This window comes from Vombatus ursinus, unplaced genomic scaffold, assembly GCF_900497805.2.
Source record: "Vombatus ursinus unplaced genomic scaffold, bare-nosed wombat genome assembly UNPS02014813.1, whole genome shotgun sequence".
Lineage (NCBI taxonomy): Eukaryota > Metazoa > Chordata > Mammalia > Diprotodontia > Vombatidae > Vombatus > Vombatus ursinus.
In genome coordinates, this window is record NW_020954591.1 from 13282173 (window position 1) to 13354261 (window position 72089).

The 72089-nt window shown below is 39.5% G+C and overlaps 2 protein-coding genes and 1 non-coding gene across 4 annotated transcripts; 2 read left to right on the forward strand and 1 right to left on the reverse strand.

The window, feature by feature from the left end:
- The first annotated feature begins 2704 nt into the window (after positions 1–2704).
- On the forward strand, positions 2705–2867 carry LOC114022854. The gene has a single exon (XR_003566711.1). It is a non-coding gene; the product is annotated as a U1 spliceosomal RNA (small nuclear RNA).
- Positions 2868–7446: 4579 nt separating this feature from the next.
- On the forward strand, positions 7447–21006 carry MTIF3 (mitochondrial translational initiation factor 3). 2 transcript variants are annotated; one of them, XM_027835104.1, is made up of 5 exons: positions 7447–7524; positions 12222–12682; positions 13811–13965; positions 19464–19711; positions 20392–21006. In XM_027835104.1, exons 2-4 carry the CDS (start codon positions 12223–12225, stop codon positions 19683–19685), a joined length of 837 nt encoding a protein of 278 aa, XP_027690905.1. In that variant the 5' UTR covers positions 7447–7524; position 12222; the 3' UTR covers positions 19686–19711; positions 20392–21006. The 2 variants fall into 2 exon arrangements, with proteins under 2 accessions (XP_027690905.1, XP_027690904.1); XM_027835103.1 differs by lacking the exon at positions 20392–21006 and having other exon boundaries at positions 19464–19776.
- On the reverse strand, positions 19672–42489 carry GTF3A (general transcription factor IIIA). The gene is made up of 9 exons (XM_027835101.1): positions 42040–42489; positions 37072–37172; positions 32826–32922; positions 32509–32597; positions 30322–30395; positions 25976–26056; positions 21017–21246; positions 20366–20425; positions 19672–19922 (listed from the first exon to the last, which is right to left on the reverse strand). Exons 1-9 carry the CDS (start codon positions 42205–42207, stop codon positions 19770–19772), a joined length of 1053 nt encoding a protein of 350 aa, XP_027690902.1. The 5' UTR covers positions 42208–42489; the 3' UTR covers positions 19672–19769.
- Positions 42490–72089: the final 29600 nt, after the last annotated feature.

Here is a 72089-nt window from a genome sequence, read left to right on the forward strand (position 1 = left end):
TGGCTCAGACCAGGGCTAGACTTTTACAATTCTGCAGCTCAGAACCTATAGGGATTTTTAGCTAGGTGACAGGGGCTACATCTAGAAGCTATCTACTGGATCTCCAGCTAGGAGTAAGTCTGTAATTGTGTTGCCTAGACCCAAACAGGGGCTGGAAACTGGAAAGTTCAGAGAGGCAGTGATCAGACTGGGCCTGCTGGAAGTTTGTAGTTCTCTGGTCCAAGCCACCTCAAATACCCTTGAAAAACAGAGCACAGCACTCAATACCTGGAGAAAGAAGCAGTAGAAGGGGCAGCTAGGTGGCACAGTGGATAGAGCACAGGTCTTGGAGTCAGGAGGACCTGAGTTCAAATCTGTCCTCAGACACTTGACACTTAATGGCTGTGTGACCCTGGGCAAGTCACTTAACCCTGACTGCTTCACCAAAAAGGAAAGAAAGAAAGAAGCAGCAGGATCCCAGGGAAAAATTTTTTTCCCATAATAAAGAGTAATTATGGTGCCAGGAACTCCCAAGACACAAACTCAGAATAAAAGAATTACTCCAAAATACATATATGTGAAGTCTCAAAGAAAAGTACAGCTTGGCCATAAGATCAGTTAGAATTCCTTGCAGAAATGAAGAGATTTTAAAAAAGGTTTAAAAGTATTTATTGAAATGAGAACATTAGAGGAAAGAAATAGAAAAGAATAAGAGATACAGAGGAAAGACCTGGAAGAATTACAAAACTCTAGTCAAGCAACAGACTCTAAAAATTAGAATAACCCAAACAAAAGTTATAAAACAAGAAATATTAAACCAAAGTCAAAAGATTGAAAAAAAATAAATGAAGAAGAAAATGTAAGGTATCTCTTATCAAGAACAAATTAACTTGAAAACAGATCAAGGAAAGATCACTTAACAATCAGTGGACAAGCTAAAAAGCAAGACCTAAAAAAGAGCCTGGATATTATATTTAGAGAAATCATTAAATAAAACTGCCATAGACTTATTAGAAAAAGAAAGTAAATAAAAATAGAAAGCATCCAATAATTGCTTCCAGAAACAAGCCCCAAAATGAAAACTCCCAGGAATATCATAGCTAGAATACACAGCTTCTAAGTTGAAAAAAAAAAAAAAAGACTGCAAATGTCTGAAAGGGAAGAATTCAAATACTGAAGAATCACAGTCAAAACTGCACAGGATTTAGCAGTTACCACTCTAAAGAAGCAGAATGGAGTACAAGATTCCAAAACATAAAAGACAGAGGCTTACTACCAATAATAACTTACCCAGTTAAACTGAATATAATCCTAGAAGGGGGAAAAATAATCTGTAATGAAATATAGGCCTTCTGAGTAATCCTGATGAAAAGAGCAGAGCTGAGAAGAAATTGTGAAATAGAAACACAGAAACCAAGAGAAACCTGAAGTGGTAAATACAAGCAGGCAACACAAAGGGATTATACAAAGATGAAGTGTTTACATTCTAATGGAGAATACACTTATCCCTTCAGAACCCTAAGGCCATGAGGGATCATAGAGAGAATTAAAAAAAAAAAAAAACAAAGACCCTAAGAATGGCTTTGTTATATTTTGGTGATCTTAAAGAAAAAAAAAAGTGAGGGGGAAGACACAATAGAGTCAGAAGGGGAAGGAAGAATGGGGGCATTTATATCACATAATTAGGTTGTGAAAGTAGAAGCCAATTCACATGAGAAGGGGGAGCAGGCATCACTTGAACTTTACTTTTACCTAAATGATCAAAGGAGGGAACACAGAGATTGGTGTAAAAATATCTACCTCAACAGGAAAAGAGTAAGGAAAAGAGGGGAGAAGGGAAAATAAGAGGGAGGATAGATTCAAGGAAGATTTAGTCATAAGCAAAAAACCCTCTAAACTCAGAGTGGGAATCATGCAGAAGAGTTTAAAAGGAATGTGAGGATGATCTTTGAGTATATAAATATACACACATATAACACATATGCCCACATATATACATGTATGTATGTGTGTATGTTTTCCATTAACTGAGAACACTTTGGGGCTGGGAGGAAGTAGTGCTGATTTCAAATTTAGAAAGAGACTAAATGAAAAATTAAATTGCTTAACAAAGTAGTCTATGCCTGGAGATAAGGTTGCCTTTCCTGATGACAAGTAACTTGAAAGAATGGCCATTAAAAACAACAACAACAACAGGAAAAGTAAGTGGGAACGAGACTAGGAAAATAAGGGAGAGGTACAGGAGAACCCTGAGCTCATGAAACCAGGGGGGTTGGTCAGAGATTATAGTCAGTAAACATTCAACAAATATTTATTTAGCACTTACTATGTACTTATTATGTAAAGCACATTGCTGGGATAATAATATTGAATTTATCCTGGCCTGTACTTCTAGTGTGGCACTTCCTCTCACCTAGCCCCATAAAAGTAATAGATTGGGATCAGGACAATAGAAGAAAACTTTTAGGAAGGCGGGGAGAGTCAAGATTGGGCAAGGAGAAGCTATCCGGAGAACTCAGCCTTCCAGAGTTATGAACATACCAGGGTCAGCAGACCAATGCTTTCAATATTGGGGCTCTAAGACACTTGCTCCACTGAAGCAGGCAGCAATTAACCAGGCATTAGGAGGACCATCAAAATCAGGTATGAAGAAGGTAACTTTGCTTAACATACACTGGTAGTTGTATAGGGCCAGTGGTCAGGGCAGATAATATAGGTGATGAGAATACTTACCTGACAGGGGTGATTTCATGATCACAAAGGTGGTTTCCCCAGGATGAGGCTTATCCATTGCACTCACATGGGATGATCCCTGTAATTTTTCCAAATGAGGGAAACTTGACTGCATAATTTGTGGTAGTGGGGGACTGCATTCATGTTCTCCCCTGAAAAAAAAATTTAATAAATAAATAATATACAGGTAATGAGATAGGACATGCCATTCATAAGGAACATCAAGCTTGAATCATGACCAAAGGAGCATCACTGGGAGGAAGATTGGTGTAGCACTTCACATGTAGCAAGGAATAAATTCATTCAAGCTTTAGCCTGGGAAAGGTTGAATAGTGGATCAGATAGATAGCAAAAGCCCTGCTTCTGTTGCACCTGGCTCACAACGTCAAGCACTCAAACCCTCTTGAGAAACCAGTATAGCTGCTGGGTCTTTGAGTTAAGGCAACCTGGAGAAAATGGCCAACCAACATCATACTTGCCATGAAGAGATCAGTCTAGGGGACATTATTCATAAGGGTGAAGAAAGGTTTCCAGTAGACAACACATTAAAATGTAAGCCTTTGCCCTGGGTTAGGAAGACCCAAGGAGGGAAAAAAGACATAAGAAAAGGAAACTCTTTGCCAAACTTGAAGGTACAAAAGGAGAAGGAACGATTGGCAATTAGCACAAACCTGCTCTTCAAGAGAAGTGCTGAAGGAAGATCTCCAGGACAAAGGTGCAAAGAATGCTGGATACCAGAGCACCAAGATGCCTTGTACAGGTGTGCTTAGGTGTGCTATCTGACTCTGAAAAAGGTGGCCTGATCAATAACACTAATGCCAACTGACAAAGGAATCCTATGATCTTTGTGACTGTGAGTCAATTTCCCTTATGTAAACAGGTCAGGTCACATAATCAGGGAGAAGCAGTAGAAAGGGGGAAGTCTTAAAAGGGGAGATACTTTCACCACATTAAGGAGGTAAACGGTTGAGCTATAGGAGCTGGAAGAAAGCATATGTCCCTGAAAAGGAATGGAGTCATCTTTCTGGTAAGGCTAAGATCAGTGTCTTTCCCACTCTGAGGCTGCTCATGGGTAGTGTGACCCCAGGCTTGTGGACTAATATTCTTAAATCGGCCCTTATACTTCGGCAGTAGAGCTAAATGTTTGGGTGGGAGTGAGAGCAAGAAAGTCAGATGAGAACTCTAGTTGACTGAGATAGACAGCTTTGAGAGCCCCAACTACTAGCATGGCCTTCCCTGTGGGTCTTTTGTGTTCCCTTGTATTGTGTGTCCCTGGGAAGGTCCTATACCTTGGATTATATAATAAGCTACCTAAGACTTGAGACACAAAGTACAGCAAAACACTTGGTGGTGATGACTCTGAGACACAGTGTCAGTGAAGCTATATCTTTATGTTATATCTTTAATATTCTGAACCCTTCTCTTGAGCATTCTAGTGTCATAGATTGTGAAACCCTAGACATCGGCAGTTGCAGGACCTTGTTCCCTGTTTTATCTAACCTTTGTATCTCAGTTAGCCTTTAGCAGTGTTCTGAACAGCACAGGCCTTTAATCAATGTTTGATTAATTGAAATGAATGGATAAAATATACCTCAAGATCACTTCTTGCCTCATGATTTTATGATTCTACAAGAATTGCTTAGGTTGGGATTTTTCTTTGGGAACATGTCAATTAATCAAGCAATCAGTCAACCAAAAATTCTTTATTAAGTGTTTACTATGTGTCAGGCACCCTATGATTAAGCAAAGTTTCATTGTAAACCATTCTCAGACACTAGGGAATATAAAGACCCAAGGATCTGGATGGAAGAATCTTAGGGTACTAGCTGTCTATATTTCTAGAAAGAAATCCCTCAAAGAAGGGGAAAAAAATTCATCTTACAGATCCTGGCAGGGTATGGGATGAACAGGAAGAAAGGACTTATATTTTGTATGTGGCATTCTTGGATGTCTGAGAGCTGCAGGCATGGGCTGGAATATTAGTGAGTAATAGTGGGCATTAACATTTCAACTAGTCGAGGAAGTCATGATCGATTCCAGAAATAATCAGAAATTGAAGAAGCTGGTGGAGCAGAAAAGGGAATTAGAATTTGCAGAGGGATTGTGAACAAAGGGGAAGGGTGTCATGGTTGAACCTGAAATTGGGTGAGAGCTGAAAGCTCAGTTAAAAGAGATTAGAAGAGGACAGGATTAATCTCCATTAACTTTCAAACCCGTAAAAAACCTAACATGTTTTTGCAGGCTGCAAGGTTCCATCAGAAGAAAATAACTAAAAGCTGGTCAGGTCAGAAGGGGAAAGGGTTAGTTTCCATCAGCTTTTAGACAGGGAAAAACCTTAACCTGTGCTTTATTTGACAGACCTTGTTTTAGAGGAAAATCTCTTGGAGATCCACATGGAAATGACTTAGATTGAACAATGCTTTGTTTCTAAAGCAGGTCTAACATGCTAATTATTTTACTGCACAATATTACCCAAGACAACTACAAAGTATGCTTTGGCAAGTAGAAAGCAGTTAATCCCTGTGAAGTAAGCTCTTTTAGAGAGAGACGGCCTATTTTTAACAGTCCTCAGGTTTGTCACCACTGAGATGATACTAAGTTGTCTACACTGGCTCTTCTTAACTGTCAGGGACCTTTTTCAGCAGGGGGCTATAGCAATGTCAGGAAAAAAAGCAGAGAAAAACACAGCTGCTCCTTTTTTCACGCTCATTATCACTACCTTTCACTAAGTTTGTTCATCTTCATTTCATGGATCACCTTAGAATTAAAGTCTCTGACAGTGACAGTTTGGAGGCCCCATTGCCAACCTTTCCTGGAGACTTGAACATTTAATGGAACAAGAAAGGGCTACAGAGAGAATACTGATAGGTCATAAGGACAGGGAATTATTTGTTTTCAAGGATCTATCTGTAATGTGACTAAATTTCTGGAACCCACTTAGGCATTAAAACTCTTTGTACATTTTAGTTCCTTTCACATCATAACTAGTACTTTTTAATTCAAATCGTATTTTCAACGGTTCATTCTTGTTGGTGGCAATGGGAGAGACAGCCTGGTAAGGTAGAAAGAATGCTGGATTTGGAGTCAAGTAACATGGGTTTGAATCCTGGCTCACTTCATTATGTGTGCCTCAGTTTCTTCATCTATAAAACAAGGGTGCTGGACTAAATGATTTCAAAGGTTCTTTGCAAACTATAAATCTATGATTCTAGAGTATAAAGATATGAAGTCAGAGGACCTCAGTTTGAATCTTGAATTTTTCACTCACTACCTATGTAGCCTTGGGAAAATCTTTTACTTCTCTGGGCCATGGTTTCATTAAGCCAAAATTATTTTCCATATTCAACTCTGAAATTGCGTACATGCAAATACTAAACCATTCATCAGTAACTGTCAAGTCAACATTTATTAGATGTCTTTTGTGTGATATGGTGCTAAGCACTGGGGATGCCCTCTTCTCTCTCTAACTACCCCAGAAGGGAAGGAGACAACCATAAGTGCCAGGCACTCTGCTAATGTCTTTGTAAGTTTTATCTCATTTGATCCTCACAACAACCCTGGGGGGTAGATGTTATTATTATCCCCATTTTAAAGTTGAGAAAACTGGAACATACCTACATGCTGAAACCCTATTATACTGCTTTCAAGGTCCACCATTTTTTATTACTACAGCTAAAAAAAACGGAGACCCCTTCCTTTGAACTCTCAGTACATATTTTGGATCGTGTTTATTTATGTAAAAATCACTCCCATACCATCGCAGACTGTAGACTCCTCGTGGGCAAGAATCTTAACCTCCTTTGTATTCTGCCCCCTTCCCATGCACCAGGAGCAATGTCTTATGCATAGTATGTAATCAATAAAAGTTTTTATGAATTGGTGAAATCTGCCTGCAAGTTTCAAAGGCTTTATGTGATATAGAGATCTATCTACATTGCATATAACTTCCTTCCTTCCATCTACCGGCTCCAGATGGAGGCAGGTTTAAATCCTGACAGCTGCTTTAGCGCGGGACCCAGGGGAGAGGAGCTGAACAGCTAGGCTCCCAGCATGCACGAAAGGCTTCCAGGGAAGGAAGACCTGCAAGGTGACGTGAGGTGAGGTGAGGCGAGGCAGGGCGGGGCTCCCAGCACGGGGCTGGCCACCCTTTCCAACCACCACTCAGGAGGCCAATGTGGTTCCGTCTGGGTTCGAGGACGCAGTCACGGATCCTTTTTCAAAGCATCGCCCTCAGTTCAGTAATCACCTCACTTGTGCAGGGCTTGTGATTAAACCTTGGGTCTAACTGGACTGGCTGTTCTCCAAATCCCTAATTTCATTTTATTTTTTCACGTTGGGAAACCAAGGCCAGAGAGGTGGAAGGACGTGGCTAAGGTTACATGGCAACCTGGGGCATATGCGAACCCTGAGTCTCCAGACTACAGACCCTGGGCCCCTCCCCACACAGTGTGGTCTCCTGTACCACCTTGCAGGCCTACGGCCTCACCCCCATGCCAGGGGTGTGTGTATGTTGGGGGCGAGGGGCTGGACAGAACGGGAACCAGCGAAGACCACCGCCCGACCAGAACCTCGCTTCGCCGCCCACAGTCGTCGCGCGACGTTACGCGCACTCTCAGTTAGAGGGCTTTAACGCCCGCATTCTCGGTCGGAGGACTTTAATTCCTCCGACGCAGCCCATCCCCCTGCCCTCAGCTCCGCTTTCCCTTTAAGCTCCCCTTGTGGAAGCTCCGCCCACTACGGGAAGCGGCCGGGCTCCTCCGCTTCCGGCGCTGCCTTGACTTTTTCCTCCCGTTCCTTCCAGTCCCATATCAGGTAACTCGGACCCGAGGCCGCGGCTCCTGGGTGGGTGAATGAGGGGAAGACCCGCGTCAGGGTCACCTCCTCCCCGCCGGGGCGCGGGCGGGCTGCCAGGGCCCACGGGCCGGCATCCTGGGGGCCCCGCCTCCCTCCTCGCGTGCCTCGGACCCTGCGCCCCGATACCCTCCGCAGCGGGTCTGCGCATCCCGGCTGCGCTAAGGTTGTTCCCGGGCCAACCCACAAGCACTTACGGAGAGCACACCACCGCACCCCCTAGGCACAGGGGAGCCACTGAGGGTCATTGAGCATCGGGGGGGTGGAGGTGACGCCGCAGCGCAGGGAACAGTAGGACCTCGTCGGGGGGGCACCCCGACCAGAGTGCTCGGAGAGGAAAGCTTCGTGGAGGAGGTGGCAGCGGGGTTACACACATAGGTCAGGTTGCTGGCCGCAGCCGACGGTGATTAAACACAAGTCACCGGAATTTCACAGCAACCCTGTTACCCGGGTATCTCTTTTCTGCTAGGTGGACTGTGAGTCCCTCAAGATCACGTGGCTAGTTAGTGTTGGATTTGAATCTAGCTCTTCTGGCTCCAGCCTCTCGCTTCCAGTGAAGATTCTGTGAGATTGGGTACAGGTGCCCATTTCAAGGATAAGCAGGAATGGGGGGACAATGAGAGAGCAGGTTGAGAAAATACTGGAAAGGTGGGCTAGAGCCTAATGAATGCATGATCTTCAGTTTAAACTTCATTCCTAGGCAATGGGGCCTCACAGCAGGTTTTTGAAGTGAATGCAGTGAAGGTGATTTACAGAGGAGATAGTCTGAAGGCAGGAAGACTAGTTAGGCAGTTTACAATAGTTAGGTGAAAAGAGTACCCCAAGTATGGCGCTAACAGGAATGAAGAGGGAAGGCCCCGAATAAGAAGCATTTCCTGTTCTTTGGCTTCACTAAATAGATAGGAGAGAAAGGGGGTAGAAAGGCTTTGAGTGTGAACAATCTTGAAAGTTTTGACAGTGAATTAGACATCGTATCTGAATGGAGGAGAGGCAATAGTAAACAGGTTTAAAAAAAATCTAAAAGAAACAATCACATTTTCCCTAATTTTGCCCATTTGCTTATCTTGGAAGGAAAGCCTTCCAGAAGACAAGTTCTATTTTTCTTGGATACTCTCATGACATCAAGTTTCTGAAGGAAATAGAACTGTACTATAGGGTTGCCATTTAGTTTGCTCTTAAGTTTTTCAGCTTTGCTAACTAGGCTAAGAAACAAAGCTACAGAGAATGCGGAAGTATAGTCTCACAAGTTTGAAACTAGAAGGTGCTTAGAAACCAGTCGTCCTGTAGCTTCTAGTAGGGTTTTATCCAAAGGTTTTTCCCACATATCTGAGTGAATCTGTGGTATAATGGAAGGAGCCCAGGGCTTGGAGTCGGGGACCTACGTTCAGATCTTGTAACACACTGACTGTGTGAGATTGAAGAACTCATTTTACCTCCCTGATGATACTCAGTCTTCTCACCTGTCAAATGAGGAGGTTAATATTTATAGTATAGTTCTGAGGAAAACACTTGAAATGAATGAGGTTAGGCAACTTGACCTGAGTTATAAACACTAGATCATTGTGTGGAATGAAAAGAAAACCTCAGTTTTCCTTTCACACTTTCTCTGCTTAGCTCTTAGAGAGCATGTATTATTACTAGGAGTATTTTGCTTTTTTTTGTGTAAGGGCAAAACCCAGAGGCATGCAAATGAAAGCAAGATTCAATAGTTCATTAACAGTGTAGCCAAGACAGCTTTTATCAGGATCTCTTTCCAAAACTGTTGAAGAACAAATGAGGCATTTTGTAGTAGTGTATCAACTTAGCTGGTCCATATAATAAGACCATTATTCCACTAGAACTTCTCATGTGTAACTTTTACATCAAGATAAGAAAGACCTTAACTGTGAATATTAGCATAATAAAATGAAAACCATTGAGTAAACAGTGAAGAGGTTATGACAAAACATTTTTATTTCTAGATCTTTCTCTAAACTCTTAAGTGTTATCTCTCACTATCTGCTTCTAAGTACATAGAAGCTAATTAATTTTGCAATATGACCATACAAACCAGTAACATTTCCTATGACTATTCCAACCTCCATGATAATTATTTGGTGGTCTACATACAGTATTTAAAATCCATAAACATAATTGTATATTAGAAAAATCTGATCATTATAAAGACAATGTAAATATCTGTGGTTTTTCCTCACAGGTACAAACTTATTGTTTGGGATTAAAACAGGTTTCCAATAACATTTAGTAATTTGCTTTATTTTAAATTCAGAAATATTTGTCCTCAAATAAATTAAAAATATTTATCTGTTTCTTGCTACTACTTAAGTACTTTCATTCCAGTGATGTAAGCGTTGAACCACTATTCTGAAAGAAAAAAAAGGCTTTGATAGACCCAAACTATTCAGTTAATTGTTTTATTCATTCAACAAATATTTATTGAGCTACTTTTAAGACACTGGCCTAGGTGCTGCAATACTAAAATAACTCATCTGACTAGGGAGTGTTTAAAGCAAACAATTGGCTATTGATTATTTCACTTCAACAAACATTAAACACCTATAATGCTCAGAGCACTGTGCTGGGCATTGGAGATACAAAAAAAGTCTTAGCCCTCAGGGAGTTCATAGTACAGACTGGTGTCAAGTAGACACGGTTTAACTGTCCTAATAAATTAAATCAGGCTTTGTAAATAGTAACTGTAGCTTTATGCCAAAGGCCAATCTGGTGCAGTGTGGAAAGGATTGTTGGTCCTGTGTCAGTCCTTCCCACTACTCTCGGTATTCTTCACATATGAGAATCAACAATATATTTTCCTGGGACCCACATTGCTCTACAATCAGATGCTACAAAGCTGGAACATAAGAGATTATCAGTCCTAAGTGTTAGCTCTCACACATTCACAGAAACTTGAGAATTACTATGCTGAATCACAGCATGGTACATCTTTGTGCAATGCACTGCTCAAAGTCTTGGCACAGGGGATGTTGTGTAGGACAGAGGCTTTCTTTGGTAATTTCAAACTCCAAATGTAACAGGTATAGCTCAGCCATCCTTTAGTGAGTTTTTCCTTTAATATACAGTGATTCAGGCAGAAATATAACTAAACCTTTCATCATCTTGTAGGCGATTTACATAAGTATTACTTGTCCCAAAATTACTTGGCTTCTTTTGTTGATTTCCAAAACTCCATCTCAATGCAGGGGGAATTTCCTGACGTTGACTTTCTTATGCAGAAGTGTGAAGCAGACAGGAGAAACTTTGCTCTTTATTTTCTTCTCCAGAACCTACCTTTATGCTATGTCAAGTTTTTCCCTTTACCTCCCACCATGTCTCCAGCAAGCCTCTCAGTTATCATCAGAAACTAACAGTTCTGACATGGTGTGCTTTAAGGTGTGCCAAATGTTTTCTGTACATTATTTCATTTGATATTCATAATAACCTTATGAGGTAGAGCCTACTTCATTAACAAATGAGGCCCTGAAAGGTTGACTTGCCCATGGTCACACAAAAATTAAATGTCAGGGATAAGATTCAAACTCAGGCCTCTCTTCCTCCAGATCTAGCATTTCAACCACTAGCACTGCCATACTGCTTTCCAGTATTAATGGGAAACAACAATGCCTCTGACCATTTGCCAGCTTGTGTCATTAGGAAGGGACTAAGGCCCCCAGGATTTCTGTTGCCACTCATCTCTCCAGCCCTGCTTCCTGACCATTTGAGGAATGGAAGTCGTTAGTACATAATAAAGGTGGGAATCCTGGAACTAGTCTATTCCAAAGTACACTGATGAACTTCCACTGTATGTGGGTTATACTTTCTTTAGTGTTTTTTCTGCGTGGTCGCATGTTACTACCTCTCTGACAAAGAAGTAACCCCACTAGCTTACAGCTATGCCTAGCTCCGTCATCTCACCTATTTTTTTAATGTCTTTTAAGCATTTAGGCAGGGTACTCCCTTTCTTTACTACTACACTTCTGGGTTTCTTTTATGTTATTAAAAGGAGGTGATCCGTTCACTCCCCACTTTAAATGTGTGAAGTTACCTACAAAGATGTGATCACTAACTAAGTTTGCTAGAGGAACAGTAATGAGTCCCCTTCAGGGTCTACTACTTTTAGTATGTTCTTAACAACTAGAGGATGATTGACATCTAGCTTTAGCTACCAGAAATCAAATACTGATTGGCAAATTTTGGTTTGTCCTTTCCCCCCTAATTATCAGTTTTCGTTTAGTTTTCTCAGGGGGCAAGCTTTATGTCCCATCCCATTTAGGATACTCTTAGGTTCTGTATGAAACCAAATACATTGGCCTTTTGTTAGTCAATAAATGATATGAAATATGTAAGATGCTATTCCTATATCTAGTATTAGATACCGCAGTATCCCGGTAAATGTCATTTATATACTGAAGATATTTTATGCATCTGGAATTGAAAGACAGCTAGGAAATAAGCAAATGGCTTATGAGTGCAGACAGGTTAATAGCCACAGATAAAAGCCTGATGTGAATTTCCCGTGTGTAGGATCTTCTTTTCCAGAAACCAGAATTCCCTTAAATTAGGTTCAGTGGGACAGTACAGTACCTTCTAGGGCCACAGTGCCAGGTTAAAGGGGAAAAAAATTACTGAATTTTAATAACTTTGTCTCCCCGCTTTCTTAGAATGACAGCTCTTATGAGGAAGTTCATACATCAGACTGTGAAAACTGGAATTAATTGCAGTGATAGATACTTTAGTGCACAGATTGTGCAAAAGGCAGCACTAACACTGTTTGGGGCTATCACTGTTGCCAAAAGATTACCACTGCCTGCATATGCTAATGCATTTAGTACAGTTGGAAACACAGAAGATGAAACGGACAAGAAAAAAAGGTCAAAATCAGCTTTTGGCAATGTTGGGAGAAAAATTCATCACCGAATTCTTCAGCTACTTGATAGTAATGGGAACGACTTGGGAACGATGCACCGAGTGACAGCGATTCGTCTAATGGAGGAGCAAAACCTGAGACTTGTTTTACGGAATGCCAGTGCAGACCCTCCAGTATACCAGTTAATGTCAGGAAGCCAGATTCATGAAGAACAGCTTCGACTTAGAGAGAAAGAAAAGACTCAAGCAAAAACCAGTAGGTATTTTACTAATCATTTTAAACTGCTCTTGGAAATTGTGAATATTGTAATATTGTCTTAAGTCATCTGGCATTTCCTTGTTCATCTCTCACTTTACTGTTTTTCTCATCTTAATGAGACTTCTTCTGCCTCCATTTCTTCCTTACCATCTCTTAATATCTGTGTTTAAAAAAAAAAAAAGATTAACAAAAGTATCCAAACTAGTACTTTCTTGCCATTAGGGGAAGGAAGGAGGTCCTTATTAGGTATTTTCTTTTCTCACAAATTCCAAATTGCTAGGTGTTAAAGATTACCTTTTTATAAAGTAATGTTAGATCTCTGTTAACTATTATGCACAACCAGATAGGTACTTAGTATTGTTTGTGTTGTTAACATGAAAATATTTACTAAATTATTAATTACTTATAACAGTAAAGCATTGGAGAGCAAAGTACACTGAACCTAGAATTAGGAGATCTGGGTTTTAATTTTTGCTCTGCCTCTTCCTAGACATATGACTTAGGAATAAACTGCTTAATCTTTCTGAGCCAGTATCCTCATTTGTAAAATAATAACTTGTCCTTGTTATGTGCTGTCTGGTGAAATTATGTAATTTATTATGAATTATGGAAACTAGAAATCTTAATAAAAATAAAGTATCTTTATTATTTTATTCCACCAAGGCAGTACTCTAATTCCTTTTTTGTTTGCCCAGTTACGTATTCATTGAACAAAAGGGCTAAAGAGGTCGCAACTAGCAATTTGGATCCCTGGTCTAAAAAAATGAAGTAGGTTAATAGGCAAAAATTCTAGAGGTGACTCGGGATTCTCAAAGACTATGCCAAGAGAGTATGAACTTTTGAGTATAGTCCAGGCCTCCAACTGTGGTTGCAAGACTAGCCTAGCTAAATTTTGAAAGTTCTGTTAATAGAGGGCTCATCACAAAGTTTACTTATTTATTTTTTTTAGTACAGCAACTCATAAAACTGTTAAGTCACGGAGAGGTTACAGTCTTTATCAGTGGAAGGAATACTAACAATGCCGAACTTGCAGATCTTTTAAAGTATCATTATGGTGATAACTAGATAGAGATTCAGTCCTGTCTCATTAATAGTAAGCTTGCAAATATCATTGTCTTTAATTAGGACCTCCCCAGTTAAAGGAATTGACCTTTTCTTCAAATATTGCACAACATGATTTGGACACCAAAATGAAACAGATTCAACAGTGGATTGAGAAAAAATATCAAGTCCAAATTACAGTAAAGAAAGGGAAAGCTACAGACCCAGAAGATAATATGGTAAGTACAATCAGGTATAAATACTTTTTACTGAACGTACTTTTTTAGACTAAGATAAAATTACATGCAACTACAAGTGTCAAAACATTTAATTTTAAAAGTTGCTGCTGGGTCATTATCTAAATGGTATCATAGGATCATATATTTAAAGCTAATGAGGGAACTGGGACACTAAAAGGTTAAGTGACTTGCCAGAGTCCTCCTTAATAGGCTGATCCTTTATCTGGAAGATGGCCATCTACCTGAGGGCCAGTGTGGCTTCAGAAAGGGCCAAGGAACAGTTGATATGGTGTATGCTGCCCGACAACTCCAGGAGAAATGCCAAGAGCAGAACCAACGCCTGTGCACAAGGTTTGTAGATCTGACCGAGGCCTTTGATACTGTCAGACATGGAAAATTATGTCAAAATTTGGTTGCACAGAGAAGTTCATCAGTATTGTATGTCAGTTTCATGACGGCATGCTTGCCCAGGTTCTGAATTATGGACCATGCTCTCGTGCTTTCTCAGTCACCATTGGAGTGAAACAGAGCTGTGTGCTTGCTCCCATGCTTTTTAGCATGATGCTTTCAGCCATGTTGTCAGATGCCTTCAGTGAGGACGAACATGGCATCAAGGTCATCTACAGCACAGATGGTAAATTTAACTTGAAAAGGCTACAAGGCAAGACCAAAGTGGAGGGAGTGTTGGTGCATGTTTGTTTGCAGATGATTGTGCACTCAATGCAAGCTCTGAAGCTGGGGTGTAACAAAGTATGGATCAATTCTCTGCTGCTTGTGCTAATTTTGGTCTAACAATTAACACCAAGGAAACAGGTGCTCCTTCAACCAGCACCACACCATCCATATGTGGAATCATCGATTATAACAAGTGGAGAAGTTTTGGATGCTGTGGATGAGTTCACTTACCTTGGCAGTGTACTTTCCAAGAATGTTCACATTGATAATGAGGTTGATGGTACACATTGTCAGAGCTAGCTCAGTGTTTGGGAGGCTCTGAAGGAAAGTGTGGGAGAGAAGAGGTATTAGACTGACTACCAAACTGAAGGTCCACAGAGCCGTTGTGCTGACCTCATTGTTGTGTGCCTGTGAAACCTGTTCAGTGTACCAGAGCTATGCCAGGAAACTGAATCAATTCCATTTGAATTGTCTTAGGAATATTCTGAAGATCACCTGGCAGGATAAGATACTAGATACTGAGGTCCTTTCTCGAATTAAACTGACAAGCATTCAAACTCAGCTTCATGGAATGTAACTCTGGTGGGCTGGCCATGTTGTTCAAATACCAGATGTACACTTGCCAAGAAGACTATTTAATGGAGAACTTTCACAGGGCTCCCATGGTGGTCAGAAGAAGCAATACGAGGACACTCTCAAAGTCTCTCTTAAGAACTTTGGAATTGATTGTGTGACAGGGGAGATACTGGCACAGGACCGCTCAATCAATTCCAAAGGTTTCACAGGTGCTGGTTGCAGCTGTGTGTGTGTGGTTGTCCTTTGACCACAAATAGTCAATTCTGCTTTGCTCATAGAGCATGGCACTTCCTCTAATTTGGGCATTGAAGTAGCTCAAAAGAAATGAGGTGCACAAATTTATAGAAGCTACCCCAAATGTTCCCATGGACTATTTGTGCCCGACCTGTGGTAGAGCATTCCGAGCTCACATTGGTCTGATCAGCCACAGTTGGGCACACTGTAGCTTGACTTTAGCATAGTGATGTCAATTTGGTCAAAGGACAACCATACTGTGTGCCAGGCACTAATCTATACAAAAAAAGGCAAAACCCTGTGCCTACTCTTGAGCTCATAGTCTAATGGGGCAGAAACTCTAGAAACGAGATATATAGGGGATGAATGGGGATAATCAGTAGAAGGAAGGCACAAGCATTAGAGGAGATCAAGAAAGGCTTCTGGTGGAATTAGCTACAATTAGCTAAAATAAGATTTTAGCTGAAAATTGAAGGGACCCAGGGAAGCAAGGATGAGAAAATGAGGGAAAGAATTCCAGACCTTCAGGACAGACAAAGTGCCTAGAATCTGGAGGTGGAATTATCATTGGACTGCAGAGTTGGAACAGAGTAAGTTTTAAAAAGATTAGAAAAATAAGAGGGGACCAGGTTGTGAAGGGCTTTGAATGCCTAACAGAATTTTATATTTGATCCTGAAGGAGATAAGAAGGCAATGGAAAATGAGGAGAGGGCATATTTGTATTAAAATTGACCGGTCAGGATTTGACCTCAATTCCTCCTTATTCCAAGTTCCACACTGTAGGCACTATGCCACTTTGCACGATGGTAACTAAGCAGGTTTGGAGGTAGAAGGTAAAGCATGTCATCTGCCAAGCAAAGCTGCTTCCATTTTCTGGCAGTTACCTCCTCATTACCTGCAACCCTCCCTTTCCTGCTTCAGAAGGAGGTTTACGGACCAATCTGTAGTCCCAGAATTCGGTCGTGCTGAGTACGTATATAGTGAGACAGAGTCAGAGGTTGTCATTCTTTGTCATTTCAAGTTCAGTGCATTTTATCTGTTGGTTACCTGGCCTTTACTTTTTAATAACTTTGGTTATTCTATAGGTTTTCATTGATTAGAAGTTGGTGTAGATGATTATATTAATTTGGACATGGACAACTGATTCATTGGATTTAGCCAAGATTTATACCGTGCTCATTTCCAAAAAGACTTAAATAATTAAACACCTAAAAGAGGACAATAACAGACTAATTTGTCATTAATTAAGCTAGAAGGAAAGTAGTATGGTCCATTAGAGGGCTTCTCAAATTAAAATGATGTATTTTAATTGCATATTACAATTTTATTGCTACTGTTAGCTAACACTTTTCACAAAGTCTTGTTAATCTAACTACGTATTTATCTGAACAAAAGAACTTAGGGGGCAGCAACAAGCATTCTGGCTTGGAGATCCCTGGTCTTAAGAAAAGTAAATGGGTTAAGAGGCAAAACCTGGGTTTAATTTTGTCACTTGACAACCTCTTGGTCCTTTAGTTTCTTTGCATAGAAATTAGAAATAGAAAAACTGCCTTGTGTGACAGAAAAATTGTGAAGCTAAAGTATCAAAATGTAATACAAATACAAGGCCATTTATATATTCAACAGATATCTAATGAATAGTTACTATGTGCCAGCTATTGCTAGGCATTAAAGAGGAAGGAGAGGAATTCAGAGATCTGTCAGATAGACTTAAGTCAGGCTAGTCCAGGATTTTCATGACAGTTCTACCTTTTGAGAAAATAAGTCTACTTTTAAGAAGGCTTTACAAAAGGGATAACCTTTGTGAGGCCATGTATTCTAACTTTTTAGTTTAGAAATATGGTCATTGAAGATATATTATCTGCTTTCCAGAAGCTTACATTTTAGAAAGAGCAGGTCAGACATCAGACAAAATTGATTCAATGGGAAAAAAAATCTGTTAAGCACTTACTGTGTGCAAGCTGTGTGAGACAGAGAGGCATGGGCTGCCTATTACAGAATGAGGAAGGTCTATGTTGAGTCCTGCCCCAGAGTTGCTCGGTGCTCCAGGTAACTCTGTAAGCTGTAAGTTACAGAGGAGTTTCCAGTCTCTATCAATGGAGGGACTTTCTATACTTGGAGCCTGCCTCCTTCCTCTCCCACCCCCTTACACACCCTCCCACCCCCACTTAGTGCACAGATACAAAGGTAAAACTGTACACATTTCTCTTTCAAGGACTTTCAATTTGGGGGGTTGGGGGGGGGCACAGGATAAAGGATTATGCACAGGTCATTGATGTAGAGGTGTTATGGGAGTATATAAGATTCCTAAGGGAGAAGGTATTGAAAGAAGCGGGTCAAAAGCAAAGACTTGAGGTCTAAGGTAACCTTGTAAGTTCTGAGGAATTGAGGATGTTGAGACCAACTAAAAGGCAATTTTAGTAATCCACATGAGGAAATGAGGGCCTAAATCAAAGTGGGAATGGAAACAAAAGGAAAAAGACTGTAATATAAAGAGTGATTGGATTAGGGAAGGGGGTGGGAGGGGGAGGGGGAGAAGGAAAAAAAAGTTGAAGATGACTCCAAGTATACAACACAGGGTGTGTTAGAATGACTGTGGTACTATTAACAGAAATAGAGAATTATGGAATAGGAAATAGTTTGTACAGAAAGATGAGCTGAACTTTGATGTTATAGAAGGATATTCAGGCAAAAAGATCTAAGAGCCAATTAATTCTGATATTAGGCTGATGACTAAGCTTTCCTTAAATTAACTTAGATATGAATCAATTCCACAATACTGCATAGTGCTAGTTCATGTAAGCATTGTCTTCACACATTGTTTTTGGTCTGGCCATTGGACTTGCTTAGCTCATGGTTCTCTGACATTATCAATACAGGTATTATAAAAAAGGTTCATAACTTACTATTTTTTTTTTGTACTTCCTTGAATTTCTTTTTCCAATCATAGTTAATGCTAGTCAGTATCTGGCACAGTTCTTTGCATATAGTAAGTGCTTCGTGTACTAAATTAGATCTATGTAGGCAGATTCCCTCTGGGAGCCTCTTTTCAATTAACCATGCTACACCTATCTATAATTAATCTTCAACTCTGTGTCAATGCATGTTATTTATATAATGGTTTATCTTAATATTTTAAAATGGTGTTTAAAAGTACATTAGGCAAAACATATGAGGGATTATTTATTCCATACAACGTTTCCTCAGTAGGAGGTATTTCCATGGGAGGTCAGAATTCATACTATAAAAGCTTAAAATAAAACATTTGTAGAGTCTTGACATTATGTGATTTTGTAATGGTAATACCACCTTTCTTTCTTGTCAAATCTTCTCATGCTTTCTTCATTGACAGGAGCACCTCACTAGTGGGTGAGCTAAGAGGGAGTCATCCCACACAAGTGTCTCCCTATCTTTTGCAGCCTAGAGGTATGGGAGAAATAGATCATTTGGCAATACACCATTTCTTGAAAATCTGTCACATCTTCCCAAATCTCTGCCATACACATGGGCACTACCATACACCACTATCACTCTCAGCCACCACAATGCAGTGACTCACATACCCATTAGCCTAGTTCCATCTTTGGGCACCAGTGGCCCATACCAAACAGCTTAGAGACTTCTTAAAAGGAAGATTTCGACATCAGGTGATGTCTGTCCCTTTATGATTTTAGGCTACTAATTGACAGCAGTATATAAAGGCTTCTGGGTACATTATTGCCAGTGTTGGTCAGGAAAATTTCATGCAGAATATGCCAGGTATTTTATCTGATCAAAATCACATCTAGGTTTTTCAACCTCAGCTTTCCTACAATGTCTAAGCTCTGTGAGGAAAGGAATCACATCACAACCCAAACTACACAGACTCCATAGTATCTAGTATAGGGTCATATCTAATATAGGATCAGGAAACACTTGACAATCCTAATTTTTACAAATGTTTGTGTTTTAACATGAAACAGTATATAAGAAATAAAAACAGCATATAAACTTCATTTTGGTTATATTTTTAGGAGGAGCTCTTTGACAAAATTCTCAAGTCTATGCCTGAACTAGCTACCTTCACATCCAAGCCCAGAATCACGAGAGGTGGGAAAGCTGCGACCTGTGTTTTTCGCCACTTGAGCAATAAGGAAATGACTGAACATGGGAAAAGTAAAGAGATTCAAATAAACAGAGACACTGTGAATAAGGAAAACAGTGATGATATGGAATCAAATATTCTGCAGCAGTGATATTTTAATAAGAAAAACTTTCAAAGGCAAGAAAGTGATATTTTTAATTAAAAAAACTATTTACAAAATCTACATATGTACTATTTAGCCAAGGGTCAGTGTTGCAACAGTTGACAGCATGTTTTCCTCAAAACAGTCTGATGACTTTCCATTTTTTGGCAATGTTTCTTTAATTTTGGGAGGAATGTATCCACTGAGGCGAGAGGCCAGGCTCCGTTTTCCAGAGGGTCGTTTCACCTTTGGGAATTTAAAATAAAATCAATCACACATCCATACAGGTATTTTCTCTGAGTAATTTATACATCTGAGCAACTTCTTGAAATCTGAATTATGTCATAAGTTTTTCTTTTTGTTCTGGACCTGCGATTTCATTGGTGTAAAGATTTCCTACCGGTACAGCTAAGTGTATGACTCATCCGTAACTTAGAGTCTTAGAAAGTTGCCTAGGGCTCTGAGAAGTTAAGTCATATGCCCATGGTCACATGGCTGGTATGTATCAGAGACGGGACTTGAACCCAAGTTCAAGCACTTACCTTTTTACTGTCTCATGACACTGTCCCCTCTTAAGTCAGCATCATTAAATTAAAAGCAAGGTACTTTGGATGTCCAACAGAGAAATGAACCTGTTTCCTAAGTTATATGTTAACATGAAATCACACTTTTCACAAGTTCTAACTTACTTTAATCTTTAATTTTCTCTTGTCAGGATCGTGTATAACGGCATGTCTTGTAAGACTTTGCTGCAATGGAAGGAAGGAGAAAGGTCAAACCAGATTTTCCTTATGAACAAATTATGTACACTCTCTCTTACTGGAAATATTCATCTTCTCAGGTACCAGAGGGTCAATTTCCTGAAGCTATCAATTTCATCTCTCTTCTTCATATAAGCTTACTGCCTCCTCCCAGTATTAGTTGTTTCCATGAAAACATTAAAAGGCAAGGTTCCAGAAAAACAAAACTGTAAAACTAGTGAGCCCACATTCTTGGCCAAGTCTAAGAAGGCCAGTCTTAAACAAGAAATGAATGACCACATCTACTTATCCCACCTAAACTTCACCTCATTCCATGTGCTCTGTAATACCAGTTTTTTTCTATCTCCATATACCAACAAAAAGTAACCCAAAGTCAAAACATACAAATAACAGTATCTATCCTTCATAGTAAAAGTAATTTTAACTTGTGGTCATTATTTAACTTGTGTTCTGGTTCTACTCCACTTTGCATCAGTTCATACAAGTTTTCCAATTAATATTAAAAGGATTGAGTAGGCAGGTGTGGTATTGGCTGTATGTTTAGTAGCTGGCCATAGGGAAAAATGCCAACTAACTTACTTTCATGGCAAATGATTTTCCACAGCCAGCATATTCACAAGTAAATGGGCGCTGTTCCTCATGAAAGGAAAGAATATGGCTTTGAAGATTAAACACAGTTGTGTACGATCTGCCACAGCCTTCTCTTGGGCATCGGCACACCTCCCGTTCTGGAGCATGAATTTTCTTATGCTGCTTAAGGTAGTCTTTGCGTTTAAAGGTTTTTCCACAAAGGTCACATGTTATCTCCTCTGGTTGGGGGAAGGGGAAGGAAGAGAAAAAAGCACAAAACAAAGTTAAGTTACAAATTATTTTCCCATATCATACAGAAAAAGTCAGTCTTGAGTTATGTGACTCAGATCCTGAACTATGAAGTGTTAATATCAACATCATTTGTAAGTAGGGCAATTCAGGAGGGAGAAGGGAATAAACATTTATTAATGCCAACTATGTACTTTTACAAATATCACCTCATTTGAGGGAACCATAATCCAGTTTTCCACATCAATCAATGACTTTATTCTTTTAAATCTTGTCAAAGTTTCTACACTATATAATCCAGAGAGTCATGGTGACTATGGAAAGATGGCATCTCTTTTTTTTATTATTATTTTTTTCAATTACAAGTAAAACCAAATTTTAACCTTTGTTTTCTACAATTCTGAGTTTTCCAAATTCTGTCCTGCCCTTCAACCTCTGCCCCTTCACTGAGAAAGCAAGCAATATGATAAAGGTGATACACGTGCAGTCATGCAAAATATATTTCCATGACAGTCATGTCGTAAAAGAAAACACCAAAAAACCCCAAGGAAAAGAAATAGTATGCTTCAATATGCATTCAGGTTCCATCAGCTCTTACTTTAATGGTGGATAGCATTTTTCATCCTAGGTCCTTCAAAATTGTCCTAGATCTTTGCACTGCTGAGACTGGTTAAGTCATTCACAGTTGATCATTGTACAACATTGCTGTTACTGTATATAATATTCTCCTGGTTCTGCTTGCTTCAGTTTGAATCAGTTCATGTAAAGTCCAGGTTTTTAGCATCCTGCTCAACATTTCTTATAACAATAGTATTCCATCATAATCATGCACTACAACTCGTTCAGCCATTCTCCAATTGATAGGCATTCCTTAAATTTCCCATTCTTTGCTGCCACAAAAAGCTGCTATAAGTATCTTTGTACATATAAGTCCTTTTCCTTTTTGCTTTTTGATCTCTTTAGGATACAGTCATAATAGTGGTATTGCTAGATCAAAGGATATACACAGACTGATTGTCCTTGGGCATTGTTCCAAATTGCTCTCCAGAATGGTCAAATCAGTTCACAATTCTACCAAAAGTGCATAAGTGTCCCAATTTTTGCACATCCCCTCCAGCATTTGTCATGTTTCTGTCATATTAGCCAATCTGATAGGTGTGAGGTAGTACCTCAAAATTGTTTTAATTTGCATTTCTCTAATCAATAGTGATTTAGAGCATTTTTCATATAACTATATAGCTTTGATTTCTTTATCTGAAAACTGCCTGTTCATATCCTTTGACCATTTATCAACTAGGGAATGACTTGTATTCTTATAAATTTAACTCAGTTCTCCACATATTTGAGAAATGAGTCCTTTGTCAGAGATACTTGTAAAATTTTTCCCCCAGTTTTCTGCTTTCCTTATAATTTTTGTTGCATTAGTTTTGTTTGTGCAAAAACTCTTTCCTTGGTCCTAAATTCTTCCCTTATCCATAAATCTGATAAATAAACTATTCCATATTTTTTGTAATTTATTTATGGTATGACTCTTTATGTATAAATCATGTACCTATTTTGAACTTATCTTGGTATACAGTATGATGCTGGTTTACAGTTAGTTTTTCTATACTTAGTTTCTGCCATACTGTTTCAGTTTTCCCAGCAGTTTTTGTTCAAAGGCTTGGATCTTTGGGTTTATCATATGCTAGATTACTATGAACATTTACTATAATGTAATTTGTACCTAATCTATTCCACTGATCTACCACTCTACCAGTTTCCCCCTAAGTACTGCACTGGCTGCAATTTTGATATGTTGTCTCATTGTTGTCATTCTCTTTAAATGAAATTGATTGTTTCTATGACTTGTTCTTTGACCCACTCATTGTTTAAGATTAGCTTACTTCATTTCCAATTAATTTCAACTTATGTTTCCATGGTCTTTTACTGAATGTAATTTTTTTTGCATTATGATCTGAAAAGGATGCATTTAATATTTCTCCTTTTTTGCATTTGGCTGTGAGGGTTTTATGCCTTAAACAGTCAGTTTTGGGGAAGGTGCTATGTGTAGCTTAGAAAAAGGTATGTTCCTTTCTATTCCCATTTAGTTTTCTTCAGAGGTCTATCATATCTAACTTTTTAAAAATTCTACTCATCTCCTCCACTTCTTTCTTTTTTTTTTTTAATTAGATTTATTTAGTTCTGAGAAGGGAAAGCGGAGGTCCCTCACTAGTATATTTTTCTATTTCGTTTTGTAACTCACTTAACTTTTCCTTTATGAATTAGATGCTATACCATTTGGTGGATATGTCTTTAGGACTGATATTATTTCATTGTCTGTGTTACCTTTTAGCAAGATGTGGTTTCTTTCTTTTATCTTCTTTAATTAGATTTTTGCTTTTGCTTTGTTTGAGATCATGACTGCTATCCCTGCTTTTTTTTTTTTACTTTTACTTTTTGCATATCTTTTTTTCATTTGACCAATTCTGCTTTTTTTTTTAAGAGTTCTCTTCAGTGGATTTTTTTGCCTCTTCTCATTTGGCCTATTCTGTTTTTAAGGTGTTATTTTCTTCAGTATTTGTTGTACCGCCTTTAACCAAGCTTGACTCTTTTTCATCATTTTCTTGCATCCCTTTTATTTCTTTTCCCAATTTTTCCCTTACCTCTCTTATTTTTAAAATCCTGTAATCTCCTTCTGACCAGCTGTCCAACCCCCTTAACGTCTGTGGGCTAAGAGCTCCAGCAGTCGCTGTCACAGATTCAGCTGTCCCCACGGCCTGCTGTTGGCTGCCTTATGCAGGAGTCCAGGACCTTGCTGCTGGCTTTCTAGCAGCTCAAGGCCTCACTGCTAGCTTGGTAAGTGGCATGTGCTGGACTGCACTCCCCTCTTACCCCAGTAAGACAGACCTTTCCTGCCAACCTTCTAAGCTGCCTTCCTCTGGAAACTGCCTGCCTATTCATATCCTTTGACCACAAATCATTTACCAATTGAAGAATAATTTGTTCTTATAAAGTTGAATTAGTTCCTTTGAAATGAGACCTCATCAGAAAAACTTGCTACAAAGATCCCTCCTCCCACCCCTGCCAAGTTTCCATTTTCCCTTCTAATTGGTTTTATGTAAAAACTTTTAAATTTTATGAAAATTATCCATTTTATCTTCTGTGATTCTCTTTATCCTTTATTTGGTCATGAACTGTTACCCTATCCATAAATCTGAGAGATAATCAATCTTCTTTGCTCCTCATTTGTTTATGATATGAACTTTTACATTAAATTGTGTGCCCATTTGGAGCTTATCTTCGTATATGGTGTGAGTTAGCAGTCTGCTACTAGTTTCTGCTACACTACTTCCAAATTTTTCCAGCAGTTTTTGTCAGATAGTGAGTTCTTATCACCATGATGGAGGTATTTGTCAAACTAGACTACTCTGATCATTTGCTTCTATGTTGTGAACCTGATTTGTTCCACTGATTTTCAGAATTTTTATTTTGATCTTTAAATGGATTTTTAAAATTTGTTTTCTAGCTTTTTTTAGTTGCACACCCAATTTATTGATCTATTCTTTATTTGAAGAGACTTGATATCATGGATTCAAGTTTTTCTATACTGCTAATTATTTCAGCTGTGCAGCTTCTAAGTTAGAATATCTGTTCTCTTCTACTATCCTTTTTATGTACTTTTAATTTCTTGTGAACCATTCTGGGAATAGCATGTTGTTTACCTATACTCTCTTAGGATTCCACAAGGTTCTGTGTTTATCAGGTGTTGGTTCAATTTGCTTTGTTTTATGAGCTTTACTTACAGAATTTTCTTCCTTTTGAAACTTCTATTGGTTTTAGTCTTTCGTCATAATATTCCCATCAATTACTTTATGATTCCTCCTCCTCTTTAACAGTACACATACCCCTAGGGATGGAGTGTGGAACTGCCTCAGCTTACTCCAATATTGGGGAATTTACTTTTCACTGATCTTGGTCTGTGCTGTAAGAAGCATAGTAGCTTCTGGGAAGACGGGACTGGCCCCAATTAGATTTGTTTCCTTTCCTTCAGGTTCAGTGCAGCCTCTCAAACTACCCCCGCCTTAGTTCCATCCCCAGTTCTCATTCTTTCCTTCTTTGGCTAAGCTGAATCGGTTTCTACCACTTTTTGCAGGGCATTAGGGAGGAGAAGACGGATCTTCTGGGCAGATTCTGCATGCTTCAAGGTTCCCTATCATAGCAGCCATTCCAGATAGAAGAAAGCTCAATCTCTTCCTCCCCTCTAATCTACCCCTCTCTACTAGATAGGCAGTCTTCTTATTGCTCTGTGCATCAGTGTCGGGGAATAAGCAGTGGGAGGTGAGGGGGGTGTGGGGTGGTGGTGGTGGTGGTGCTGGCAATCTCCACAATAGGTTGGGAATCCCTTTGTGGGTCTTAGGTACAAGCCTATGGACCAGTCTGTACACTCTGCTGGAGGATGGGAGCTGACAGAGGAGGAGAAAAATGCTGAATGAGCACTTAAGTATTAGTGATCTCCAATGCTAATTTGCTAGGCTGCTACTTGTCGGGGTTCAGCGGCTTTCTTGTGCTGTGGATTTATCTATATTTGTTCTACTTATGCCACATAATTCCTCTTCTGGGTTGACTTTTTTTTGGAGGGAGGAATTTAGTAGGGTCTGGAGAAAAAAAAATCTAGTCTATCTTGTTGGTCATAAGGGTCAATAGTGACATGACATTAATGTAATAGATCATTTTTACCTTTATGAGTTTCCTTCGTGTGTTTCAGTAGCTCCGTCCACGTTTTTGCCACAAAAGAACAACCCTTTTGGCACATATAACCTATTTTTAAAAAGTGGTATACTGTTAGTTTAGCATAGATGATTTCAATGACAGATTTACTAAATTATTAGACAAATGCAGAGATGATTATATGATGTCAATTTTATAATTAAAAGAAAGGGGGTCCCTAGCATCTTGGGTGAACTTATGGAAATTAGCCTATGGAAGAACCCTAACAAGAATTGAATAGGATGACAATTATGGATAAGATGACATCTGATCTATATCACTGGAAGACATTCAAATAAATAAAATCACAGATTTATTTGAATATATAATCATATATTCTTAAACTATATATATGTGTATAAATACATACATATATATCATAGACATATATGTGCATGTATGCATGTGGGTGCACACACACAGCGAGACAGCATGGCTTGGAGGATAGAGGGCAGCCTTGCAGTCATACCTCTAACACCTCTTTCCTGAAAACCAACATTTCATTGCTACATCAGATACATTCCAGGCAACTCCAATCACCAATGAAACCATCCACTAAATGATCATCTTTTATTTCACCATCCCTCAAGTGATGGGCCCAGCATACAAATATAATAGAATATATTGACAACTGCACCTATTAAAATGTAGTATTCGAACAAAAAAACGAGTATGATTGCAGCATTACAGCTTAAAACATAGTGATGTCCAAGAGGAGGAACATGGATCCAGGATTAATTTTTCCACAAGGAATGAGACTATTCATACAAATTCAATTTGAATCAGGACTCTTGCATTATTAGGTCCTGGATTCTCCATTTTGTGCAAAACTTCCTCTTCTGGGAAACTGACTATAACTATGTACGTATGCTATGATAGACCTAACATGTGACTCTATGTTACTTTTATTTGTTAATGTACCTGAATACTATTGAATAAGAGTTTCATTTAATTAAAGGGCATTTCATTAAAAAAAAAAGTCACTTAACTTCTCAATCCCCTAGGCAACTCTCTAAGATTTTAAATTGCAAAGAAATTACCAATCTTTATTGGAAGATGGAGTCTCTTCAATGGGGAATCATAGATCTAAACCAAAACAATGGGAGAGCAGGAGAGAAGCGACTTAGCAAAAACACTAACACACCAATTATGTCTGACAGTTTATATGATATTTCACACCCTCAGTCACTCACCTTTGCAATGAAGGGTGTGAGATATATTTTCTCAACTCTCTTGCAGGGGAAAACGTGCTCATTACAAGTATACATTCTCACTTTCATTTTAATATTTCCATTTGTATGGTTATAGTTGTGTATTTTGTTTTCCTGGTTTTGCTCCCTTTGATCTGTATCTGTAAGTGTTCCCATGCTTCTCTGAATCCTTTATATTTATCAACTCTTTTGGTACACTGATATTCCATTACAATTATGTTCCAGATCTGTTTAGCTATTCCCCAAAAGGTGGGCACCCATTTTTTTCCTAGTATAAAAACCACTGCTATAAATATTTTAGTACATATGAGACCTTTCTTTCTCTCTTTGGCCTAGCAGTAGAATCTTTGCATCAAAAGGTATGAATATTTTAGTTCCCTAAAAGGTATTATATTAGATCTATTTTTAGCTCCACTTGTTTTTTAGCATATTACTGTTCCAGTCTTTCCAAAACCCCTCCAACATTTTCTATTTTTACCTTTGTCAATTTTCTGAATGTGAAGTAAAACCTCAGAATTATTGATTTGCATTCCTCTCATTATTAATGATTAGGAGCAGTCTTTCATATGACTGCTAATAAGCAACTGTTTGTTTACACCCTTTGACCTCTTATCCACTAGAAATAATGTATGTGGGTCTTGTTTATTTTATTAACTCCTTAGATACCTTGGATATCAGAACCTTATCAGGTGCTTAATGCAAAAGCATTTCCTAAGGTAGCAGTTTCCTTTATCTTAAACTACCTGCATTGATTTTGTTCATCCAAAAGCTTTTCAATTTCACACAATCAAAATTAACTATGTTAACTTTTGTGGTCTCCTTAACCCTACTGGGTTAAGAGTTCTCCCACTGGTTATAATTATCAAAGTCCCTCCACCCATTTTGCTTTAGTTTTATTTAATGATATGACCTTTTAAGTCGAGTTCCTTTAGAACTTACTGTGATATGATGTAAGCTTAAAATGTAACAGGGAAATGTTTAACAAAAATAAATAAAAATACAACATAGATAATGTTAATATGTGGTTTTCTAAGCCAATTTGTTACCTACAGGGATCAGTTTCTATTGAGTTTGACATCACTAGTGTAAAATCACATCCAAACCTATTTTCTTCCAGACTACTTTCTAATTTCTCAGAAGTTCCAGTCTTGCTCCTAAGTACTTTAATATTCTCTCACATTGTATGAAATTAGATTATTTTCTGATTTGTGCTTATCCAGTCTGTTTCAGTGATTTACTTTTCTATTTTTAACCAAATAATTCTGATGATTACTTTAAAGAATGAGAGGTCTGCAAGTGCTATTCCGCCTTTGTTGCTTCTCCTGCATTCTCTCATTACTTTTCTCCAAATACAGTGTTATTATTTTGCCTAGCTCTATAAAGTATTTCCTCATTGGTTTGACAATATAGCACTAAAGGGCTTGGGGCCAGGAATATGACCCAAGTCTAGATCCTGCCTCAGACACTAATTAGCTACATGACCCTTGGCCTCTCTAACCTCTATGCCTCAGTTTCCTTATCTATAAGATAAGGAAGCAGGACTTAAGTGATCTCAATGATTCTTTTCAGCTCTAAAACTATGATTATACTGTCATGGCCAAACCATGAGCAATGAATTTCCTTCCAATTAATGAGATCATTATTTCTTTTAAGAGTGTTATATTATGTCAGGTATGTTTGTCTACCTTCATTCTTATTTCCTTCCAGTAGTCAATTCATTGGCCCTACAGAAACAAAAGCCCTTAGGCTTAGAATCAATGACCTACCCAAGTGGGTTTTCCCATTTTCTCCCTGTCATAAGTTTCAAATTCTATGCATCAGCATGAGCAAAGGGAGATACTACTTGGGTAATAGTGGACTTCCCAATGGCACTCAATTCTAACATATGGACTTAGAAATTCATAAAGTACCAGGATTGGATTATTCTTAAGACACACTGTTGCTATTTAGAAACAAACAGAAAAGGTCTCAGCTTCTGTTACCTTATTGTTTAAAATACCCTTTAAAAAAGTCTAGGGCTTTATTCACCAAAGAGATCAAAGAAGAAAAATATCCGTAAGAAAAAAGATTGTAGCAGCTTTTTGCTTTTTAAGCCTTTGCTGAAAACAAAGAAGGTGTCCAACATCTGATGACTGGATGAACAAATTATTGTATATTAATGTAACAGAATATTATTGTTCCATAAGATACAAGGAAAGGGATGGTTCCAGAGAAACCTGTGAAGACTTGCACGAACACTTTCAGCTCATATGGTGGGGAGGGATAAGCAAGAAGTCTAGACCTTTGATATCATTGGTGTACAGAGCTTGAAGTGAAGATATTTCCTCTGTCAATGCAAATTAGCAATTATTTTGCAAACTAATTTTAGATAATTCCCGTGAGGTTAAGTGAATTGTTTGGGTTCACAGTACCAGAATCTGTCAGAACCAATATCTGAACCCAGCTTGTCCTGATTCCAAGGCTTACTCTACTATCCACCATTCCATGTTGTCTCCTTTAAAGTCACTTAGTATATTAAAAAGCATACCTGTAAAGATATTTTTGAAATTAATATAGTACTTTTTCTTCCCAAAACTCAAACTGTATTAATGTAAATTTGAATATTTCAAATTTCAAAGAACAAACAGTACAAAGATTTTTTTTAAAGCTTAAAAACAAAAGAGATTGTGAAAAGTTTGCATGGTAAACTTACATATAAAAAGACAGATGGCATTCTCTCCAAAGGCCTACTTATTTTGAATACAAAATTCCACAGACATTGGAAAACAACATGATCTTATTGTGTTAATAGATAAATTTGGAAAAAAAGACACATAATTTAGAGTGACTACACTCAGATAACAGTTCAGGAACATTGGATACTTGATTTATTTAGTACATAAGGCCTATTTGAAAATATGTACAAGAGCTGAAAATGCTGCCAATTATTTCATATCAGAATTAAGTATCAAACCTTTTTTTTGCCTATGCATCTTATAGTCTTCCAGGGCGAAGATACAAAACAATAAAGAAAAACATTTAACGTCCTAGAAAACAAATGCACATTCTCTATAGTATTTGTTGCAGAGTATAATGTAACTGCTGCAAGGAAAAAACTAAAATTACCTTCATGTATCTTCTCGTGTCGTTTTAGATGGCCAGGGGAAGAAAAGTGTTTTCCACAGCCTTCGTTGTTACACCTATGTAAATGACATAATTGGATATTAGCCGGTCTAAATCTACAGCTACATTGAGTACATAGCTCAAAATTTAAAGCTGAGGCACAGATTAATTTGTCTTGATTGTCCTCAAATTTAACATGTCCAAATCAGAGTAGTGCCCTTCCTCCTAAACCTCGCCCTCTTCTGAGCCTCCTGTTACTGCCCCAGCTATCACCATCTACTCCAAGCTTGAAACCTCACGTCATCCTCAACTCCTCGTTTTTACTGACTCCATATGTCCAGCCTGTTGTGACATCTTATCACTTCTACCTTCCGTCTCTCTTCTATGTTCTCTTCTCTCCTGTAATGGTCTTCTAAATGGTCTACCAAAGTAATTTTCCTAAAATATAGGTCTGCCCATATTCTCAAAAGCTCCAAAGGCCCATTACCTCCAGAATCAATTATAATAGTAATAACCAGCAAATTCATATAGCGCTTTAAAGTTTACAAAGTGCTTTATATGTAATCTCATTTGTTCCTCACAATAACCCTGTGAGGCAGATGGTTTATTTTTCCCATAAACCAAACATGAGAGAGGTTGAGTTGCCCAGGGTTACACGGACATTCTGAGGCAGTCTTCAAGCCCAATACTCATCCACTATGCCATCTAGACAGCCAGTCCCCCTGTGGCTCTTGACACCACAGCCCCTTCCTGCCTTCCCAGTCTTCTTACATTTGACCTTCCCCTACACACTCTATGTCATAGATCTCCGAGGCTGTGATCTAGCTCCACTGGCTCACTTGCTGTTCCTCACACAATACTCCATTCCTTAGCACTGATTTCTCCAGTGCTTGGAATGCTCTCCATCTTCCTCTGTCCCTTTTTAGTTTCCCTGACTATAACAACTTACACTTCAAAGACTTCAGCTCAAATCTCACCTTCTGCAGGAGGCCTTCCCTAGTTCTTCTGAGATTACCTTCTACGATGTATTTATCTTTTATACACTGATTTATGTATATGTTGTCTCCAGAGGCTGTCTTTGCCTTTCTTTATATCCCCAGCACTTACCACAATACCTAGCACACAGTAAGCGCTTAATAAATGCTTGTTATACTTGACTCCCCAACAGTACATCCTTCTAACCCCTAGACAAACTGAACTTGAAAAACTGAATTTGTAAAACCTAGTGAAGTCCAAATCATAGGTAAATTCAAATTACCAAGTTGAACAACCTTGACAAGATGAACACAAGACTATTATTAGGGGAAAATAATTTATCCTATATTCCATTCTTGGATGACTTTGTGATTATATATGACCCTGAAATGTTATTGTATTTCTGCTTCCTGTACATAAGTGAAAAACATACATGGCTAAAACACAGGTATACTGCCAAGTGTACTCTTGGAATCACAGGACCCAGTAAGGACCTTCAGAGGTTATTCCTTCTCCCAGATGTACATGTCACATGGGACAGCCCAAGTCTACTTAAAATGATGCCACAGAGTTGTGAATTTCTGTGGGAAACAAGGTCAGTAGACACTTCAGTCTGAGATGCAACCATAATGAAACAAAAAAAAAAAACCCCAGGTGGAGCTGCTTAAGCAAAAGCATCAAGAAAAACATGAGTCAAAGCAGCATCTCGGCAAGCAGGGACAAGGTGCAACACCTGCAGTCAGCAGCCAAAGGACCCTCCGTGCATGTGCAGTGAGCAAAGGAGGACTGGCGGAGTGTCAGTCTTTCCAGCCACACCTGCTCATGGATAGGAATCACCATCAACAAAGTCTCAAACTATGTTATGTGTCATCATCTCCAAGGATGGAACTTTCCTTGTAAGCCTATTCCAGTGTGAAATCATCACGGCACAGGTCTAGCAACTCTTCTGGGAGGACACCTTTAAATCATTTCTTTTGGTTCTTCTGTCCAGCAGCACAATTCATCAGCACCTTCTTCACATTCCCCTTCATATACTTAAGGTCCAAAGTGAGCAGCCAAGCCCTCTTAGTTCCACTAAGGTTCCAATAAGCTATTTAATCCCTTAATTAATTTTTCATTTGGACAAACTTAGCTAATCCAAAACCCTTCGAAGTATAGCTGATGAGACAGAATAAAGCAATCTTTAATGAATTACAAGTACTTTTAAATACCTACTTGAACAGTGGTTCATTAGTATGTTGGCACTGATGGACTTTCAGCTGCTGATGTTTCTTAAAAGACTTGCTACAACCTTCAAAGTCACACTGTTAAGAAAGATTTGTTAAAATTTTAGAGGGAAAAATCTGTCACAAAAAAATCATAGCCTACAACATAATTCCCTCTAGCAAGTAACATAAAACTGGTGCAATATTTGCTACTTTCTCCATTTAGTAAGTATTAAATTCTTTTGTTTCTGGGTTTTAAAGAGGTCAGAAACTTATAAAGAATTTTTTAAATTTCTGCAAAGCCAGTCATACATAACAAATACTCACTACATATTGTTTTTGTTGATTTTCATGTTTGCGATCAATATGTTTCTTCAAGTTCGATTTTGTGTTGAATTTCTGACCACAACCAGTAGCAGTACAACTATAAAGAAATCATTTAAGAGAGTCAAAAAGGAAAAAAAAAGCAGTTTAACTTGTCTGTCCACCCTTATATTTTCCTTAAAAAAAAAATCACCTACTCCATCAATATGCAGTTATTATGTGCCAGGCACTATAACAGATGCCAGAGACACAAAGATAAAAACAGAACAGTCCCTGAAATCAAAAGGCTGCCAAGTGCTAGACTAAATTAAGTCCATCAATGTAGGTTTCTTGTAGCACAGCTTTTAAAGTTGCATAAAGACCCAGCGAAAATGAGCATGATCTTTCAGGGGAGGAGACGGATATTCAATGAAATAGGCAACTTCCATACCTTCCTGATAAAAAGACCAGAGCTCAACAGAAAATTTGATCTTCAAATACAAGACTCAAGACAGACATTAAAAAGGTAAATGGGACAGAAAGAAACAACATGTTATTAATAAGGGCAAACTGTTTACATCCCTACAAGGGAAGATGACACTTGTAATTCTTGAGAACTGTATTGTTATTACACCATGTTAAAGGGGTATACATAAAAGGGGTGGGCATAAATTGACTTTGATGTAATGATGAAAAAAATCTAATCAAGTGGGTTAAATCCATCCAAGTAAGTGAATTAATCTGATCTAACTAAGAAAATGTACTGCGAGAAAAGGAAAAACCTATTAACTCAGAGGGAAAGAAGGGAGGGAGATGAGCATTGTTTGAACCTTACTCTCATCAGATTTAGCTCAAGAAGGGAATAACATAATCAGTTAGGTATAGAAATCTAACATGCCCTATAGGCAGTAGGAGGGAAAAGGGGAAAGAAAAGAAAGGGGGCTGATATAAGGGAGGAGGGACTGAGGGAGGCGGTGGTCAAAATCAAAACAGTGAGGAGGGAAAAGGAGAAAGGGAGAAAGAAAAGCATAAATGGGGGGGAAAGGATGGAGAGAAAGACACAGATAGTAATCATAATTGTAAATATGATATATGAATGTAATGGAATACTATTTTGCTATAAGAAATGATGAACAGGCAGACTTCAGATAAACCTGGAAAGACTTGTATGGTTTGATGCTGAGTGAAGTAAGCAGAACCAGGAGAATGTTGTACACAGTAACAGCCACATTAAGTGATGACTGACTTTGATAGACTTAACCCCTCTCAGCAATACAAGGATCTAAGACATCTCCAAAAGCCTCATGATGGAAAATGTTATCCACATCCAAAGAAAGAACTATGAAGTTTGAATGCAGATCAAAGCATACTATTTGCTATTTTTTTCTTCTGTTGTGTTTTCTTTCCTCTTTCTGGTGGTTCCTCCTATTAGTTCTAATTCTTACAACATAACTAATGTGCAAATATGTTTAATAGGAATGTATATGTATAGTCTATATTAGATGGCTCACTGTCTTGGGGAGGGAAGTAGGGAGGGAGGGGGAGAAAAATTTAAAACTCAAAAGCTTATGGAAGTGATTGTTGATAAAATAAATTAATAAAAAATTAGAAAAAAATAAAGTTGCATAAAGAAATGTGGATCGTTACAAAGTGACTAGATGGATAAATTATGTTTGGTGTATGGAATCTCAGCTCATATTAGGCATAGGAATAGCACTCAAGTACTACCTGTCCTAGAAACACAAACACTCTCCACATTTGAACCAAAAGGAAATTAAGAGATTAGGAACTTGATTCCCCTGGCTCCAACCCTCTGACTTGCATTTCCAAAGAGACTACCACAAACTCTGACTTGAATCAGATTCACAAGAAGGGAAGCACTGCCAACCCGGGTCAGAACCATGGCTTATCCAGAACAAAATTCCATAATGGACACTAACCAAGGGAACCAAGAGAGGTATTGTGGCTTATTAGATATGATGTAGCCATCTAATGACTCTTCTTTCTTTTTTTTGGGGAGTGGGGGGCAGGGTGGGGGTGGGGGAGCGAGTGTGGGCAATCAGGGTAAAATGACTTGCCCAGGGTCATACATCTAGTAAGTGTCTGAGGCCTCATTTGAACTCGGTCTCCTGAGGACTCCAAGGCCAGTGCTCTATTCACTCTATCTATCTGCACCTGTGACTCTTATTTCCACTATTTATTATGGATTATGACACTATTTATTATGGATTATGACACCCATTCAATTATGGATGTCACCCATGACCTCATCTAAACTTTTTTTTAAAGTCATATTTTCAGTTTCAAGAGAATTTGGTAAGAGATCCCAAAGGCATTTAAGGATAAAATATGGAAATACAACAAACAAAAGAAAAACAGAAGAGGCGTGCCAAGATTTTTATAACTGTTTTCTCTGCCATCAACTCTAACATTATGAATGTGCTTACAAGGGAGGTAGGACAAAAACGGAAAAAGGAGCTAGACTCAAGCAAGTGTAAAGGAGATCTATGCTGGAAGCAGCATAACAGTGAGTTAGCACAAGGATTTGCTAAGTATCTAAGGAGGTGAAGATACCAAAGATGTAGAAAACTATCTCAGACCTCAATATCAAAAAAAGATTCTGGGAAAAAAGCAGTAAATATTAATCTATAAACCTACTTTCCCAGCTAAAGTCTTTGACATAAAGCTATATAGAAACTGAGGATATCCTCAAAGAGTGCAGTAGTAGTGAGCAGGTAAGTAATATTCTGCAATGCTTAGTAGATAGTAAGAGCTTAATAAAGGCTTTTTTATTCATTCATTTATTCAATCAGCAGACCTCATCTTTAGCATCTCATATTTAACTGAAAAATGTAGTGAACATGAAAAAATACTCTGCTTACATCTGCTGACTGTGGCAAAGCATTTGTTTCAGTAGAGCAAAATACCACCGTGAAGGCATTTCCCACTCATACATTAGAATCATTTGATACACCTTGCTGGATATGGTAAGAGAACAGAAATAAACCTGTTCAAAGACCATCTAATTATAAACACCAGATACTTAGCAAAAGTTTTTGCCACTGTGATATAAGATTTCTAGTGCAGATGTGAAGTTGCAGAGGGATTTCTTGTAGATGGTGAGAAACACCAGATGCTCCGATTTGTAGATGACACTGAGCTCCAAAGCACTGTGGAATCCTCTACGAGAGATATAACCCACTCAATAGGGTTTGGTCTGATGATTCACATAGGAAAGACTAAGAGGATAAAGAAAGTCTATTACCCAGATTAAGACATGTAGAACAGATTTTGTCTATCAGAATATGCATTTGGGACAGAGAGTACAAATGCATAATACAATGGGCCCAGAATTAAAACCAGGATAGGGGCTACAACACCTTTGAGAAAATGTGAAATTCCTTTAATGATGCCAAGATTACTCTTGCAGAAATAAAGGCTCATCTTTTTAATATCAGTATTCTGTTGGTGTTGTATGGCTCCGAGACACAGAACACAAGTGACTCCAAAGAAATGAAAATGAATATCACATAAAAGGCAGAAGAGAAGTGGAGAGGGCACTGGGGTTGTGAGCAGGCTCTAATATATAAATAGGGAACTTTGAAGAGTAGAAGTAAAAGATGCCATTCAGGCAAGGTATGACAGGAAGAAAAGATGGAAGATGGACTGGTCATATGGTGAAGGATGACATGTGGTCAGATCGAGTACTGCACAGGTACATGTGACATCAGAAGAAAGTGAAGAAGGCTTCCCACACAGCAGGTGGACTCCCAGGAGTGAATTTAGGGAAGGACATGGACAAGAATCTCACATAGACTAGTTGAGATCTGCATCTTTGGAGGAAATATCTCAACTGATGAGATCACAAATCCATGTAAGCATTTTTAGCCTATACTACTTCGTGGCTACCAGGTGATCCTGATATGCCTCATCACAGCATGGAGGTAACCTTACATCTTTGAAGACTGCACCAATGAAGTACAAGCTCTGGCAGGTCCCATCAGGACCCATCAGGAAAGGCTTTAAGTACAGGGGACATACCAAAAAAATAATAATAATGACCAACAAACTCCTTCCCCCATCCATTAAACACACACACACACACACACACACGTGTGTGTTGTTATTGTTAATTCATATCAGAAGATGAAAAATTTTGGGAAAATATGTATACTTGAACATGTGAAGTAATGGCAAAGTTTCCTTCTACCTGGCCACTTACAAGTCACCAACCTCCTTCCAAAGCGTCTGAAAGATAACACAGACTTACACGAATGGCTTCTCTCCAGTATGTGTCAGCACATGGCGACTTAGATGGTAGTCTCTGATAAATGCTTTCCCACAGCCTTCATAATGACAAACAAATGGCCTCTACCAAAGAGGAAAAAAAATCATTATTTTAATCTTGCCCTAGTTGGCTGTTGCAATCGAGATACTAACACAGTAAATTTGGCATCATTTAAGAGCCTTAATGCAAGATAAGGAAAGGAAACTAGTAAATGCTTCCTTATATTCAGAGATGTACAGTTCTTATTCAATCACTTATTGAAGACCTACTATGTACAAACCTGGAACAGCACTTTCTGTGCAATTCTTAATTATTAGCCATAATGAGTTACATAAATGCCACAGCTCTGCTCTCTTCATTTTAAACTATGCCAGTCAAATCTTATCACAAACTCCAAGGCACTACTCAAATCCTCCTACTGAATTGAAACATGGTCCTATAAAATAAAAATACTGCTGGAAATAAGTGGAATATTAATGGGAAGTAGGCCATCTTTTGGCCAGAGATTTTCAGGGCATTGGTACTAATCCATAGGAAAGCTGACTTGTAAAAACACAGTCCTTCACATTCAAAAGATGAGGACACATTAATGAGTTAAGTTACATTAAATGCTGAGTTTTTTTCAACATAGGATTATACTGCAACCAAATATAGCAACCTCCTTGATTGAGTCTCCCTGTTTGCTCTTGGAGTGCCAGATCTCCACCCCACGGCATGATTTAATCTGTAATGACAGAATCTGTGGTAAACATGCAAGTCCTACTTCATCCCAGACAAGCCCAATGACTACACAAAAACAAAACCTCATACACACCACACCTGGGAATGCACACAGAAGTGCTATTAAAGCATGGAAAACACCATTTGAAAAATGGCAACATAGTATGGATGATAATTTACAACTAGGTCCCTAAAGACACTTATTAGGCCCTGGCATCAGATCAGGATAAAATATGTTATTACCAAGGGTGAGCAACCATGGAAAATTTACCAATCCAGATATTAGGAAGTCAACAACAGTTAGAGATGTACTATAGATGCACCTATAGGTAATAATGTATATTTAAATCCAAATCAACCATCATCACAATATGAACTGCATCTTGACTGTTAGTTTTCTCAAGGCATATTTTAAAAAATATTTGGTATCAACTATTCTCTTTGGCTATATACAAACGACATAAATAAAAGTTTCAGGGTACAAAAAAGTAATTTACTGGACTAACAATGACCCTTTCCAATTCACTCCCACCATATGCTGAATGAACACTTCTGCTACTTCTCTTATATAGAAGAGTCAGTCCCGAATTTACAAACATTTTAATTTTTTTTCATATCTATGGGGTTTCATGGTTCACCAGGTTGTTTCTCATTCTTACATGATCACTTAGGAGCATGCTTCCTATTCTGTTCATATATGTATGTTAATGCCTTCTGGGCCACCTCTTTGGTGTAAGACATAACTTGTAATATGCCCATGAATCTACCATATTTCCTCCCGTTGCCCTTAGAAATTACTTAAAATTTTGGTTCTTCTGAGTTCATGGTGTTCCATGATTCACAATCATAAAGCAACACCTGGAGAATATTGGTATTAATAAAACAAGCAACAGGAATACGAATTGATAGTTTCTTGACTGCCCTTTTTTTTTCCCTTACTATAAGAACCTTCCATTATTTTCTTCCTTTCTTTTGTCATCTTCCCCTCATCAAGATCATAGAATTTCCAAGTTGGAAGGGCCTTTGAAATAATCTAGTTCTTGCCATACCTGCACAGGAATGCCCTCTACACTATCACCAACATAACAACTGATCGAGCCTACAACCTCTATATACAGAAACTGCCAATCTTGCCTGATGCAACACCTCTAAGCCCCCAACAAGCTATCTTCCTCTTCCATTCCCTGAGTAGCCAGTTTATGGGCATTTACATATTTCTGTGGAACCCTAGAATCTTATTGTTTTCATCAAACATCTAAGATTTCCACTGGGATCATTTGAAGAAAGGAAATAGGAGCTTGGATTGGAAGGAAGAGGACAGAAAGATAAATTTTGAGGCTTGGAACACTGATGAACCGGCAGGCATGGACAGAACATGTAGTGATGGGTTTAGAACAGTCTGAGGGCACTGTATGACACGTGTATGCTATCTGAAGGCCAGCTTAAATTCATTTTGAAAAGTTTATCACCGGATAGTTGACCATAAAGTGACCATGTGTTTTGGCCATGGCAACCTATGAGATGGACAAATACCCAAACTAAAATAGTCCTCAGTCCTATGCAGCAGCCTCCTTCCAGTGACAGTGGGAGAGTAGGGGCAGAGAAAGCAGATGTGGCTAAAACTATATAACGTGTAGACAGCTAAAATGATGTAATTGTATGTAAAGCTAATTTTTGTTGCTGTTCAGTTGTTTCAGTCATGTCCAACTCTCTGTGACCCCATTTGGGTTTTTTTGGCAAAGAAACTGGTTTGCCATTTCCTTCTCCAGCTCATTTACAGATGAAGAACTGAGGCAAACAGAGTTAAGTGACTTGCCCTGCGTCACACAGCTAGGAAGTGTCTGAGGCTGGATTTGAACTCATGAAGATGAATCTTCCTGATTTCTAGGCCCAGCCCTCTATCTTTACCACCTAGCTGCCCATCTTTTAGGGGTTTTCTTGGAAAAGATACTGGAGTGGTTTGCCATTTCTTTCTCCAGCTCATTTACAGATGAGGAAACTGAGGCAAACAGGGTTAAGTGATTTGTCGAGGGTCACACAGCTACTAAGTGATTGAGGCTGGATTTGAACTCAGGAAGAGGAGTCTCCCTGACTCCAAATCCACCACTCTATCCACTAAGCCACCTAGCTAGTGAAAAGCTAATTAGTGCTACCTAAAAGCCAGCTATTACCCTTACTAAAGTATACCTGTCCTCAAACAAGACGCACCATTTCTTGACTCCATGAATTTTCACTGGCTATTCCCCAGATGAAGCTCTCCGTCATCTCTGCCTCCTGGCTTCTTTCAAGACTCCGCTAAAATCCCAGGAAACCTTTCCCATTTCCCCTTAGTTCGAGTGCCAATCCCTCTGTTGATTAATTCCCATTTATTCTGTATATAGCTTGTTTGTACATAGTTGTTTGCATGTCATCTTCCCCATTAGACTGTGAGATCCTTGAGGGCAGTGGCTGTCTTCCCCTCCCCCCCTTTTTTTGTATCGCCAAAGCTAAGCACAGAGCCTGGCACATAATAGGTGCTTAATAAATGCTTACCAACTGACTTTATCAACTGGTTAGGGCTCAGAACTGGGGCAAAAGAAACACACCAGGGTTCAAACACGAAGCATAGTAAATGTTTGACACATGGTTCTCCAAAAATAAACGTACAGGCAACACACTTTTAGGTTTAGTCTGCATTATTAACATTTTCCTTATCACCTTCTTAAGTGTGGACAATCAACCAAACAATAAATCAAGCCCTGATTGACAGCTTTTGTCCATTTCTGAGGTGTGAATGCTCACACTAAAAAATTAACCATCCTGTTAGGTTAGAAAGCTGGCTCTAGGCTACTCCTGGACCTCGGTTTCATAGCGTCCTAGACTTAGAGTTGGAAGGAACCATAGAGATAATTTGGTTTAACTTCCCCACTGTAGAGATGAGGAAATGAAGCCCTGAGCAGTGAGTGACCTGTCCAAGACCCAAATGGCTCATCAGCTCTCTGGCTCCAAATCTAGCAGTGCACCACACTGCCTCAATCGGTAAAAACAAGGGGGATGGATTTAGATGGCTTCTGAGGTCCCCTCTGAGGTCCCCTCCGGCTCTGGACCTGTGTTCCTATGACCCGACATCGAAATTATAAATACTCCTTGGAAGGGGAGGGGAGGAAAAGAGAAGGGAAAAGGATGCAAATGGATGCATCAAGTCACAGAACAGATTCCTGGACAGCATTCTGGTAGTAATGATACAATATTTCTCCTTTAGGAACTAGAATTTCCTGGAGATTTCAACGCACCTCTGAAAATCCCGGCAAAATCTAGATATGATTCGGGCAAAAAAAAGCAACATTTCAGGACACTCATGCCTCCAACTGCCACAACATCCTCCTCCTGGGGCCTGACTGAATTTCAGAAGCTACCAATTCTTAAGTGTGTAACGTCCTTGCTTAGTGCCTCACACTTTTTATTGAAGGAGGGGGAGATGCTGGAGGGAGGCATGGAGACAGCTACCCAGACCTGTGGTTTCTTAAGTTGAGAGCTCTTGGAGGAGAGGAAACACTACCAATGCACCTCGCTAGCTTTAATTCAACTTGGGGTCTTAGAGGGTTCCTGAAGGGGGTGGGGATAGGAGGGACCAGAAGGTTAAGTGCTAAGTACTTCCAGCTAAGGCTGTCCCAGAGGTAGCACCCGAACTCAGGTCTTGGCTCCTAGCCCGACTATGTAACCACCTCCACCACCTTGCCTCTGCCTGGAAATCCAGAGGCATGTCATAAATGTTTGTTAAACCGACATTTAGTCACTCAGGGTTTACGTCCAGCTTGGAAGGCAATGACGGATAATGAAGTTTATTTAAATTAATCAATTAAATTAATTAAACACTCCATGCGTTTAACATGCACCAGACACTAGGCTAAATGAAAGACACGATGCTCTGTGTAGGAACAATACTACAACCGGTCCTCTGGTCGTCCTCCCTTTCCCTCCGCAGAGCAATCACCTCCACCCAAACTGGAAAGCACTTCCCGCAAAGCAACAAAAGCCCGAGGTGGACCTAATCCTGGAGGTGGGGCCACCCTACTCTAATCCTAGGCGGCGGCGCGGAGCGCTGTAAAGCCACCAGACTAGCCAGAAGGCTCCAATCTCCGCGCAGCGGGCGAGCTTCGCCACGCCCACCTCGCTCGGCCCGCCTCCCGCGGGGGGGCGGGACAAATCCGGTAGGGCCTCCCCCCCTTAGCCGTCCCACGGTGCCTTTACCTCCCCCGTGTGCTTGCACAGGTGCGCGTCCAGCTTCCAGGCCTTGTTGTAGGTAGCGCTGCAATCAGGAAACGAGCAGAAGTACTTCTTGCGGACGATGGGCGGAGAGGACGAGGAGGCTGAGGCTGGGGCGGCCGGGGACCCGCCGGCCTCTTCGCCCCCTACCATGCTGCCCAGCGGAACTTAAGCTCTCACCCGAGCACAAGTCGGGACTTGCAAAGCAAGCCCAAGAAAGTTCCGGAACGGCCGCTTGACATGCACCCCGACGTAAGCGGCGTTGGGAGGCCCGAGCATGCTGGGAAAGCGAGTTTCTAATCCCACCGTGGGGCACCTTTCAAGTGCGCATGCGCAGAGAAAGACCGGGCTTCTTACTTCCACCTCTGGTCTTTAGCTCTGGTCTCGAGTCCGCGAAACACCAAATCCATAAATGGATTTCAGAGGATCCGTGAACTTGGATGGGAAATAAATTGCATCCTTATTTTCACTAGCCTTTGGTTTCCTTTGTAATCCTATAAATTTTATTTTATGCGTTTACAAACATGATTCTGAGGAATGGTCTGTAGATTTCATTAGACTTGGAAAGGGGTCCGTGACACAGCAGTGGATGAAGGACTCCTGCTGTGCAGGCAAAAAGCAGAAAACCTCCTTGTGATCTGTGTGGTTGCAATGAGAAGAGCACGTGTCATGATAAAAGGAAACATGAATGAGGAGGCAATTAGGTAGCTGACTTAGGAAGAATCAAGCTTCAGAAGCTTACTAGCTTTGTTACCCTGGTAAAGTCACTTAACATCAGTTTCCTACAGTTTCCTCCTTGGTAAAATATGGATAATAATAGCACCTACTTCCCAGGGTTGTTGTGAGGAGCAAATGAGATATTAAGTATTATTATTACTTAAGTTCAGCCTATAGGGAAAGATCTCTATTGTTCTTGGCAAACCAAAAGTTTCTGTGAAACTTTGTTGGACTTTATCATCCTAGTTTTTCTCCTATCTCCGACTCCTGCCAATCAGTCCCCTTCACCTGTGGTTCCTCAAGTTCAGTTCTCAGCTTTCTATTCCTCTATCAGGGTACTTTATCCTTCAGTGACCTCTTCCCACCCTCCTTCCTTCAGGCATCCCCCTGCGGATGACTAATGATGTATCAGCTCCACCTCAGCCCGTGGGTGAGGTCCAATTTTGTGTCTCTAATTAGTTACTCAACCAGCCTCTTGCTCCAGCCATGCCTGTGCAGGTGACTAATGGTATATTATCTCCATTTGTTGGTGAAGGCCAGTTTTGTGCAGCTGGCTAGTCAACATTTCCATATGGGGTTTTACCACTGTGGCAAAAACAACATGGACAAAACAGAATCACTTGTGTTCTCCAAGCTAAATATACTTTCTGATGTTACCTTTTCTGCCACAGGTGTCATCAGTCTTCCAGCCCTAAAACTCATGATCATTTTTGTCTCCTCATTTCCCACCTTCCTCCCCTCCCCCAACCCCTACAACTTTCAGTCACTGAAGTCCTGTTGATTTTAATGGTTTTCATCAGTGTTCTTTCCAGCTTTACCCTGCTCGCACTCTAGTCCAGGATCCCTTCATGCCGTTACTACAGCAACTCTCTTAATTAGTCTCATTATTTATAGTCTCACTCCTCACCTAAAGCCATAGATCCTGCAAGCCAATCCCAGATTAATCCTAAAACACCTGTGATATTTTCAGTCTCCTTATAATGTGAACTCCTAAGGCTGATATGTAGGGGTTGTTTATTTCCTTCTGGGCATTCTGCCTGCAATTCACTTCCAATTAATCCTTCACGTGGCAGTCAAAATCATCTCCCTAATGTATAGGTCTGACCTTGTTGCTTTCCTCCACTAAAAAAAACCTCAATGGGTTCTTTTCCCCATTAGGATACACTACAAATTCATTAGCTTAGCATTTAAAGATTTCTACATTTTGGTTCCAACCTATTCTCCAGCCTTATTTCACATGACTGTCCTGCATGCACCCTACATTCCAGCCAACCTGGATAACTAGCTGTTTCTTTAAATCAACATATGCCTCCCACCTCTCCATACCTTGGCACAGGGCATTTCCCAGGCCTAGAATGAACTTCCTCCTCAGCTCTTTCAGGATTGTCCTCCAAAGCTCCACATGGGCATCAGTTCCTATGGGAAACATTTCTTGCTCTTCCCAGCTAAAAGTGTTCTCTCTCCCTCAAATATTACTACTGCTTCTTTTGGACCTTTCCTTCAACCTTATCGAAATCTAAGTAAATAAGCAAGTTAAGTAAAATATTTTTAGCTAAGCACTGGAGACAAATAAAACAAATACAAGCAGAAAGAAAAGACAGTCCTTGCCCTCAAAGAGCTTGTATTCTAGCGGGGAAAGATAACACAGGGAAGAAAGGAAGGTACCTGGTATGAGATTGTTGAGAAATACAGGATAGTCAGGATCAGTCTGGAGAAGAATTTAGACATGGCTGACCTGAGTGTCCTAAAAGGAGATTCTGGGAAGAACCAGCCAATTGGAGGGTAAGACTGAAGAGGTGGAGGGTTCTTCTGATGGGGTGCTTGGGTGTTTGTGCTTGTACTTGGATCCCAATTTCTCCCTAGTCTCAGAAGCACTGTCTCTGACAATTTCTCCCCAGCCCAAGGACACTGTGCCTAGCAATTGTTCATGAGTGGGCCCCAGCAAGACCCTCTTCTCTCTCCTTGGTGCAGCTACACAAAGATGGGTAAGAGAGTGCTGGGCTGCTCAGGCCCCAGCCCTAAGATCATGTCTCCAGAAGCCTCCCAACTCCTTAGTAAGCTCCTGTCTTGTGAGAAAACTTGCCCTTGTTGCAGAGCATTCTCTAATCAGGACAGAGAGAGAGAGGGGTGTCTTGTCTGGCCTAAGGAGTTTTGTCCTTGGTTGGCCCAAGGACTCTTCCTCCTACCAGACTCCCAAGATCCATACCTCTGACATCTCCCTTATACTCCCTACACTTTCCCATCCATAGCTCCCAAAGACACCTGGACTTTTAGATTACCTAATCAGTATCCCTGGCATTCCTTTCCCATGTCCTTTTCCATATAAACCCTAGCTCCATCCTCAGTCTCTCGAAGGTTCCTTAAGAATCCTTGCCTGCTGAAAAGTGTAACAATAAACTTTTTGCCAACTTGACTTAAAGAATGCTTGAGTCTGTTAATTCATTCCAGATGACTCCTGTCTTTGAGGGGTCTCAACCTCTCAGATCGCAACACTTCTAGGGTATCAAGTCCAGGGATGGAATGGGCTTCCAGAGTAAAGAGGATTGTGGAAAAAGCCCAGGAGGAGGAGTACAGCCCTATTTTAAAAGCTCATATACAATGTAGATTAAGAATTAAAGATATGTAAACCCATAGGAATAATTAGGTATCTTTCTCAAAATTAAAGTGTTGAGTTTTAAGCCGGTAAGACAGACCTGTACAACGTGCAGCCCTCGGTCACTTGTGGCCTGCCAAAGGATCTCCCCGGGCTCTCTGGAAAAATGTAGGGTCACCATTGCGAAGGCTCCTTTTTGTCACATGACCCTCGGCAAAGTTAGTCTGTCTCTAGTCTAACCTACCTGGGGCCCAAAGAAGTTTAGCCTGTTTTAATTTTGGCCCCTACCTAGTTCCAAGTTGTGCAAGTCTGCAATAAGATGAGGGGCATCAAAAGCTATGAGGAAAAAGACAACCTTATTCAATCTCTGCCGTGTTGTCAACTAACAATCACATGAAAGCATTCCCCAAGAGATCCCTTATTTCCCCATTTGCCATAGATCAGGCCAGGTGTATAAACACAGCTTCATTAGTGGTACTGATTGCTGTCACTGTGCAAAAATACTATTTAAATGTGTTTTGAAGGAATGTGGCCAGGCAAAGTTGTGTACACCTGTAGTCCTCATTACTGAGGGAGGCTGAGGCTATTGGATCACCTGAGTTTAGGAGTCTGATCTATAGTAGGGCTAAGTCTGGCACTAATATGGTGAGCCCCCAGAAATAGAAGGCCACCTGGTTGCCCAAGGATGGTGTAACCAGCCCAAGTTGGAAAACCAGAGCACATTAAAGCTTCTACACCTATTAACCTTTGGTTCAGCCTGTAAGTGGCTGCTGCATTTTCAGCCTGGGCAACATAAGGAGACTGTCTCTCGAGAAAAGGAAAAGGGAAAAAAAAATCTGAAGAAAAAAAAAACACCAGTGTGACAAACTAAAGGTTTCTTGAGCCCTGAACATTGGTTAGATTTCCTCCACACAGGAATGTGTCATTGATTTCAAATTAATCTGAGGAGGTGACTTGTTTAAGGTCACAAAGAAACTCTTAATGGAATTTATAGGCTGAGCTGAGATGGAGTCAATGGACCCTGAATCTCATAAACTCAAACTGTCAGAGCTAGGAAAAGACATTAGAAACCATCTTATATAACTCCTTCATTTTAAAGGCAGAGAGAGTCCCAGGGTGATCCAGCAGGGTGATTCAAACAAAGTTGTCTCCCAAGCCATGGCTCTTGCAGCTGGGTTGTTAAAGGCTGACCTCGTTCAAGGGTGCCTTTTCAGAGCAGCCCTCCTCATCTCATAAGCAGTAAAGTATTGCCCTTAGGAGGCAATTGTCCTGGGCCTCCAAGATTTGATAAAATCAGAGGGCAAAATTGTAAGGAAAAGATAAGGTCTCTGAGTTGAGACAAATGTCACCCCCTCACAAAGCCCCGTTATCCTAGCCCTGGTTCTGTCTCTTTGCCCAATAAGGGTCCATTCAGCTTCTCCTTGAAGACCTCCAGTGAGGGCAAACCCACCACTTCCTGGGGCAGTCCATTTCTTTTTAGGATAGCTCTGATTGTTTAGAAGTTTTTACCGACATCAAACCTAAATCTGCCTCTTTACAACTTCTCACGGTTACCCTTGGTTCTGCCCTCTGGAGCCAAGCAGGACAAGTGTAATTCCTTTTCCTCTTGATGATCCTTCCACAAGTCAAAGACCAAACTATCATGACCTTCCTAAGTTCCTTCTGCCAACATTCATAATGCATGGACTCAAAGCCCTTCATTTTCTTGTGTTTCTCTTCTGGATACTCAACCTATCAATTTGTTGTTATTGTTCAGTCGGTTTAATCATGTCTGACTCTCTGTAACCCCATTTGGGGTTTTCTTGGCAAAGATACTGGAGTGTTTTGTTTTGTTTTGTTTTGTTTTTACAAATGAGGAAACTGAGGCAAACAGGGTTAAGTGACTTGCCCAGGGTCACACACCTAGTAAAATTTGACCTCAGAAAGAAGAGTTTTTTTGACTCCAGGCCCAGCACTCTATCCACTGCCATATCCTTCCTAAATTCTGGTTCTCAAAACTGAACACAGTGCTCCAGGTATGGTTTGATCAGGGCAGATTACTATGGAACTATCATCTATGCATTCCTAAGACCACAGCTCTTCTGTCTTCTTTGTCACACTGTTGATTTATATTGAACTTTCGGTACACTAATACCCACAGGTTTTTGCAGGCAATCTTCTACCTAACTATGCCTTTCCATCTTGTACTTACAAAGTTGATTTTTTGGATGTAAGTATAAGACATCACATCTATCACTGCTGAATTTTATCTTATTAGATTCAACAAAATGTTCTAGCCTTTCAAGATCTTTTTGGATTTTGACTCTCAACCAGAAAGTTATTTATCTCTCCCAGTTTTGTGTGCTCTTGTTCAGTTGTTTCAGTCTGACTCTTCATGTTTAGTTATTTCAGTCTGACTCTTCATGACCCTATTTGGGATTTTCTTGGCAAAGGTACTGGTATTGTTTGCCATTTCCTTCTCCAGCTCATTTTAAAGATGAGGAAACTGAGGCTAGCAGAGTTACATGATTTGCTCAGGGTCACACAGCTAGTAAGTGTCTAAGGCCATATTTAAAGTCAGGTCTTCCTGACTCCAGGCCTGGCATTCTATCCACTGTGCCACCTAGGTGTCCCTTGTGTTATCTACAAATTTGATAAGTATGCTACCTATGCCCTTATCTAAGTTATAAATAATTATCCTGAATGGCCTTTATTCATAATCCATTGCTTTTGACTATTGGTTCAAGGTACTTCTGACATGAATTTCTACCTGCAGTAGTGAGACCACATGCTGAATCAAGCTATTAGTATTATTGTTTTTATCATTATTATTGCTGTGTATTGCATATGGAAACTGCAAATGCAATTCTCATTTTGAGAGATTTCTTTCCTAAGTGGAAGAAACTTTGGCATTAAATTTGGCTAATTATACTCTGTTTTGCTTGCATGTTGAGAGTTAAGAGTTTTCTTTGAAGCATATCCACATGTAACCCCATAAATTCGTTTGTTAAAAGTGTAGCAGAATTTCTGTGGTGGCAAAGAACTGGAAACTGAGGGGATTCTCATCAGTTTGGGAATGGCTGAACAGGTTGTGGTATAAGAATGTAATGGAATACTATTCTATAAGAAATAATGAACAGGAGAATTCAGAAAAATCTAGAAGGACTTACATTAACTGATGCGGAGTAAAGTGAGTAGAACCAGGAGAACATTGTACACAGTAACAGCAACATTGTGTGATGATAAAGGATAATAGACTTAGCTCTTCTCAGCAATACAATGATCCAAGACAATTTCAAAAGACTCAAGATGGAAAATGCTATCCACATCCAGAGAAAGAACTATGGAGTCTGAATGAAGATTGAAGCATACTATTTTCCCTTTTTTTTCTTTCTTAAAGTTTTACCTTTTGTTCTGGTTCTTCTTTCACGACATAACTAATATGCAAATATGTTTAACATGATTTATACATGTATATCTATATTAGATTGCTTGCTGTGTTACAGAGGGGGAAGGGAAGGGAGAGAAGGAAGAAGATAAATTTGGAACTCAAAGTCTTACAAAAATGAATGTTGAAAACTATCTTTACATGTAATTGGAAAAAATAAAATGCTATTAAGAAAAAAAAGGAATTGATTAAAAAAAAAGTGCAGCAGATTTTTTTTCCTTACAATTTCTGCAAAAGGTTTTGTTCCCCAAGGTAATAGTTTCTATCAAGGTCATTTTATAAAGGACATTTATTTATTATTAACCAAGCTGAGAAGACTGCTCATCCTGAGAGAACCTCACAATGTCCCCAACTGTGTATCATCTTTAAGTGAATTACGAGAGCTTACTCAACCCAGGTTCTCTCTCTGATCTCGTCCCACCCACCCCCACCCCACCCTCCCACACCTATATCTAAGGCAGCCAAAGGGCTTGAATTCGGGTCAAAGCCCCATTGCCTGAAAAGCTAATCATCAATGTGGAAAGAGACTGTCCATGCGGTCAGCTCTTGCTGCCTGGGTAATTAGTGTTCATAAATCTTCAAGAGTATATGAAGAATTGGCAGTCTTGCTGATAAAGACTGATGTCAGAAATGGAAGCTTTTTTCTATATAGGCAAGTGTAATTCATCCGCAATTGCATTATTGCTGAATATTTGTTTTTCAAATCTCACATGGATACCGCTGCTTGCCTTGGCATGGAGACAACTGGCAGAGGAACAGAAACTCCACAGGCCTAAAGGAATATGCCCTTCAATTTGGGAGTACCTTTTGTGTGTGTGTGTGTGTGTGTGTGTGTGTGTGTGTGTGTTTTATTTTGGGGGGGGCGCAATTGGGGTTAAGTGACTTGCCCAGGGTCACACAGTTAGTAAGTGTCAAGTGTTTGGTCTGAGGCCAGATTTGAACTCAGATCCTCCTGATTTCAGGGCCATGCTCTATCCACTGTGCCACCTAGCTGCCCCCTGGGAGTACTTTTGGAGGGGGTCTTGGTTGCATTCGAGTTCTCTGCACTTGCTATTCATCTGAGATCCAGATGGCTGTAATTTATCCTCCTGTAATAACTGATGTCCTTCAATAAAATCCACCAGAACATATACGAGTTGCACGTTGGTTTTTGCTGTCATTTTTTAGTGGCATGGGTAGTTTGCATATGGAGTGTTAGACACATGGCTATTAATTCACAGAGCATTTACTACAAAATGTTGAAGAATAGACGAGACAGCCTGATCACCTTTCTTGAAAGCAGCACTGTGAACCTAGGACAATGCTAAACGGTGTAATGCCAAGCACAGACCCATGGGTCATTCCACCAGAGACCTTTCAAAGTGATGTTCAGCAGGTAAGTTGACTCTTTGAATCTGACTGCATAACCAGTTCTTAATTCATCCAATTCAAGGATTTAGGTGGTACAGTAGATAGAGCACTGGGCCTGAAATCATGAAGACCTGAGTTCAAATTTGGCCTCAGATACTTGCTAGCTGTGTGACTCTGGATAAGTTGCTTAATCTCTGCTTGTCTCAGTTTCCTCAAATGCAAAATGGTGATAATTATAACACCTACTTCACAGGGTTGTTGTGAGGATCAAATGAAAAAAGTTTAATATATTATGTAATATATTTAATATTAAAATTTAATATAAGATAATAATTGAAATAATACTGAGGTGATATTTAAAGATAATAACTAAAGCACTTAGCATAGTGCCTAGCACATAGTAGGTACTTAATAAAGTAGGTACTTTCCCATGTTCTCAATTATAGGATCATTTAGCCTATATCTCTCCATCTTTTCTACAGCAATAACACAATATATTTTATCAAAAAAGCTTTGTTAACATGTAGGTTAATTAAATCCATAGCAACCCTCTAACCCAGCAGTTTAGTCTCCCTGTCAGACTAGAAAATATATTTAGTCTGACATGATTTGTTAGTGTTAAGGCTAAGGCTGGCTCTTTATGATTCTTTTTTTTTTAATGAGACAATTTGGGTTAAGTGACTTGCCTAAGGTCACACAGCCAGTAAGTATTTGAGGTCACATTTGAACTCAGGTCTTTTTGAGGCCTTTATGGATGATGCTCTATCCATTGCACCACCTAGCTGTCCCCATATTCCTTTTCTAGAATATTATTACTTAAATATTCAAAGGGATCTGTGATCTCATTAATTCAGGAGTTCCCCTCAATGATATAGATTGAAACCAATCCACACCCATCAATCTTGTCAAACATTTGTTCATTTCCTTCCAAAATTTCTCACAGGAGAGTCCATCCAATGCACTGAAGTACTTCTTTGCTTTTTTGTGACTTTAGGAAGTTACCAGCTAGCACTAATCCTTCCTCTTCTTCCCTTTCTCTTGACACTTGACTAGCCCATCTTCTTTTTTTAGTGTATAATTCCTTTACTCCTTCAGAGTTCCTTGATGGTTTTCTGTTGCAACCTACTTACACCCACCATGTGCCTCTCCATTACACTCTTTGTGATGCTTATTTTTATAACAATTCTGCTAAAAATCAATATTGCAGAGCCAAGTCCTTGCTTTCACGGGAAATTTGGGGTCAATGAAAGTTCCCAAAAGCAATTAAATCATGAGCCAAAGATGTTCCTTAATGATGTCTTTAATAATAGGTTCCAGAATTTTCCAAGACATCAAAGTCAAGTCCATTGTCCTACAAGTTGGAGAATTTATTCTTTTCCTTCAAAAAAAAATTAGGATATTTTCCCTTCTTCTGTACTATAATTCCTCTTCCATTCTCCACCATCTTTCCAATATTACTGGCAATGATTCAGCAATTACATCAACCATTTCTTTAACTACCCAAGGATGTAGTTTACCTGGGACAAGTGACTTGAATCCATCCAGGGCAACTAAGTGCTCTCATTATTTCCTTATTTATCTCAAGAATCACTTTTGTCCTGTCCTTCCTTGTTATTCTCCTTTACAAAGAAACAGAAACAAAGTAAAATTTGGGTGGCAATTCCTTTCTTCTGTCACCAATTTTCATCATTCCATCCACTCTGAGCAATTGTACTGTCCCTTTCTCCTCTTTTTCAAATTTTAATTTAAATGAACACATCCCCTACCCCCCCCCTTTTTTTTGGTCTTTAGCTTTCCTTACCAGCCTTAGCTCATGATGGACATTATTCTTACAGTACCTTGCTACTTTTTTGTACTTACCCTCTATAATCTGCCCATGCATACAGCTTTTATTTATTTATTTTTTTTGGAAGGAAATTGGGGTTAAGTGACTTGCCCAGGGTCACACAGCTAGGTGTCAAGTATCTGGTCTGAGACTGGATTTGAACTCAGGTCCTCCTGATTCCAGGGCCCATGCTCTATCCACTGAGCCACCTAACTGCCCTCATGCATACAACTTTTAAATTTAACTTTTAAAAATCCAAGTTGGTTGGTGAGCTCTCTGTGCATCAGCATTGGTTTCTTCAGACAAATTCCATTTTCCCTAATCAGAATTGTTTCTTTACCCAACTGCCAAATTAATAGTTTTAAGACCTAGATCTGTGCCCCCTCCAAAAGTTTTTCAATGACTCCTGTAGCTTTTAGGATAAAATGCAAAAATCTCAGCAAAGCAGAGAACCTTTCTTAATGATTGTGATTAAACAAAAAGTACTGTCCTCTAGCAAAGTCTTACTTTTTGTTGTGGCATTGAGGTGACCTTGGGCTCTCAACATCAGTGATAGCTATACACAATAATAATAGATGACATTTAGTGCTTTAAGTTTTTTTCAGGCAATTGGGGTTAAGTGACTTGCCCAGGGTCACACAGCTAGTAAGTGTCAAGTGTTTTGTCTGAGGCTGGATTTGAACTCAAGTACTCCTGACTTCAGGGCTGGTGCTCTATCCACTGCACCACCTAGCTGCTCCATGCTTTAAGTTTTACAAAACACTTTACATACATTATCTCATTTGATTGTCCTTATTGGAAAGAAGGAACTATTATCCTCGTGTTATAGATAAATAAACTGAGGCTCAGTGACTTGCCCAAGATCACACAGATAAGGTCAGAGGTGGGATTCATACCTAAGTTTTTCCTAAATCCAAATCCAGTACTTTTTTCAATATGCCATGCTATTGGGGTCAGCTAGGTGGTGCACTGGATAGAGCACTGGCCCTGGATTCAGGAGGACCTGAGTTCAAATCTGACCTCAGACACTTGAACTTACCAGCTGTGTGACCCTGGGCAAGTCACTTAACCCCATTGCCTAGCCAAAAAAAAAATATATATATATATATATTCTATGCTACTATTGTGTAAATTCAAAAAGGTCCTACCAACTTGGAAAGGCTTCAAGTATATACCAAGCAACAAACCATATGACTATAGCTATAATAATTAACAATGTTCATCTATCTTTTAATTATGTGTTGTTATTGTTATTCAGTTGTTTCAATCATATATGATTCTTCATGACCGAATTTGAGAATTTCTTGGCAAGGATACTGGAATGGTTTGCCATTTCTACCTGCAGCTCGTTTTACAGATGAGGAAACTGAAGCAAATAGGGTTAAGTGACTTGCCCAGGGTCACATAGCTAGTAAGTGTCTGAGGCCTGATTTGAACTCAAATCTTTCTGACTCCAGGCCCAGTGTTCTATCCACTGCACCACCTAGCTGTTTGTTTAACTATGTACTCGTTTATTATGTGTCTTTTTGGCCTTTTGTTCCTCTTTTTTTAAAAAGCCCAATTGTATCATTCACCAATTTAAATAATACTATCCTGTCACTATTTTAATCACTCTGCCTAATGACAGTATTACATTATAAAGAACAGATAATCATAGTGTAAAAGCATCTATCATGTGTTTTGTTTGAGAGACAGCATGGCACAGCAGAAAGAATTCAGAGTTGGAGGATTTGCTCTGCCACTCTGGGTTTTCATTCTTATCTTTGTGTTCTGAGGATGATCCAGGTTGGCTAAGCAGACAGAGTCTGCTAAAACTACGTTCAAAGTCTTTCCAACATGACGTACGGAACCTGATTGAGCTCGCTCTTCGTTAGTATAGCTTTGGGGAACTTAGGGTCACTTCCACGCCACAAGGATGGATCAGAATATTCCTGAAAAAGTAGCTCTTAATAGTTCAGTGTTAGCTTGACACAGTATCTCCAGTAGGACGCCTCAGAGATTTGTGCTGGTGAATGTTTTTATGAATGACACCAACAAAGGTAGAGATGGCATGCTCTTCAATTCAAGGATGAAACCAAGCTGGGGGGGAGAGCTAACATACCAACTAACAAAGTCAGGACCAAACAAGCATTGCTATGAATCTAATAAGATGAAACTCAGGGGTGATTAATGTAAAATCGTACACTTGGGCTGAAAAATAAATTTCACAAATAGAAGGCGGGGAGGCATAGTTTACTTAGTAATATGAAATTCTGGGGTTAAATTAGTGGATTGCAAGCTCAATATGAATCAGTAGTGTGATATGGGAATCAAAAAATTTAATATTATCTTAGGTTGCATTGAAGGTTGGCAATAAGGAGGTCATATTTCTGCATTGGTCAGATTTTATCTGGAATATTGTGTTAGTTCTCAGATTATAAACTCCTCGAGGGCAAGGACTGTTTTTTGCCTCTTTTTGCATCCCTCGCTCTCAGGACAATGCCTGGTGGTAGTAGGCACTAAATAAAAGTTGGTTGGTTGATTGATTGGGTGCTACAGTTCAGGAAGGACATTGATTGGCCAGAGGATATGCAGAGGAAAGCAACCAGCATGATAAAGGGTCTTGAGTCCCTGTCACGTGAGGATAATTTAAAGGAACTGAGGATGTTTCAAAGAGAGAAGATTCAGAGGAGCCTTGATAAAGGTGTGCCATATATGTGGAAGACAGATTTAGACGTGTCTTGTTTGACTCCAGAAGGCAGTACCAGTGGAAATTATTGGAAGTTGGGAAGAGCTGAATCTAGGCTCAATATCAGGAAAAACTTCTTAACAATGAAAGACGTCCAAAAGTGGAATGGGCTACCTTGAAGGTAATGAGCTCCCTGTCACTGAAAGTCTTCAGTCAAACTCTGTATGGCCACTCACCAAGTGTGTTATACTGGGGGTTTCTTTTGGGTTATGGTTCAACTAGGTCCCTTTCAACTCTAAAATTCTGTGATACAGTAAACACAATACTGCCTACAAAATTTATTCTTGAACAAGTGAAAGGAATAGCACTAGTGAACATGCCATAAAATTCATGGGCTTTGCTTATGTATTAATTCATAGGTTTTGGTTGGAATCATCTAGCTAACAAAGATCATATAGACCAGGGTTTCTTAACCCAGGCTCTCTGAATGTTAAAAATAATTTTTTTTTGATAACTGTATCTTGATATAATCGGTGTCCTTTGGAATTTGATGTATTTCATGCATTTAAAAAATGTTATTCTGGGGCAGCTAGGTGGCACAGTGGACAGAGCTCCAGCCTTGGAGTCAGGAGGACCTGAGTTCAAATCCAGCCTCAAACATTTGACACTTACTAGCTGTGTGACCCTGGGCAAGTCACTTAACCCCGACTGCCTCACCAAAAAAAAAAAAAAAAAGCAAAAAATGTTATTCTGAGACGAGGTCATAGGATCCATCAGATCTCTGTGACACACATAGACAAAAGGTTAAGAACCCTTGATCTAGTCCAACTTCTTCATTTTTAGCAATGAAGAAAATGAGACCAAGAGAGATCAGGGTCACTTGCCTACCTCAGGTTTCAATATGGCACCAGTTAATAAGGAATATGCACCCAGGCAACTTCTGACTATGTCCATCCCCTCACCCTCTACTCAATAAAGTCCAGTTGCTCTCTATCATGTCCCAAATTAAATATAAAATCCTTATATAATATTGAATATTAAAAAATAGATTTGCAGTTTCATATACAATCATCTTTTTAAAAAAAATTCTACTATTTTCTGGAAATGTTTGTTTTATTTCATAAATAAAAAAAAATTAAATCCTCTGTCATTCAAAGCCCTTTATACCCTGCTCGCCACCCCACTTCTACCTTTCCAGTTCTCTTACAACTTACACCACCCTCCCCTCTTCCATCTAATGACTCTGACCTTCAAGTCACTCTGTCTCCCCAACTCCAGGGGATCCATTTTTACTGGCTGTCCCCCATTTCTGGAATGCTCTCCCTCCTCATCTCTGCCTACTGACTGCCCTGACTTCCTTCAAGTCCCATCTTCTACAAGAAGCCTTTCCCAATTCCCCTTAGTTCTAGTGCCTTCCTTCTGTTGATTAATTCCAGTTTATCTTGTATGTTGCTTGTTTGTACATAGTTATCTCCCCAATTAGAAGGTGAGCTCCTTGACAGCAGGGTTTGTCTTTTGCCTTTCATTGTATCCCCAGTGCTTAGCACAGTGCCTGGCTCATAGTAGTTTCTTAATAAATGTTTATTTACTAATGCACTGAATTTGTGATCTGATGCCAGTAGCATATACTTGACCATCCTTTGAGGAGCTTTGCATTGAAACAAAGGATAAAGCCACAGATGTCTTCTGACTACTTCTGCTTCTTCAAGGGTTGGTTTCCACCCAACAATTATTAAAAGTGACTGTGTGTGCATGTGTATATAGATATAGATATAGATACACATATATACATATATGTGTGTATATATATGTATATATATGCATATTTGTATGTATTTATACATATACCTATGACTCAGGATAGATAAAGGTTTGTAATCAATAAATCTTTGAAAATTAAAATTGCTTGTTCAATAATATATATACTATACCTTCTCTCTCTTTCCTGTATTCTTAGATTCAGAATTTGATCTATATGGCCCGCTCTCTCCCTTAGGACAAGGGACCTGCATTGTTTTAAAATAGTACATTTCCCACTTGGTTGTCAGCTCATCAAGCAGTTTATACTTCATTTTTCTAATTAGCCCTCCTCACTTCATTGAATCATCACATTTTTACCTACTGCTGTTACATCCCTCCCCTGGGGAAAGCTGGGATTGTGTTTAATCACCTCACATCCACTTTAAGTCCATTTTAGTCTTGAAGAGCCAGAATCCATCTAGTGAGCAGCGTCTGATTTGTGCTAATTGCTGCCTGATTACCCAGAGGGTCAGAGATTCGAATGTGCACAGCATTTCTGTCTACAGTACTGGAAAGTTTTGTATGCCTGATGATTTCTTATGATAAAAACTCTCTTCATGAAGTCATTGGAGAGGTTTGTGGCAGCTTTTTAGAGTCTTGCTTACTTTTAAATAGTGTCTTGAATTATCTTAAATTATGAATTCCCTGCTCCCCCCCTCAAAAAAATTCTTTTAAACTACACAAGCCACCATTAAGCAGCAGAAATTATAAAGACACATCATTACCCATTATATTTTTTTCAGTCCAGTGTTCATTGATCTAGATAACATTTCACATGAACCACATTTAATTTTTTCATTGAAGTATTTATAATGTACCATAGGGTCCTATATGGTTCCAGGATCCTTTCCTATCTCTAGCGTGGGGTGTTTAGGGTAATCATAGTTATGTATTTATGGCTTAGATGCCCCTCAAGTGCACTCTCCCTCAACAGACAAGGAACCATAGATAATATAGCAAAGCTTTTAACTGAGACAGAATAACAAGAAAATATGAAGGGAAAATCCGTTACACGATGGATAATGCCACGAGCAAAGGGCATAATTTTCCACAGATTGTCCTACCACTGACAAGAGAAAGAATTCTCCTCAGAGCCCTCTTCCTGGATTCTATGATTCAGTGATAACAATTCAATAAATATTTATTGAGCATTTATTACGTAAAAGGCATTTCACCCAACCAGGGAAGTCAGAATCTTCCATTTGAGACAGTTACATACAAAAAGCCCACCTACCCATAGGTTTAAGCATGAAATTGTTTATTACAAGTGTTCTAGAGCAGTTTGTCATGAAGGGACAGAAACCAATCCCTTCCTCTGCATTTTTCATCTAGGGAGAATTGGAGACAAAAGGGTTCTAGTTCTAGAATGAGGGAGATGTTCTATCATCCCTGTCTATCTGTTCCTGATTATGCCTGTCTGCTTCTTCATGTCTGGAACATTGGGAATAGTGCCACTGATTACATAGTTAGAATTAGCTAAGGCGTGGAGCCCAAGGTACCAGCCTGGACCTAAGGTGCTTTGCCTGTAAGTCAATCTGTTGAGGAAACATGTTTCACCTCCCTAAATCATGTTATGCTTAATCATAAAAATGAGGTGATAAAAATATTTGATCCTTCTCACCCATTCCTTTCTCCTCTAGGGTTTGTCTCTGAAGTTAGTCACCTTGGCACTAGACGTCAGAGACACAAATTGTCTCTATCCCCAGCAGAAGGAAGAGGAAGGATCCTATCTTGCCTCTTTCTCTTCTCTCAGTTCCTCAGAAACAGCTATTTCTAGGATGGCTATTGAAGAAGGTGGATTGAAGTCCATATTGGGTGACCTCTGTTCTAATTTTTTCAATGGTGTACACCAAAGTTAGGCTATAGAAAGGACTTCAACATAATCCTCTAATGGGATTCAGGTTCCTTTGGAGAGAAGAAAATAATTTGCTTAAAATGTTCATTCACTAAAAATAGGAATTTTGACAGATGCTTGAACAGTTGTTCAATATCATTTCTACCTGACCTATCTGACTCTTCTCTGTAGGGGAAAAAACGGTGGAGGAGGGGAGATGTCTGATGATTTCTTATGATAAAAACTCTTCTCATGAAGTCTGTTCTGATCTGTTCTGATCTTAGGTTGCATAGGTGGAGGAGTAGCTACCAAATCATCAGATATCTCCCCAGTAGCTATCCCAGAAGATAAAGGAAAAGGAATCTAAAGAAAGAAAATATCGTGCTCTTCTGCAGGTTATTGCAGTCGATGGTATGCAGGGCCTCACCTCTGTGAGAGTGCCTGTCGCATTTAATTTCATCTCTGTCATTCTCCGGCTGAGCACTCTTTGGGTCAGTCACTTCATTTCTCTGGGCCTCATTCGCCTCTTCTGTAAAATGGGGGTGATGAACTTGTTGATCGCTAAAATCTTTTCTGGGTGTAACATTGAGCCTATGCCTCCAGCTTGTCTACTTGCTTCTTTCTGCAGCTTGTCAAGACCTCCCACAGAATTGTGTTAGATGAAACTGACCTACTGTGTCTTGCCATTTTGCCGGTAAAGTGTGGAAAGGATAAATTACCTGAGCACCATAAACATTACCCTGGTCATGCTTGGGAACCATCATTATGTGTAGTTGGTCAGTTTTCCAGTGGTTCAGCAGAAAAAAAATGTTGAAATTAGACAGCACATGAGACAATGAAACTAGGAAAACTGGAGTTGAATGGCTGCTAATTTGCTTTTTCTTAGTTGTAGCCATTTCAAACCTTGGAAATTATGATTGTTTCAGGCTCAGAGGCAAGGAGGAACCCAGTGACTTACTGTATCTACCTAGCAAAGCACCAGAACGCGGCTTCTCCTTAGGAGATCAGCAGTGGGCATCGACTTCCACACTTGTTGAGAAATGCCCACAGTGATTGATGGAATGAGAAGTTTATAATTATCAGCTTGTAGGAAAGCAATCTACTTTTTGCTTATGTGGTCAGCTGTAGGGACACTGTTTATTCTAATCATTGTGAACCATCCAATGTTGCCATAGGGATCCATTTGCTCCATGATAGAAAGTGATTATAACGGGGAGGAGAGGAGCAGCAAAGACTCCAGTTGCTTATGTGCAAGTTTTAATATTCATTCAACAAATCAGTTAATATGTGCTTCTTATAGGGAAAACACTATGGTAGACAATTAGGTGGCACAGTGGATAGAGCACCTGGCCTGCAGTCAGGAAGATTCCCCTTCCTGAATTCAAATCTGGCCTCAGACCCTGGGCAAGTCACTTAACCTTGTTTGCCTCAGTTTCCTCATCTGTAAAATGAGCTGGAGAAGGAAATGGTAAACCACTCTAGTATCTTTGCCAAGAAAACCCCAAGTGGGGTCATGAGGAGTCAAATATGACTGAAAGGACTGAACAACAACAACTTTGGTAGGCACTGAGGGGAATACTAAAATCAATAAAACTTTTACCATCTAATAATATGGAGATAAGACCTATCTAGAAAAATTACAGTACAAAGCAGTTTGTGATAGTGAGTGGGACAAAGAAAGAGTTCCAAGAGTTCAATAAAGAGAAATTCCTGATAACTCTTAGGGATGGTACCCTCCAAGGATACAAGCTTGAATATATGTATGTGTATGTATGTGTGTATATGTATATGTATATGTATATGTATATCTACACATATACGTATATGCACACTTGTATATGTATGTGTGCATGTATATATGTGTATGTGTGTGTGTATACATATGGGGCTAGCTAGGTGGCACCAGTGGATAGAGCACTGGGCTTGGAGTCAGGAAGACTCATCTTCATGAGTTCAAATTCAGCTTCAGACACTTACTACCTATGTGACCTCAGGCAAGTCACTTAACCCTGTTTGCCTGAGTTCCTCATCTGTGAAATGAGCTGGAGAAGGAAACAGCAAAGCACTCCCAGCATTTTTTGCCAAGAAAACCCCAAAATGGGGTCACAAAGAGTCAGACATGACTGAAATGACTGAACAACACATACATTTGTGTACATATATTAATACAAAGTAGTATTAATAATAAATGCAATAAAATAATATGTAAATCTATAGGAAATTTAGGGCATTGTTCTGCAAAAGGAAATTCCACTTCCTATGAAATGTATTTTAGTCAATTCTCATAAAATATTGATTTTATTTACATATTTAAAAGTTGATGAATTATTAATACTGAGATTATTTTTACTTAGAAGGCATTGTTCTAATTCAAGAAGTTTGATCATAAGAAAGAGATAAAGGAAATGAGACATCTTTTTGAGAGGAGAAAGCCATTCATAAGATCAGAATCACATTGTCAGAGCTGGAAGGCAGAGGTCAACAAATTCAACCCACATCTGAACTGAAATCCTCTCTTCAGTTCCAATCAGAGGAACTAGACTTGAAGATTTACAGTGAAGGGGAATTTAGTACCTCTTGAGGCAGCTAGCTGCTTTAGTTGCTAGGAAGTTTGTCCTCATATTGAGCTGAAATCTGTCTCTCTCCAACATCTATTAATTTCTTCTAGCTTTACAGTCTTAGAGTAAAGCAAAGCAAATCCAATCTTTCTTCCACTGGTACTTCAAATCCTTAAGGATCCCTATCAGGCCCTTCTCTTCCTAAGCATTCTTTCCCCCAAGCTAAATAGCCCCACTTCCTTCAACTGATAGTCCCATGACGTGACTTCCCATGACTTCCCTTGACCACCATCCTGGTGGTCCTCCTCTGACTGTGCTCCACTTTGTCACTGCCCATACTAAAATGTATTGCTTAGAAATAAATACAATACTTTTGATACAATTTAGACCCAGACATACCACCCCTCTTATTTTGGTAGCTATTCCTCCACCTATGCAGCCTAAGATCATAACAGCTTCACTGGCTGCCACATCCCACTGCTGACTCACATTGAACCTGTAGTGCATTAAATCAACCCAAATTCCACCCCACCCAAATGATTGTTTAGTCACACTTCCCTTCCCACTCCTAACAATCTTGTGTCCATGAAAGTAACTAAAAAAACAAACAACCTTCGTGTTTGTCTCTCTTAAAATTTCATCTTTTTTAGATTTGACTCATCAGTCTAGTCTAAGATGTTTTTAGATCCCAATCTAGTAATTTAATGTGTTATTCATCCCTCTCATCTTTTTGTCATCGACAAATCTGAAAAGTATGTTATCTGTGCCTTTGTCCAAAGCATTGATAAAAATGTTGAATAAAACATAAGCAAGGACAGATTCTTGGGTAGCTGCACTAGAAATTTTGCTTTAGTTTGATACTGGTCCTTTAATCATTACTCTTTGGGTCTAGTAATTCAATCAGCTCCCAAACCACTTAACAATACTATGATCTCATACACATTTTTCTATCTTATCTAAAAGAATTGACATATACCTTTCTGAAATCTCTGTGGAATTTTGATCTATCAGCCTAGTAACCATATAGACAGGAAGTTATTATGACATGACCTATTCTTGATGAATAGAGATCATCATTTACCTTTCTAAATACTCACAAACCATTCCTTTAATAATACATCCTATATTTTCTCCAGGAATCAAATCCAATCTCACATTTAATTATTATTTTTTGCTTTTATTCTCCTTTTTGCCAAGGAGAATAATCTCTAGACCAGCAAGGATAAAACAAAAATGATTAATAAGGAGTGGAAACCCAAGATTAATAGGGTAATAATAAGAGAGAACTTTTTACTCTTGAAGAGTTCAAATCATCAGACCCAGATGAACTGAATCTCTGTGTAATACCGTCAAGCCCAGGACATAATGAAATAGCCCTTACGGTCCACTTAGTTTCCTTCTCTCTGATCTTAGGAAATTTATTTTAGTTGAAAAATCCTGAGTTCAATCAAAATCACTCTAAGGAAAAATTGCCAACACTTGGGCAGAAGTTCGGCTCCCTGACGAACCTTACATTTATATCTCTGTCTAGTTCACCTCCGGTGTCTTTGTGGATGAAGCAAAATTCAGTTTATTGGGAGCATTTGGGTGATGAAACAACTGGTTACATTATAGTGCCTATGGACAGACCGGCACTGGGAAGGGAACTGGGGAGAGAGTTGACCTTTTCATGGGACTTCTCTTAGCCTGGAGCCTCCTCTCTGATGCCTGTGGAGCCAAGGACTTTCCCTCCTCTGCACACTCCAGCCTCTGTAATCCAGATGCTCAGTCTCTTCTCCCTAAGTCTGAGATAGCCTTCCCTTTTTACTCAGAGTGCTAGGGTGTGATTCAGTCTCTCACACAATGACTTTGATTGATTCAAGAAGGTAGTACAGGCCCTGTTCAAGCTCGGTTCTGAATGATTCTATGTTTTTAAAAAAAGTATTTGCATCTAGTCAAGGCATCAGAACCAAAGGGAGTCATTTCCATGCCACCCACATACATGGATGCTGGAAGCACTTATCCATATGATTTGCTAAGCCAATGTCATTGTTTTCTGAAAATTTTTGGAGGATGGGAGAGGTTCTACAGGACCGGAGAATGAAAAAAATGGAAGAAAATGTAAAATACCTCATGGGAAAAATAACTGACCTGGAAAAACAGATCCAGGAGAGATAATATCAGAATCATTGGACTACCTGAAAGCCATAACCAAAGGGAGGACTTGGACAGCATCTTTCAAGAAATTATCAAGGAAAACTTCCCTGAGATCCTGGACCCAGAGGGCAAAATAAGCATTGAAAGAATCCCTCAATCACTTCAGGAAAGAGATTCCAAAATAAAAACTCCGAGGAACATTATAGCCAAATTTCAGAACCATCACGTCAAGGAAAAATACTACAAATGGCCAGAAAGAAATAATTCAAATATGAGGGAGTCACAATCAGGATTACACAGGACTTGGCAGCTGCAACATTAAAGGATCAGAGGTCATAAAACATGATATTCTAGAAGGCAAAGGAGCTAGGACTACAACTAAGAATCACTTACCTGGCAAAATTAAGTATAACACATCAAGGGAAAAATGGTCATTCAATAAAATAAAATAATTTCAAGCTTTCATGAGGAGAAGACCATAACTAAACAAACAAACAAAAAAACCTACCCAATATCAAGACCCAAGAGAGGGATAAACAGGTAAAAAGGGAAAAGAAAAAATAAGGAATTCAATAGAGCTATTTCACATGAAGAAATGTGAAAGGCCTATTACAGTGGAGGGGAAGATGGGAGGGTGGGCAATGAGCATCACTTGAACCTTACTCTCATCAGTATTGACTCAAAGAGGGAATCACATACACAATCAGTTGAATACAAAAATCTCTTATTGGGTAGGAAAACAGAAAGGGAGGAGATTAAGTAAAGGCAGCAGTGAGGAGAGGGGAGGAACTGACAGAAGAGAGGGCAGATCAGAACCGGAGAAGAGCAAACATCATCCCAATTTTCAAGAAAGGGAAGAGGACAGCATCTATAAACTCTATGCCCCAAGTTTGACTTTGATTCTTGGAAAACATTCTAGAATGTGTGTGTATATATATATGTATATATATATATATATATATATATATATATATATAAACATTTATTTTATTTATTTATTTTTGCAGGGCAATTGGGGTTAAGTGACTTACCCAGGGTCACACAGCTAGTAAGGGTTATATGTCTGAGGCCGGACTTGAACCCAGGTCCTCCTGACTGTAGGGCTGGTGCGCTATCCACTATGCCACCTAGCTGCCCCTAGAATATATTTTTAAAGAGATATTTATCATCTTCTAGAAAAATAAGCAGTGATCCCTGAGTTAACAAATATAGTTTCATCAAGAAAAGGTCATGCCAGACTGACCTAATTGACCTAGACCCATGAGAAATCAGTGTAGCAGAGTGGATAGAGGGATGACTTTGGAGTTAATAAGACATGTTCAAGTCATGACTGCACGACCATGGACAAGTCATTCAACTTTTCCATGCTCCAGACAACTTTCTCAGACTATAACTTACAAATGAATTCTAATCCTCATAGGTAGAAGGAGTTTTCACATTGGAAATTTCCCACAGTGATAACATCACAGTCCAGAATCTGGAGGGCAGAGTAACACTAGAATTGTGGATCAAGAGAATGATATTGCTATAGCTTATCTAGATTCAGCAAAGTATTTGACAAAGTCTGACGTGGTAAAAAAGAAAATACCCACTCTTCAAAGTCAGTAAAAATCCTTTATTGATATTATAAACCATGACAGGGTAAGTTCATTTGACTCATAGTGAATATCCCTTTAGGGCAAATGGGATCTGAATACTAGCCATTTCCCCAAAATAAATATAAACTAAAATGAGGAGAAAAGCAAGGGCAGTTTTCTGGATCACATACTGTTCCTAAGTACAAGGAAATAATGTTCCCTGAAAGGGAAGATAGGACAGAGTAAGCAGTTCTTGGATATGGATGGTTGTGTGACATCTCACAACCTTGTTCACTGAAATGATAGCAAGGACACTAATGGTGAAAACACATTATGACAAGTTTTGCAAAAAGCCTGTTGTGGAAGAAGCCTACACAATGAGGCACATATGTGGCTGCTCAGTTTGCACTAAAATGGAGGCGATTCTAAGATGGGGAAACTCATGTCAATACAGAACCTGTCTCTCTTCATCCTGAGTTTCTCATGCTGTTCTCATTGAAAAGATGGCGAGATCTAGAGTATGTGAGAGTAGAGTTAGATGGACTTGTAAGTGGTTGAACAGCCAGAACCAAAGATGAGTCATTAAGGGTTCGAGGTCCACTTGGAAAGAAATCTATGGTGGAAGGAGCCAGGGATTTTGGCAGTAACCCTATGCTGTTGGTGTAGATGATATATTTCTCCTCAATAGTCCGCAAACTCGAGGGTGGAGGTTATTTGGTTTTTGGTTTCATAGAGATCATAAATATTGAGCTATGAGGAACTTCAGAGACTATCTAGTATGATCAACTAGATACTTAGTACCAATGTCAGAATTTGAACCAAGGTTCTCTAAATCCAGAGGGCTTATTAAATCCAGTCAATGCTTTTTCTGACTTTTATTTATAAGGAAATGCCAAATATGTACAAAATTAATCCAAAATAATTTTGGAGCTGGGGAGGGGATCAGAATTAAGCTAAATCTTGAAAGTAATTAGATATTCCAAGAGGATGCACTCCAGGCATGAGAAACAGAAGGAAAAGGGACAGAGATAGATGGAGTGTCATCTCTAAGGAACAGTAGGAACTATAATAAAGCCAGTTTGGCTGAACTGAGAATGTGTGAAGGGGAATAAGGTATGATAAGGCTAAAAAGGTAGATTGAGGCCCAATTATGAAGGGCATTAGATGCCAAACAAGGAATTTAAATGATACTAGAAGTTCTGGGGAGCCACTGGATTTTATTGAATAGGGAAATGGTATTTCATGTTTTCATTTTAGAAAAGTTTTCCCTGACATCTATGTGAAGCAAGGATTGGAGTCCAGCAAGACTTGAGTCAGAGAAATTAGGTGTCCCTAATATTGCAGTAATCTAGGCAAAAGGTAATGAGCGCCTTGGCTAAGGAGATAACTATGTGGGTAGAGAGAGAAAAACATTTGATAGGTGTTATAGAAGTAGAAATGATTAAATTTTGCAACTGATAGGATATGTGGAATAAGACTGAAGATCAGGGTGAGGGAATGATTATGGAAGCAGTTTTCAGATGAAGATGGGAAGCGATGTGATCAAATGTATATGTTGAAAGTTTGGCTTTGGGAAGGATAAGGGTCTCCTTTAAATCAGATAGCAGATTGAAGGAGAAAGGAATGGAGGTTGATGTAAAGAGGCTGTGAGATGGAGAGAAGAGGGATCTCATAGTTAATGATTCCTATTTTCTCAGTAAAGTATAAAGTGAGCTTTTCAACTGAGAGATTTGGGGTGGGAAGTAAGGTGAGAGGTTTGAGAAAAAAAGAGAAGGTTTGGATCAGCCATGGTAGAAAGTGGGACAGATAATCTTTCCAGAAAAACAAGAGGGATTGCCTTGCTACGGTGGCGGCCCAATTGAGATTAGGTAACATAAATACGTATGGGACCCAGTCATTATTGTTTTGTGACTTTTTCCAGTCCTACTGAGCCTCAAATTGGGAAGCCCCAAACTGAGCCCCAAGAACGGAGTAGGCAGGTGGTGATAATAATCCAAGGACGGGGTTTGACAAGGCCAAACTTGTGGTGCTTGGCCTCGCAGAGCTTATTGAATTGAGTGGCATGTTTATCACATTTTCCTTTGACACAAAGCTGGGAGGGTAAGCGAACATGATAGGTGACAAAATAAGCATCTGAAAACAGCTTGACAGGCTGGGACAATAGCCTGAAATGAATAAGATGAAATTTTGTAAGGATGAATATCTTGCATTTGGTTTCAAAAAACTTAACTTCATGAGTCCAAGACACATAGTACTAGATATGAAGTATGCATGTCTAGAGAATAGTTTATCTTAAAAACCTAGGGCTTTTAGTAGACTGCCAAATTCAATGTGAGCCAATACTGATATGGAATCCCCCCCACCAAAAGCTAAGGAGTCATAGTGGGCATTAAGAGAAGAGTAGTGTCCAGAAAGATGACATGATACTGTGTCCTGATCAGACCACATCTGGAGTACTGGGTTCTGTTCTGCATGCCACATTTTAGGAATGATATTGATAAGCTAGAGAATGCCCCAAAAGAAAGTGATCCAGATGGTAAAAGAACCAGAACACATACCACATAAGGATCAGTTGAAACAGTTGGTGGGGAGGGAGGGAAGGTAGATGTTGCTTAGGTTAAGTAAAGAGAAGATTAAGGAGGGGTATATCTGCAAAGATTTGAGGATGTCTAATTTGGAAAAGGGATTAGGCTTGTTCTGGGTGGCCCCACAGAACCAAGCTCTGACCAGTAGATGGAAGCTATAGAAAATCAATGAATTAGTCCCAAAATGGAATAGGCTGCTTGGCTTACCCCTCCCCAGATGTCTTCAAACAAAGGCTAGGTGATCACTTGTTGGGTGGGGATGCTCTCGAGAAGATGCTTAGTCAGGTACAGGTTAAACTTGGTGATCTCTAAGATTCCTTTCCAATGCTAAGATGCTAATTCCCTCTGGATAGGTTTCCTTTCACTATAAAATGAGCTGAGACTAAATAATCTCTACAATTCCTTCCAACTCAAATTCAGTGATCACAATTAGAGGTGAGATGAGGTGGGTAGGGAAATCATGGAGTTAACATATCTCTCTGTTATGGACTTTCTACTATTTCTATTCCTTGATGGACCGAGGGCTTTTTCTGGTGCAGACTGAATTGTCCTAGGTCTGGAAGTGTGGAAAGTCAGTAACTTGGAGGTCTCGTCTTAGATAAAGGTCAGAAGCATGAAAATGGTACTGTAGAGCCAGTGGACAATGCATAGGTCAGAAACAGGCATCAATAATAGTTTTGGACAACCAGGAACAAGAGAAGTGAGATTGGAAGAGTAGAACAGCAGGGATCTGAGTTCCACAAAAGGTTCACACAATTTAATTCACTGATTATCCACTGTATGTGTGTGTGTGTGTGTGTGTGTGTTTATGCACAATCACATGAGGTCTTCCAACTTCCTTAGCTGTAGCCGGAGAATCCCCTCTACCTCTTATATGATATAGACCCCAGTCTGCCAGGCAGTGAGAACTATCAGGGAGATTTAGAATGCTGGAGGTATGGAGGGCAACAGACCTACCCAGAGGTCACAGACACTTTTAGATTGGAATTTGGTGCTAAGATCCTAGGGAGAAAGTACATGCAGAGAATTCATCTTCTTGAGTCACAAGGAAGCAAAAGGTTGGGTGGAGGTGCTAGAAGAGCAAATCCTGGCATTGTGTGTGACTTTTTTGTTCGTCTCCCCTTTCCTTCCAGTGGTGTGCTGGCAAATGTTTAACAATTAAACTCTCCAGGAATTAAAAAGAAACAATACATGCATGACATACTTTTAAGTTTTAATCAGCATCATTAACATTTTTTCCAGCACCTTTCTCACGTCTATATTCTAGATGATCAACAAAAATAAATCAAGTCCTGATATGTAACATTTGCTGATTTCTTGGGTGCAAATGCTCACACTGAAAATTTAACGGTCAGATCTCAGCTGAGTCCCAGACACCTCTGCCTTCTCCCCACCTGACCCTTGCACACCATGACTTTTGTAGCTTGCTATTGTAGAGAATGGCAATACGGTTTCCAGTGACACAGTGGAAGAAGTTAATCTTGGAGTGGGCTTGTGATCCTTGCATACATAATCCCCAATATCTTTCTTTTCTGTTCTTCCTCCCCATCTGAATTCTTTATTCCCTATTCTCCTTTCCTGGTAAGAAGAGGAGTTAGGAAGAAAGGCCTATTCTGTCCCCCCAGGTTGCCAGCCAAAATCTCACACTTCTTTTGCTTTGCCAGTTTGACTGCTTGGAACATTCTGCTTATGAATGAGGAAATTGAGGGCCCCAGAAGGAAAGTGATGTGAAACTGGATAATGTGCTGGCCAGTTAACTTTGAGGAAGGCAGCAGACTAGCCATGCTTTACGCTCTGGACTTTACCACGATTGGCTGGTTCAGATCCTAGCATCCCTCCCACCTTCAACTCCCAGCTCCTTTTTATGTATTGTCTTCTTCCATTAGAGTATAAACTCCCCGAGGGCAGGCACTTTCAATTTATGTCACTATCCTCAGCACTTAGCATAGTGCCTGGCACATAGGAAGTACTTAAGAAGTGCTTGTTGTTGTTATTGTAGCCAAACTGTAGAAAGCCTTGAATTCCAGGTTGAGGTACTTGGACTTGATGCTGCTGAAGGTGGGTAGTCACTGGAGATTATTGGACATGGTGAAATCTATGCTTAAAAAAAAAAAGGCAGGGCAGCTAGGTGGTGCAGTGGATAGAGCACCAGCCCTGGAGTAAGGAGGACCTGAGTTCAAATCCGGCCTCAGACATTTGACATTTACTAGCTGTGTGACCCTGGGCAAGTCACTTAACCCCATTGCCTACAAAAAAAAGCTAATTAATCTGGCAATGGTTTGTAGGATGGATTGGAAGGGGAGGAGATTGGAGGCAAGGTAACTAACTGTAAGCTATTAAGTTGTTTAGTCATGAAGTGACAAAAGCCCAGGCTGGTAATGGTGGGGATGGAAAACATGAGATATACCCAATAAATGTACCAAAAGAATCAACAGAATTTTGTACTGCCTGGGTTGGGGAAGAAGAAATGAATGTATGTGCAGTATCAGATGCTTTACTGAGAACAAGTTTTGTGACCTGCAAACTGGGGGAGTTGGGAATGTTACTGGGGCAAAGGTGAGGAAAGCAGGCAGGCATAGAGAAGGCACCCCAAAGTGGGTAAAGAACACAGAAAGGTAAGGCTGAGGGAATAGTATATATACTGCTACTACAGAGCTTTGCTTAGGGATGCTCTTTCACCCCCTGTAAATAATTTTAATTTGGGGTGTAGTCCGGAGTATCATGTGATTCATGGAAAGAAAATGAACTTCTAACAAGGCATTGTAAAAACTATACCTTTGTCAGGTCATGGTTTTTGTGTGGAAGTGGTGATTTTAGGTATAGTACATATGACTTTAAATGAGGGGTAACCAAGGGATAAAATAAACTCGATAGAGCCATCTTGTGGTTGAAAAAAGAAAACACAGCTTCCTACTTGGGGCTTGAGTTATTTATGACTTTAATCTACCATTCAATAATTGTTGTCAATCCAGTCTCCAGTCTGTTTTAACCCACATAGTTAGGGAGGATTTAAAAGTAGTCATCAAATGTATACTGACACTTATACTTGGATTACTAACAAACACTACGGGTGATTAACTATCTGATTTTTAAAAAAGTAATGATAATAGTAATAAATAAAAGTGACGATAAAGTAACGGAGTTAAAACTATGGTATAAAGGTGTTTCTCTGGACATTTTCCCCCTTTATTTCTATTGTTGTTCAATCATTTTTCATTTGTGTCTGATTCTCTATGACCCCATTTGGGATTTTCTTGGCAGAGATACTGGAGTGTTTTGCCATTTCCTTCTCCAGTTCATTTTACAGATGAGGAAACTGAGGCAAACAGGGTTAAGTGACTTGCTCAGGGTCACACAGTTAGTAAATGTCAAGGCCAGATTTGAACTGAGTCTTCCTGACTCAAGGCTGGGCACTCTGTCTAGTGCTCTACCCAGCTGCCCGCATATCCTTGACTAGATGTATATAATGCATAAAGAAATATCAATTTGGCAATTATTTGGTAACTTTGATCAATGTAGACGGCCAAGTTGGGTGACCAAGGCTCCAAAATATGGTTTTTCTATTGTTAGCCGAGAGTTCAAGGGGTAGGGATTTGGGTTGGGAGGAGGCAGAATTGTCTGGTGGCTATATTTATTGGAGGAAAATACATTAGAATACTGTCAAATCTCCATTTGGTGTTATCTTACCATAGCCTTTATGGTGAGTGAGACCCAAGTTATTAGGCATATTTATCAAATAATCCATTTTATAACTTGCAAAGTTATAAAACCACATAAAACTACATATTTTGTTGATAGAGCCCTGGACTTGGTGTTAGGAAGTCCTAGGTTCAAATCTCTCTGGGATTTGAAATAACCTAGGCAGGTCATTTAACCTCTATGTACCTCAGACACCTCTTGAGGACTTAGCTACTGAGTCACAGACAGGTTGCAATTGGATGAAGTTCCCATACCATGATGAGCTCCCTACATGGACGAAATCAATAAATCCTTCATATTTTCCAGCATTTAATCAATAGGATCATAGGATTTTAGAATTGGAAGAAACCTTTCAGGTTATATATCCCAACTAAAGTGAGGAAACTGAAGTCCCAAGAGGTCAAATGACTTGCCAGAAGTCATACAAGCACTAAATGACAATGCTAAGATTCTGATTCAAAAATAGTGCTCCTTCAACCATAGCAATATGGGAATCAGTCATTAATTCTCTATTATCTTAGCTTAAACAAACAACAACAAAAGTTTAGTATTTTACAACCAAGTCTTTACAAGCAGTTACCTGCTGAACTGCAATCCAGGGAGTGGGGATAATAATGCAGATTTAATGTGGAATTTTCTGCTTAGACCCAAAGCTGCCAAACTCTCTCTTGTGAGAGACTTTGCCAAATGCTCTGCTGAAATCCACATAGACTATGCATGTGGAATTCCCCTGATCTACCAGCCTAATGAGCCTGTCAAAGACTACAGTTTTAAATTAATATGCCAATGTTATAGGTGGTACTGGAATGTTACACTGAAAAGCTTAGTCAGAGAAATCAAATGTAATTTGTAACTATAGTTGCTATATGTATGTTTAAATGATATTCAGTCATGCTTTGCTGCTTCTGTACAACAAATAGCAGGAAAGTCACTTCCTGTATCAAAGCTTCAATTTCTCACATATAAACTAAAGTACTTGAACTAGACGATTTTTCTTTTTTTTTTAAAGCACTTTATAAATCTTAATTTTGTGTGTGTGTGTATGTGTTGAATTAGATGATTTCTGAGGAGATTTCCAGTTCTGAAAATCTATGAGCCTGTTATGTCCAAGTCTTTCTAAAAGTTTACATTACTATTTTTTTTTTGGTGAGGCAATTGGGGTTAAATGACTTGCCCAGGGTCACGCAGCCAATAAGTGTCATATGTCTGAGACTGGATTTGAACTCAGGTCCTCCTGACTCCAAGGCCAGAGCTCTATCCACTGCC

What these genes read in the sequence shown, in the direction of transcription:
- MTIF3 (XM_027835104.1), top strand. Translation starts at nt 12,223, where the DNA reads ATGACAGCTCTTATGAGGAAGTTCATACATCAGACTGTGAAAACTGGA. An exon ending in AAAGACTCAAGCAAAAACCA is followed by an intron (nt 12,683 to 13,810) that starts GTAGGTATTTTA and finishes GTCTTTAATTAG; the next exon opens with GACCTCCCCAGTTAAAGGAA. An exon ending in CAGACCCAGAAGATAATATG is followed by an intron (nt 13,966 to 19,463) that starts GTAAGTACAATC and finishes TTATATTTTTAG; the next exon opens with GAGGAGCTCTTTGACAAAAT.
- GTF3A (XM_027835101.1), bottom strand. Translation starts at nt 42,207, where the DNA reads ATGGTAGGGGGCGAAGAGGCCGGCGGGTCCCCGGCCGCCCCAGCCTCA. An exon ending in TGTGCAAGCACACGGGGGAG is followed by an intron (nt 37,173 to 42,039) that starts GTAAAGGCACCG and finishes CCTCTTTGGTAG; the next exon opens with AGGCCATTTGTTTGTCATTA. An exon ending in ATCAACAAAAACAATATGTA is followed by an intron (nt 32,598 to 32,825) that starts GTGAGTATTTGT and finishes CTTTCTTAACAG; the next exon opens with TGTGACTTTGAAGGTTGTAG.